The sequence below is a fragment of the Neophocaena asiaeorientalis genome, unplaced genomic scaffold (assembly GCF_003031525.2).
Source record: "Neophocaena asiaeorientalis asiaeorientalis breed wild unplaced genomic scaffold, Neophocaena_asiaeorientalis_V1.1 scaffold149, whole genome shotgun sequence".
Classification (NCBI taxonomy): Eukaryota; Metazoa; Chordata; class Mammalia; order Artiodactyla; family Phocoenidae; genus Neophocaena; species Neophocaena asiaeorientalis.
Window position 1 is genome coordinate 6,571,482 of NW_020174442.1, and position 67,133 is coordinate 6,638,614.

The 67,133-nt window shown below is 34.8% G+C and overlaps 1 protein-coding gene across 1 annotated transcript; it reads right to left on the reverse strand.

The window, feature by feature from the left end:
* Positions 1–5,860: 5,860 nt before the first annotated feature.
* On the reverse strand, positions 5,861–58,712 carry SRFBP1 (serum response factor binding protein 1). Its single transcript, XM_024757151.1, has 8 exons — positions 58,556–58,712; positions 48,186–48,274; positions 47,032–47,104; positions 22,257–22,328; positions 12,443–12,524; positions 10,742–11,453; positions 9,453–9,490; positions 5,861–6,153 (listed from the first exon to the last, which is right to left on the reverse strand). Exons 1-8 carry the CDS (start codon positions 58,589–58,591, stop codon positions 5,969–5,971), a joined length of 1,287 nt encoding a protein of 428 aa, XP_024612919.1. The 5' UTR covers positions 58,592–58,712; the 3' UTR covers positions 5,861–5,968.
* Positions 58,713–67,133: the final 8,421 nt, after the last annotated feature.

Consider the following 67,133-nt stretch of genomic DNA (forward strand, 5'->3'; position numbering starts at 1 on the left):
AAAGCAAAGATCATAAAAGTATCTAGGAAATGTCAATTTTTATGTAAGAAAGAAGGGGAAATAAGAATATATACATGTTTGTTAATCTGTGCAAATAGCAACACAGGAAGAATACACCAAGGACAAATGAGATTGACTATCTACATGGGGTGGGTGGGATTGGGGTGGAAAGGAAAGAAACAATTGGAAAGGCAGAGTTGCCACTTCTCTGAGTATACTGTTTTGTGCTGCTCTAACATATGGAACAATGTTAACGTTTCACATACATAAAGAAAAAATAAATAAAATTACCAAGGTTGGAGAAAAAAATGCTTCAAATTAAATATCATAAATATATGAATTAAAATGCATTTCAAATGAAGTACTATATGGAAGGAGAGGGGAAAAAAAAAGAAACACTAACCCAGGTAACTTTTTATTATTATTTAAAAAACTGAGATACAATTCACATACAATAATGTGCATCCTTATAAAGTGCACAATTCAGTGGATTTTTGTATTCACAAAGTTGTGCAACCAAACTACAATCCAATTCCAGAACACATTCAATCCTAAAAGGAATGCCACAGCCATTAGCAGTCATTCACTATTCTTCCTTCCCCAGCCCTCAGCAATCACTAACCTACTTTTGATCTGTGGATTTACATATTCTAGACATTTCATATAAATGGAACCCTGTTTTGTGTTTGGCTTCTTTCTTAGCATGATGTTTTCAAAGTTCATCCATATCACAATATGTATCAATACTTCATTCCTTTTTATGCCTGAATAATATTCCATCGCATGTACATACCACTATTATTTATCTAGTCATCAGTTGATGGATATTTGGGTTCTTTCTTCTTTTTATCTATTATGAATAATGCTCCTATGAAATTCATATTCAGGTGTTTTTTTTTAACAAGTTTTCAATTCTCTTGCAGGTATACAGCTATGATTGGAAATATGGGGTCATATGAGACTCCCATTATGCCTATGTTGGTACATTTGATGGTATCCCCACAAGTCTTTGAAATTTTTGTTATTTTTTTCCCCTCTAACTGGATAATCTCAATTGATCAATTGTTAGGTTTACCCAATCTTTCTTCTGTCTGCTCAAATGTACTGTTGAACCCATCTGTTGAAAGTTTTGTTTCACAGTAATGTACTTTTCAACTCCTAAACTTCTTTTTCTTTCTTCTTTATAATTTTTATCTCATTACTGATATTCTCTATTTGATGAGACATTGTTCTCAAACTTTCTCTTAGTTTTTTAGATATGGCTTCCTTTTGTTCTTTGAACACATTTAAAATAGCTTATTTAAAGTTTTTGTCAAATATATCCAAACTTTGGACCTGCTTGGGACAGTTTCTATTGATTGCTTCCCCACCCTGTATATGAGCCACAATTTATTTCTGTGTATGTCTTACAACATTCTGTTGAAAACTAGACATTTTAAATAATATAATGTTGCAACTCCAAAATCAGATATTCTCTTCTCCTCAGGGCTTGTTGTTGTTGCTATTTTTTGTTGTTGTCTAGTGACTTTTTTGAACTATTTTTGTGAAGTCTGTATTCTTTGTTGTATATGGCTACTAAAGTCTCTGCTTCATTAGCTTAGTGGTACACTAATAACTGGACAAAGATTTCCTTAATGCTTGCAATTGATATTTCTCTCATTTTGCTGAGTCTGTATGTGTGTTGGGGTACAGCTTCAACACTTGGCCAGGAGGTTGACAATTCCACATCAGCCTTCACTTCCTGCTTATGCAGAGCCCCCAAAGTCAACCAGAAGTGAGAGTTTAGGGCCTTCTCGGCACTTTCCTGAACATGCACATAGCCCTGTCATTCATGTGACTTTTCCTTAATTCCAGGAAATTTGTCAAAACTTATCAAATTCCCTAAAGATACTGAATTTTCCAGATTTCATTTTAATTTGATTAACTTCTTGTTTTCCCCAACTGTTATTCACTGCCTCAGGCAGCTGTGATGTTAACAATTGCCTCTAATTGATTTCAAAAAGTGATCTGAGGAAAAAATGCTTTTCACACTGGGAAAGCTCTTAGTCAAGTTAGATAAAGACAGAATTGCCATGGGGTCTTCCAGTGAACTACCATACTGGCCAAATAGTGATAATTCTCGGGGAATGTGTCTTTGAATAAGCTCCAACCCTGTTCTGGCCCCTCCAGTGTCTGCCAGGCTGCAGGTTTTCATCATTACTGTGGGTTGTTGATTTTCAAGACACCATGGATTTGGGGAGTGGGGGATGAAAATAGGACAAGTTAGCATGTCACAAAGATACTGTTCTTACCAAGAGTCAGCCATTTTTAATAAATAACATTCCCTGGATTGCTGTAAACTTTTGGTTAATTCCACAGTTCTGAAAACACTGATTCTGACAATATGGACAGTTTTCTCATTGTTTTTAATGGAGAAAAAGAATTTCTGGATGTTCTTACTCAGCCATTTTTGCTGACATTATCCCAGGTAACTTGCAAACTTAGCAAAAAGTATATAAACAATAGTACAAAAGCTGGGGGGAAAAACTGAAGTGTACTGTAGTAAGGTACTTGGACCATATGTAAAGTGGTATAAATACTACCTGAGGTTACACTGTGATAAATTAAAGATGTATATACTACAGTAAACCTCATAAGCCAATAATAGATAAAATGAAGTAATAAAAAATACCTTATTAATAAAAAATAAATAGAAAAGTAGAAAAAAGAGGTCCCCCTGAGATAATACTGAAATACATTTAAAAACTCAATAAACAGGAGAAAATGGAAGACTCTTCCTTATTCTAAAAAGCCATCTAAAAAGTGTAGAAAAAAGGTGAAATAAAAAAAAATCATCATTTACAGTTACTATAGCAATCGTTGTTTCAGGTAAGAATTATGAATGAATGTTAAAACTAGTGCATGAAAGTTTCAGGACAGAATTAAACATAGTCTCAAAGTATCTCCTCACAAGATAATTATTAATTATAAACAGAAAAACAGTAACTTTGCAGTGGAGAAACCTTATAGATACCACTTGAAACAAGTAAGCAAATTAATACTACCAGTAGTGGGCCAGCCATATCAACATTGTCACTCCAGATATGATGCACTAGGACAAATACAACATTCCTTCTCTAACACTCCTGCCAAAAGTGCAGAGCTTGAATTTGATAATGGGAATATTAGACAAACCCAAATAAAGGGACACTGCAAAATAGATCTGTACTCCTGAAAAATGCCAATGTCATGAAGTCCTCTGACTGAGGTACTGTTCTCAACCAAAGAGAGATGACAAGTCAATGTAATGTGACAACTGTATGTAAGGCATGATGCTGCACTTTCTGTTGCTGTAAAAAGACCCTGGGAAATTGGCAAAATCTGAATATTTGATAATTGGAGTGTGGTAATACAAAAGAATAGGGAATGACTTTGTTTTTAAAGAGAGAATATAAAGAGGAGAGAGAACAAAGATGGAAATGATAAAAGGGTGAGAGGTAAAGAGTTGTTTTTAAAGAGAGAATATAAAGGGGAGAGAGAAAAAGATGGAAATGATAAAAGGGTGAAAGGTAGAGAGTAGGTAGAGAGGGAGAGAGGGATGAAGTGAAGAAAAGAGACAAGAAAGAAAGGGAGAAAGATAAAAAAAGGAAGAAGAGGGCTTCCTTGGTGGCGCAGTGGTTGAGAGTTCGCCTGGCGGTGCGGGGGACACGGGTTCGTGCCCCGGTCTGGGAGGATCCCGCGTGTCGCGGAGCGGCTGGGCCCGTGAGCCATGGCCGCTGAGCCTGCGCGTCCGGAAGCCTGTGCTCCGGCAACGGGAGAGGCCACAACAGTGAGAGGCCCACATACCGAAAAAAAAAAAAAAAAAAAAGGAAGAAGAGAAAGGGGAAAAGGAAGGAAAAAAGGAGAGGAGAGAAGGGAGGATGACAGGCAAGGATAAAGTAAATACAGGAAAATGTTAATATTTGGGAAATTTGGGTGAAGGATATTGTGTAGTAAAGGACCTGGCCTCGCCCAGAGAGAGAAAGTGCCTTTGGCTTCAGCTTCGTGGATGCACTCTATGTCATACCTGATAGGAGTGTCTTTGTTTAGGGCAGGAGCTGGCTGCACTAAAAAAGACCTACCATGTAATTTAGGATGGGGACTTCGGTATTCTTAATCCATCTGCAACAATCACTCTGGCAATCAACTGATCACGTCTTCATATCGAAGCTACAATAAAAATTCAGGACACTAAAGCTCAAGTGAGTTTCTCTGATTGCCAATACTCTGTGCATACTGATGCCACGATGGTAATGCAACCTGAGGACAACAGAAACTTTGCTTTTAGAACCCTCATAGACTTTGCCCTAAGCATCCTCTTCCTTTGGCTGGTTATAATCTGTACCCTTTCCCTGTAATAAACTATAACTGGGAATATAATAGGTTTCAGTGAGTTCTGCAAGCAAAGTTTTGAACCTGAGTGTATTTGGTGAACCCTCCCCTGCAATCTCCGAACCTGCAGCTGGTGTCAGAAGTGAGAGTGGTCTTGTATGGGCTCTTTCTTCTAACTTTGTAGGCAAACCGTAATTCCTTGAAGTTGAGGTTAGATGTCTTGGGCCGACAGACAGTGCTCTCAACCTCACAGTTTGGCTAAATCTGGGTAGGGATAGAGACATTATTTTTTAACTTTTCCTGTAGTAATTCTTCATAATTAAAATTTCAATTGAAATTAATTTCAATTTGACATAATTGGAATTATGTAAAAATAAAAATTTAACAAAGGAGAAAAAAACAAATTTTGCATTTAATACAGAAAAAATAATTTTCTTTCTCTATGATCTCTTGAATTCTATTGCTCTAGTTATCTAAATTCTTAAGCTCTTCAAAAAGATAAAAATGACTTTCCAGAGCTTCTGAATTCCTGTTAACCAGAAGGTTTTTTTCTGTCATTAACAGCACCAATGCATAGAAAGCAGAACTTAGTTAGTGTTACTTAGTTAACCAAGAACCTTAATTTCTCAGAGCAGCAAAAAGTGAAACATTTGAAGGGATTTTTAACATCCTGTTTTCCTTTTAAATAACAGTACTATGAAGTATAAAACAGTCCCTTCTTCAGTGAGTTATCTCATAACCTCTGCTCAGCTATCAGTACAAATGCTCCTTCAATCACATCTCCTTCAGAATTTGTTCTTACAAATTCCAATCTATGATTCCTCAAAAACTGTTTCTATAAGAACACATGGGAGAGAGCAAGGGAACCTGTTGTTGGTTCTCACTGCCCCCTGCTGCTGCAGGGACCCAATAAAGCCCTGCCTGAAAAAAAAATAAGAACACATGGTCAAGATATTACACATTCTTGATTTGACAGAAATTTTATATGCAGTAAAATACAAAATGCATTTTTGGTTGTGTTGCTACATTTAAACATGAATGTTGTCCAACTAAGTGAAGCATGATTCAGAAATCCAAAATTTTCCTGGGAACCTGTTTTAAAACAGTTAAAAACTAAAAAATTACAAATAATTAAAACTATGACAAAAGTTAATATTTACTTATATAACATTATCTGTATACCCATAATAGAAGTTACCATCTTAGTTTTGCTAAGAGCAATTTTCAGCAAAAATGATCTATTTTAGATAGCTACAATTTCCTCATATTTTTCCATTATTATTTTAAAAGTAAAGAAACAGAGCTAAACTAGTGAAATATACTTCATGATTAGCACAAATGAGAAAATCTGGGACAGCCAATATCTCAATATTCTTTTATAGAGGGAATAGTCTTGACATATTTAAAATTAATTTAAGTATGCACTTTATTTGTGGAAGCTTAAACATAACTTGAACATACTTAAAAAAAAAAGACAAAACCAAACTCATTTCTATAACCCATTCAAAGAGACTTATTCAAATACATATTTAAATAATGGGCTGGTTAAAAAAAAAAGAAAGGTTAAAAAAAGAAAAACAAATTTTCGATAGAGAAGTTCACAAAAAAACAGTACTAATCAATCCTCAAAGGTAATTTTTTTCCCCTGAAACACAGCAATTTTGGATTGCTGTTCTTTTCGCCTCCGGCTTGCTTCCCATGAAGGATGAAGAGGCAGCTGTGATTTCTGTTTTGTATTTTCAGGTCCTCTTCGTGCACTCTTATTAAACTGATTATTGATCTGAGGTTCAATTTGCTGAAAATCTGGAGGAGAAAGCAAAATTAATGAAAACTAAGTCTATACATAAGTAGCATAGAAAACAAATACATTTTATCTTCTCAAATCAGTGTTTAAGGAAGAAATTTAGTTTTACTTAAATGGAATACCTCACAGTGTAAAATCTAAGTCCTACAGGGAAGTTTGAAGTTGAAATACACATATGAGCAGTCAGTTTTGGGACACATGCTTTCTAATTGTTGTAAATAGATGTCTGTTGCATGCCTCCTAGTATATGCTGTGCTGTCTTATTTACACTGACATTAAGAAACACAGTCCAGACAACATATAAGGCAAAAAAATTTAAAAAGGAAGGACATTTTGTATTTTTAAAGGAATATGATTCATTATCATATGACACCTGTCTGTGGAGCAATGTAGCCAGAAAATTCACATGTTTTAACTAAAATATTGAATCCAACAGGGTTGATGGGTGAGCTTTTTAAAGGGCTGTTAACTGATTCCACTCCCTTGTTATTGAACAAAAAGTTGTGATTGCAAGGTAAACTGCCGTATCTGCTCAAATTTAAGACTAAGTTCTTTTTTAACCATAAAGTTATCCACCAGATATGAGGGTGGCAACTTGTATTCTAGTCCTTACAACCTCTTTTATTATGAGAAACTTCAATTATATTATTTTGAACAAAGTACAGGGAGACTTGCTAGCCTGAAAAGACTGAATCAATGCATATTTATAGAATCAGAAAGAAAAAGAGAAGCAAAAAATTTAATACAGTTTTATTAATCAGTCCTAGGGGTGTATAATTTCTCCACTGCAAGTTAGCTATCATTGTCAGAAGCCTTTTAAAGATCTTAAAAAAGCAAATGTCATAATGTTATACAAGCAAGTGTACAGTTGGGATAACATTTCCAAAACATCACTGCACACAGATTCAAAACGTCCCATATCTTGTACAAATCACATGTGCTCTAGAAATCTATAATAAAGAATGCCTCTAGTGATAGAGTGATGAATTTAAATGTTAAATGAAACTGTTTCATGTAAACTGAAATTTGAATAAGGCAATATTTATAAACTGATATATATTTTACATAATTATGTAAAGCATATTTGCATGAGCAAACAAATGGATAAATTAAGTATTATAAATTTATAAACTAAAAACAAAAACATGTTTTACTTGGGTTTCCTAATCAGGAAAATGTGGGAGTGTCTTAAATTTCTAGTTATTCTGTATTTGTGAATATAAGGCCATGTATTTGCCAAACCTAGTATTTTAATACAGCCATTAAAATAACAAAAATTTGGCATGGGCTTTGCAGTTCAGTGGAGGGTAGTAAGGAAATGGATACCTGAGGCTGAAAAGTGAGCATCCTATGTATATGTTAAGGAAAAGATAAAACTGTTGCCAGCGAAAACTTGGGAAGTAGGCTACATGCCTATGGAATTGCAGCACAAGGGTAAGTGGCTGGAAAGAATAAAAAGATTAGTGTACTGATGGCTCTTTGGCAAAGTATTACAAAAAAAAAAAGGAAAGTTCAGGAAAGAACCGGCCAGCTCACAAGCAGAATCAAAAGGGAAGAGAGGGTTCAGATATTTGGGACCTTAAGGTTTAGAAAAGCCTTTGGACTCCTAACAGTAAGAGATAAGACTGAGAAAGATTTTAAGCAGTAAAGGTCCAAAGAGATTTAGCTCTGGAGCAGAGATAAGAGTAAAGGTATGGCCGTCTCAACCAAACCTGAGAATCTGAATGCAACAGACACTGAATGATTGGGACAGTGACAGAGGGCGGGGGTGGGGAATGACCCACTAACATAAATAAGGCAAGTTTAAAAAATAGCTCTAGGAAAGAATTTTTGGTGTGGTGACTAGCTCATTGATGGACTGACTGGAAATAAAGAGGTCAGAAATCCAGTAAGTTTTGGAGGGAACTTTTATTATGAAAGAAATCACAAACCTAGGCTGGAAAAAACCTGACTGTTAAGACTTTAAACCATCTTCACGATCATATATTTTTACTAATCACTTGGGGCAACTCCCAAGAAGATCATACTAACTGTCTACTTCAGCTGTGGCCATGGAACAAAGACCCTCCCAAGAACACGGTCAGAGACCACGGAGAACAGTGGATAAGAAAATTCCTCATAGATTCTTCACAATCTTTGCTCAGGTAGTAGACATGTTGCACACCTCCCATGTTTCCCTTCACTGAATGAGAGATTTTATTGTGGTTACCTTGCTCCTGCTCTGCCACTAAATATCTGGTCTGAGTTGTGGGCAGGCAGTCTGTCTTTTTAGTGTACAGGTCACCAAATTTTGAGCAGTCACATCATGAGATCTGATGGAAAGCACTGCATCATTACTCAGGAATTCTAGGCTTTCAACTGGATACAATGACTGGATGGGACTTTGGGTTGGCTTCCTCAGGAAGGAAGCACATAGTGTGCTCTGTGTGTTGAGAAATTACCAGAGAAAATTACCAGTGAAATTACTATCTGATGATCAAAAGGATGGTCAGCAGCAGACAGTTATGTGTTCAAGAAATTCCACTTTCTTTTTCCACCTAGCCGCATAGTTAGACTGCATTTCTTAGCTCCCTTTTGGCTAGGATGGGGTCATGTAACTAAATTCTGGCTAATGAAATGTGAGCAGAACTGATCCTTAACACTTTCAGGCCTGGCCCATGAAAACATCTTACAAAATTCTCCATGTACTCTATTCCCTTTTGTTGGTCAAATGGAGAATACCTGGGAACAGGAGTAGAAAGGAGGCAAAAGATGGAAGGAGCCTGATCCTTGAATGACTATGTGAAACACAGCCCCTGTGCTGATTCATAGTAGACTGTAATGTGAGAAATAAATTTTTATTATTTTAAATCAGTGAGAGTCTGGGATTATGTAGAGAAGTCAGACCACCCAAATATATTAAACTTGATTTGTTACAAATTAATCTGAAAATCTGGTTTCACTCTTAACCCTGGAAGTAACATACTTATTACTGAATGTTTAATGGCATGGCGTTGACTAAGATGGAACTTACATAGCAATTTACTTAAAGAATATGTTGATTAGTTCAAGATAAATTAAATAGACCCAATATTTCCTGATAACTTTTATCTAACATATTTCCTATTGGCAGGACATAGAGGGTAAAAAAAAATAATTAAAATTTAAAAATTATTCTGATAATTATAAGATGCTCTATTTCCATTTCTGTGGGTACATAACTGATTCAGGCTACTAAGCAACCAGAATTTTTCATCTTTCCTCTTTGGCAAAGCATTGCTCAACTGCATATGGAAGTCAGGAAGTCATTAATACATGCCTGGGGTTTTGCTTCTTGGAGCCTGTTCTCTGTAATTTCTAAAAGAAGAAAAACACCATTAGGACATTTAAAAGATAAATCCTCTGACTTTAAGAAGATAACATAATAAAAATGTTAATAAAACTCATTAAAAAAAACTATCATACTCCTTTACCCCCCGAGAAATGAATTAAAAAATTATGAAAACCCCACGTTTTAGCTACATCAAAGGTTTGTTAGACCCCAGTATTACTATAGAAAAATGTAGGAATTTTCCTCTCACCACCTGTATAGGGATTTCTGGCCATAAAATATCCTGTCTTGGTTACCTTGTACCTTTGAGAACTATCTAGACAAAGAATTTCAAAAATCTTACAGGGGGAATGAGTCACATATAACAATCACATATAACTAAGATTAACATTTTTTTGGGAGAGGGAAGGGATAGTGGTGCTTAATTTTCAAGTGAGGGAAAAACTGTAGCTTTTTTAGGCACAGTTGGGAGATATATGAAATAATGTAATAATTTTCAAGACTCCAAAGATGGTTTGTGTGTCTTTTCCATACTCTGACTTTTATGGAAAATTTCAACATCACATTTTTCTATTCTACTAAAAATTATGCCTGACCTATAAATTATAGAAAAAGTTTACTGAAGAAAATAGCTAATCATGATTTTTATTCTATAATGTGAAGATATCCCCTATCAGATTAGAATTACAAATGAAATTAAACTTATTGATTTATAACAAAACAGCTGTGAAAAGAAGGGATAAGGATGACAGCATCACCAAATATAAAGCAGTCTGGAGAAACTCAGTGTTAGGGCAAGCAGCCTTATCTACTGAAACAGAAAAACATAAAACAATTGAGTTTTACAATAATGCCCTGGGTCAACAAGAGAAAAAACAAAACAAAACAAAAAAAACCACATTCTTTTCAGAAAGTTCTGTTTAAAAAGTGAGGTATGTGAGAAATTTTCAAAAGTTTTCACCAAAAGCTAACTCAAAGTTTCAAAACTTTGATAATCAAAGGAATAAACTTAAATTAGCTAGACAATTAAATTAGACAAATTTATCTATATTGTCTCATTTTCTGATGAGGTTGGAAAAATGTAGCATTATCATACGTGTATTTGTATATATTATCCAATATAAAGTTGGAGAGGGCCAAGTCTAAACACAGGATGTATTGTACAAACTAGAATTATGTATGAGAGATAGTATCTCAATGTTAGGATGTGTGGTTATTTCATATCTTTTGAAAAATTAAGAACTAATAATTCTTTCAGGATAAAAAAATACCCTTACCTTCCAGAGCTTTTAGATCCAGATAAAGAATGGAAAAACACTGATTCAAACTTCCTTGCTTCTGTACGTGGCTTGTTTTTATCACTTCTCATATCCTGATGGGTTTCAAGTATATCTTCTTCAGGCAACAATTTTTTGGGGGGGTTTTGTTCCTTAACTGAAAAATGACAACTACTTTCCTTCTTCCGTGTCCGTTTGACTTTCCCAATGAAGAAGTCATCACCACTATCACTATCCTCAGACATGGAAGACTGTTTGTAAAACCTTTCTTCTGTGCTATCATCAAAATATTCCTTCTCTTCTTCATGTAATTCTTCTCCATCACTGTTAACACCAAGTGAGCTACTGGACTCTTTCTCTTTTTTGGTTTGACTAAATGTTTTCATTTTGGGGTCAGTAGGTGTTTTCTGGGGTTCAGAGGGTACTGCAGAATCTTTTTCAGAAGGCTTTGATAGAGAATTTGGAATGTCCACTGTTTTGGGTCCATGCTCCATCTTGGTTATTTTTTCTTTTGAATTATTTATTGGTTTCTTTGCCAATATTTTGGCTTCTTTCTCTTCTTGCTCACTGATAATAGTTCCTTCATGCTGTAACTTACTGGCATCATCATTTGAACACAAAGTGTCCTTGGAATGATTTTCTTCTGAAGCATTCTTTGATGACTTAACTTCAACAACATTTTGTCTTGCATCTTTAAAGGCTTTGACAGCAGCTGCAAGAGAAACAGGATATGACTTGTTTCAGCATTGAAACAAATAATACAAAACGTTACTGTTTTAGTACAGTATTTCTTAAATTATTTGGAAATACTTAAGAGAATGATTGGAATTTACATTACATACATATAATGGGTATGAATTTACAAAGAAATCTATTAACTTTTACAAAACCAAACATATACAAAATGCTCAGAGGTATCCATTTTAAATCTCTAAAATTAAAAGAAAATTTATTCCTTCATTTATGGATGTTAAGAAGAACAGTAAAAACTTCACTAAATACAAATAAACAGACTAAAATGACAACTTTAATTTCTGTAATAATAATGTATTAATACAATTGTAAATACCGTAAATTGTGCTTTCAGACATTAAAAATAAGTATTTTCTAATCTGTGACACAAACATTTAATTCTTTTAATACATTTTTTTTGTGGTACGCGGGCCTCTCACTGTTGTGGCCTCTCCCGTTGCGGAGCACAGGCTCCAGACGCGCAGGTTCAACTGCCATGGCCCACGGGCCCGGCCTCTCCGCGGCATGTGGGATCTTCCCGGACCGGGGCACGAACCTGTGTCCCCTGCATCAGCAGGCGGACTCTCAACCACTGCGCCACCAGGGAAGCCCCTTTCAAAACATTTTAAAATGTACATACATAAATAGAAATTATGTGACTAAGTGGCAACATCGTAAGTAATAATATGAATTATACCAATATTTAGAAAATCAATTGTATTCAATATTATCATGAATATATATTTTAGAAATTTAGGAAATAGGAATTTAGAAAAAATACAAAATTTTTTCAGACATCAGATAACTTCCATATTTTCAGGTAGCTTCCCACATTTGGAAATATTTGAAAGAGACATTTATAATATAAAAGATCCTCAAAAGGAGAAAAGCACCCTGAAAGTAAACAAATGAATGGCTGTTTATTCAAATCATGTACCATAAACGGTTTAAAAGTCATTTAATTCATACCTTTTAGCACGTCTATTTTTTTCTTCAGAAGAGGGTGCACTGCTAGTCTGGCAACTGCTCTTTCAGTTGCAGTAGAATCAGGCTGTAAATTGAAATAACAAGCACATGTGAATAAAAACTATGTTAACACTACTAAGAAGTGAATAAAATGCAATCCACTGTAATTTTTAAAAGTTAAGAGTTAGGGAACAGGAATCTGTTAATACTCTAATTAGACAACTCACCTGTAATCCATGCTAAAGATAACACAGTGACAAAAATACTACTGTTCTTAACAGTTAAAATTATCATGTAATCAATGAATAAATATTCTTTGGGTACTTAATATCTTCCCAGAATTGTGGTAGGCATCGTGTGTGATATTAAAAAAAAAAAAAGTAATATAGCTCCTGTATTCAAAGAGTTTAAAAGATCTAGTTAAGAAGACTAAAATAATATGAAAGAATCAAGTAACATATTAGTACTAAGCTGGGTGATATAATCCATGACTACTATAATGCTTGAAGTTCCATTTACTAGAGACCTAAAAATTATCAAATGCTATATATTTTTATTTTGAATAACTAGTACATTACTGTATTCTCACAACCTTCCACCAGTGCCTGGCTTATAGCCAACACTTTATAGATGTTTGATGATGACTGAATGGGACTATATACATATATATATATATACACATATATATATATACACATACATACATTAGTATTTATACATTTAGAAAATTCATAATTCAGACTAACTGCTTTAAATATCACCTGTAGGCTGAAAACTTCCAAATTTCTACCTCAAGCTCTAACTTGAGTTCCAGACTCACATATCCAACCACCTACTTGACATGTTAAAAGAGAATGCTGTGACTTTCTTCTTAAACCTACTTCTGCTATAGTCTTTCCCATCTTATTGTAGGTAATTTTAATTTTTCTGGTTGCTCAGGCCTAAAACTCAAATGATTCTTCCATTACATTTCTCCTTTCTTCACAGCTCACAATAAATCCTTCAGCAAATCCTGTGGTTTCATCTGCAAAATCTATCCAGAACCAGTCACTTACACCATTTCTACTTACTACCTTTGACCAAATCACCAATACCTCTCACCTGGACCAATGTAATAAGCTCACACCTGGTCATTCTCCATTGCCTCCTGTTCTCTCACAGTCAATTTCCATATAGCAGTCACAGCAAGCTTTTAAACAAAACCAGATCATGCTATTTCCCTATCTGTTCTTTTTAAAGCTTTACTGCCTTCTGATGCTTAGGCTCTTCCTTTGCAAGCTCTTCTCTACTTGGAATACTCTACTCCCAAATACACATGGGCTGATCATCTCATCGTATTCAGGTCTCTGCTCAAATGCTATCTGAACTAAAACACTTTCTATCACTATTTACTTCACATCACTCAACACAGCACGCCAGTGCAGATATTTTCATATCTGTGAGGCAGGGACTTATGTCTTCCACATTCCTGTAGACCTAGTGCCTAGGACAATAACTGATAATAGTTGGCATTCAATAAATTTTCCATGAAGCAAGTAAAAATTTCACTAGTGTGTGAAAGTAGAGATATCAGCTTCAAACATCTTTACTTTAAATTTACCCTTCATTGTTAACAGCCCAATAAGGCCTTTTCCTTCCCAGTAATAAACACTTATGAGTACCTAAGTAAAAGCAAGATGATAACAGTTTGAAATCTATTGTTTGGAGAACTTATCTAGGTAGAGTCCCTCAGAGAACAACTCATTAAATTAGACCTGGTGCAAATCCTGTGCCAGGATGACTTGCTGCCTAATTACCTTCTGTCCTGGGTCACATGGTATCCTCCCCGAATTTTATAGCCAACTAGAAACTGAGAATGTGATCCTACTTGGAAACAAGGTCATTGCAGATATAATTAATTAATTAATTATTTGCTAGCTGTATTTAATTCATATCTGTTCTTGATGGTCTGTTACTGATTTGCAAATCTGAGTAGCTCATGATTTGGGGAGTAGAAAAAATATTCTAATGGGGAAAAAACAGTGCAAATGGAAAAACTGTTAATGACATACACATTAGTAATATGCTTTATAAATACTCAGGGTTTAAATTTTCATTCTTTAAGACGAATAAAAGATATTATACATGTACATGCATACCTTGTTTTATTGTGCTTTGTTTTATTGCACTTCACAGATATTATGTTTTTTTTACAAAATGAACGTTTGTAGCAACCCTGTGTCTATCAAGTCTATTGGCACCATTCTTCCAACAGCATTTGCTCACTTTGTGTCTCTGTATCACATTTTGGTTAATTCCTGAAATTTCAACTTTTTCATTATTATTATATTTGTTATGGGAATCTGTGACCACTGATCTTTGATGTTACTACTGTAATTGTTTGGGATGCCAAAAGCCACGCTCAGGTAAGAAAACAAACAACTGATGTTCTGACTGCTCCACTGAACACTGAGATGTTCCCCTGTCTCTCTCTCTCTTTGGGCCTCCCTATTCCCTGAGACGAAACAATATTGAAATTAGGCCAATTAATAACCCTACAATGGCCTGTAAGTATTCAAGTGAATGGAAGGGTCACATGCCTCTAACTTTAAATCAAAAGCTAGAAAGGACTAAGCTTAGTGGGGAAGGTATGCTGAAAGCCAAGACAGGCTGAATGCTAGGCCTTTTGCCCCAGACAGTTAGCCAAGATGTAAATGCAAAGGAAAAGTTCTTGAAGGAAACTAAAAGGGCTACTCCAGTGAACACACAAATGATTAGAAAGCAAAACAGCCTCACTGCTGATAACACAGAAAGCTTTAGTGGTCTAGATAGAAGATTAAACCAAGCCACAACATTTCCTTAAACCAAAACCTAATCCAGAGCAAGACCCTAACTCTCTTCAGCTCTTTGAAGGCTGAGAGAGGTGAGGAAGCTGCAGAAGGAAAGCTAGCAGAGTTTGGTTCATGAGGTTTAAGGACAGAAGCTGTCTCCACAACATCAAAGTGCAACGTAAAGAAGCAAGTGCTGATGTAGAAGCTGTAGCATATTATCCAGAAGATCTGGCTAAGATAAACAATGCAGGTGGCTACACTAAACAACAGATTTTCAACGTAGAAACAGCCTTTTTGGGAAGAAGATGCCTTTTATAGCTAGAAAGGAGAAGTTAATGCCTGGCTTCAAAGGACAGGCTGACAACTCTTGTTAGAAGCCAACGCAGCTGGTGACTGAAGCTAAAACCAGTGTTCATTTACCACTCCGAAAATCCTAGGGCCCTTGAGAATTATGCTAAATCTACTCTTCCCAGGCTCTCTAAATGGAACAGTAAAGTCTGGAGACAGCCCATCTGTTTATTACAGGGCTTAATGAATTGAATATTTTAAGCTCATTGTTGAGACTTACTGCTCAGAGAAAAAGATTCCTTTCAAAATATTACTGCTCATTGACAATGCACCTGGTCATCAGGGCTCTGATGGAGGGGTACGACGAGATTCATGTTGTTCTCATGCCTCCTAACACAACACACATTCTGCAGCCCCATGGATCGAAGAGTCGTTTCAACTTTCAAGTCTTCTTTAAGAAATACATTTCATAAGGCTATAGTTGCCATAGCTAGCGATTCCTCCTATGGAACTAGGCAAAGTAAACTGAAAACCTTCTGGAAAGGATTCACCGTTCTATATGCCATTAAAAACATTCATGATTCATGGGAAAAGGTCAAAATAGCAGCAGTAACAGGAGTTTGGAAGAAGTTGATTCTAACCCTCATGAATGACTTTGAGAGGTTCAAGACTTCAGTGAAGGAAGTAACTGCAGATGTGGTGAAACCAGCAAGAGAACTAGAATTGGAAGTGAAGATGTGACTGAATTGTTGCAATCTCATGATAAAAGTTGAATATATGGGGATTGCTTCTTATGGATGAGCAAAGAAAGTGGTTCCTGAGATGGAATCTACTCCTGGTGCAGATGCTGTGAAGACTGCTGAAATGACCACAAAGGACTTAGAATATCATATAAACTTAGTTGATAAAACAGCAGCAGTGTTTGAGAGGACTGACACCAATTTTGAAAGTTCTATTGTGGGTAAAATGCCATCAAACAGCACTGCCTGCTACAGAGAAATTGTTTCTGAAAGGAAGAGGCAATCGATGCAGCACACTTCACTGTTGTCTTATTTTAAGAAATCACCACAGCCACCCAAACTTCAGCAACCACCACCCTGATCAGTCAGCAGCCATCAACTTCAAGGCAAAACCCTCCACCAGCAAAAAGAATACAACTTGCTGAAGACTCATGATGGTTAGCACTTTTTGGCAATGAAGTATTTTTAAATTAAGGTACGTATATTTTTTTATACATAATGCTATTGCACACTTAATAGTCTACAGTATAGTGTAAACATAACTTTTATATGCACTGAGAAACCAAAAATTTGTCACTTGCTTTATTGCGGTTATTTGATTTACTGAGGTGGTCTGAAATTGAGCCCCCGTTATCTCTGAGGTATGCCTGTAGTTCTTAAAATGTTTGATTTGGAAAAAGTCTTAGTTAAAGATACCAAATTTTATAAATTACAGCAATCATTTAAATAAATGTTTAAATTTCTCTAATAAAAATTTGTCAAATTTAACACTTTAAACCTTTAATTTTATTCTTAAGAAAGCAATTAGAAATCATTCATTTAATTTTTTAAGTTCAAATTTTAACAAGAGGTTAGAGGTAAAGGGAATATAGACCAAAGATTTTATCTAACAATTAGACTAACAGTATTGACTTGATTTCAAGACCACTTAGCCAGTTAGGAACAAGCTAGAATTCAAAGTCAGGTTTCTGAATTCAGTCTAGTATTCTCAACAAGTTTTCTTCTAAACTATTCAAGATAACTTTCCCTCATTTTGTGACCCAACTCCAAGCCTCCCTCAAATCTTTTTGTAAAGAAATTAAATATAAACATAAGAAAAGAGGCTTGTTAATCAAGAGGGCTCAGGTTTTTACCTTTGGCAGTGTTTTGGGTCTCTGCTGCAATGCGAGATGTTTACATTTTGCTTAAGCCACTGAGCTTAAGTGTAGGAACTCACAAGAGTCAGTACAACAGTCCCTATCATGAGGGACTTCAAATTCTTTATCCTTGGGCTTCCCTGGTGGCGCAGTGGTTGAGAGTCCACCTGCCGATGCAGGGGACACGGGTTCGTGCCCCGGTCCAGGAAGATCCCACATGCCACGGAGCGGCTGGACCCGTGAGCCATGGCCGCTGAGCCTGCGCGTCCGGAGCCTGTGCTCCGCAACGGGAGAGGCCACAGCAGTGAGAGGCTCGCGTAAAAACATTCTTTATCCTTCGTTACTTCTTTCCTGTCCATCTTCCTTCCTCACTTAGTTTCTCCCTCTTTATATTTACAGATATTTATATTTACATAAATATGCATTATGTGAAGGCACAGTCTTACACATAAGGACACAAACACCATCTTTTGAGGTTCATGATCTTGCACTAATTTAAAAGGTTACAACAAATGCACAAATAACTAACCCAAGGTAGAATGTCATAAACTTCATAGGAGAGACTGAAAATGTGGAGGTTTATAAAAGAATTCAAATACAGCCATACTTCTTAAATTTAAATAAAATTATTTTGAAGCTTAAAAGGCTAAGTAATCGCTATTAACAAATAGTTTTTACACATGCATGAAACAATCTTCACAATATTGGGGGATATGAAGGAAACCACAGCTTTCATTACTTGAAGTTGACACAGTGTTTGCCTTGGAAAATTCTCAGGAAACTGTGGTTTTCATACACCTCCAGTTTCTTCCATTTCAAATAAATTAAATTAAAAAAGGAAAACACCTCACTTTTTAATGGACACATTTTATTTTGGCATATGGGTATTTACTGTGAACACAAAGCATTTGGTGTTCAATTTTGAAAAGAATTTTGAGAATGTACATGTAAATATAAACAAGAGTCTAAAAATGAAAAAGCTCTCTTACACACCATGTTCATTCCTTTGAAATGTTGCCTTAAAACAAACTGACGCTAAATGAACTAGTACAGGTAGAATGCTACTTTTATCATTAACTGGACTTAAATTCAATTCCAGGTTTTATCTAATGATATAAACCAACACATTCATATTTGTATTTATTAAAAACATTTAGAGATATAATAAGAAACAGTCGGGCTTCCCTGGTGGCGCAGTGGTTGAGAGTCCGCCTGCCGATGCAGGGGACACGGGTTCGTGCCCCGGTGTGGGAGGATCCCACATGCCGCGGAGCGGCTGGGCCCGTGAGCCATGGCCACTGAGCCTGCGCGTCCGGAGCCTGTGCTCCACAACGGGAGAGGCCACAACAGTGAGAGGCCCACGTACCGCAAAAAAAAAAAAAAAAAAAGAAACAGTCTATTCAGCTGGATCAGAAGAACTGTGGCAAACAAAGCAAAATATGGCTTAGAGTCCACATTTATAAGAGAATGGGAGACTTTTCTGTATTCAATGAACTCTTAAAATGCCTACAACACCATGATTTCCAAAATGCAGTCTTACACATATGGGACTTATTCCATCCTTTTGTCCTAAACTTTCATTTTGTAGGCAGAGACCTGGGTTTAGAACTTGGATCTGACATTTCCTACTGACTACCTATGACCATCGGTATATTTTACCTTTCTGGGCCCGTTGTCTCATCTGTTAAATAAGATTATCATCATCTTCCCTGAGAAAGCTAACGTGTATAAAGCATCTAACAAGTCAGGCAACTGGTAGATGTTAACAAATATTCATTTGCTTCCTCTCATCCTGTAGCTGTTTAATATAACTGTGTTCTATTTCCTTCCTTTTTTCCATAGTGCTTAGCTGACTGCTCTGCATATCACAGATGTTTTGAATTGAGAAGCCCTTGAAATTCTGGCAATAATTGTCTGGAAATGTCACAGTTCTAGTCCCCAAACTCTCTAGCTTTAAAACTCTCGTACAAATATTAACTGGCTACTTAATCTTTCTAACCCCTTTCTAAATTTGGAAAATGAAGACACTACTAGTATTACTACACACACATGTACACACATGCATGTGCACACATGAATGTTTTCCATATGAGATCATTGTTGTAAGATCAATTGAGGTAATAATGTATATGGAAGACCTGTGCAAGCTCTAAGAAGTTACACAAATTAGTTTGTTCTGCTCTATTCTGATGGTCAGACGGCTTCAAATGTACAGAGCTCTACATAATAGCCTTATTTCCTCTTTGGTCATCTTTCACTAACCACCCTTCCTATGGCAAACTAATCAGTCTTCTCTCCATGACACTGCTACTTGCCTCATTTTTATTCCAGAGGTTTAATTTATTAACATATTTTGATACAGAACATGAATCCAATCAAAGAATACCACAAATGACATAAAACAGTAGCAAAATAGTTGAAATCAAATAGCTTGGGAGGAATCTGAAATCATTTTAAGCAAGGCAATTTCCCTTGGCTCTAAATCCTCAAGAGTTCCATCAAGAACTTGAAACAGAACTGTTTTCCTTTTCTCCTTCTCCACCTCCCTTTCCTTCCTTCTGTTTGGAGGAAGATACCAAAAGGGCAGAAATGCAATCAGGTTTTGCTTGACAATATTTCAGTTAGATCCTAAACTTTCTATGTGAATATTATAAATCTCATGACTACAAATATAGTAATATGCAAATGAATTTACTATTACAAAATAAAAATGGATAAGCGAATATAGACACATTTCCCCATTTTTAGGATGACATTTTACACAATGGAAGGTTTAACAAAGGGTTGTAAATGAAAGAAGATACCCTAAAAAAACCTGATGCTACAAATATTACACATACATCAACTAAGAGTAACCTTCCAAAGTGAAAAAAATCTGACTGAAAAGTTAAAAAAAAAAAAAAAGACAAAGGATATTTTATTTTGGATATTTCAAGTTAAAATTAAATAATATTGTCAAGTTTTAGTGTTGAAATTTAAATGGAAACATAGTATTAGTCAACTAAAAATAAATTGCTTTTTATTCTCATCACAAATTAAATATTATTGAAATACTTTTAGAATGCAGCAACCAGAAAATTCAAAAATTTTTTTCTGGTAAAAACCTTAAATTATTATTTTTTTAAATTCTCAAGAGAAAACAAATATGTTCTACCAAATTTTTATACAACTACCACTATTCTATTTAACATCATTATTTTGTCAGAAATATATATAGACCAAGACACAAGTTAAAAACTATAACAGAACTAAAATTTTTTCCTCTCTATGAATGAATGCTATAAAATAAGAATATTTACTGTAAAATCATGTTAGTATAAAATAAATATGCTCACGACTTTGGTGTTACCTTCCTGACAAGGACTGTGACAACAAATCTTCCCTCCCCTCAAACATACAAAAACTTTCATGTTCTGGCCTTCTTACAATAAAATGCTTTAAAATTTAACATGGCTAAAATCAGTGAATTGCAGAGAGCTGAGTGCTAGTGTACATAAATGTAGAATCAGAGTATTTTTTTCCTTAAGGCTGGAATAGGAAAATTGACACTTACAGTTGGAGATTCCAACACACGTCTCTTAGTCAACAATAAAACAAGTAGGTAGAAAGTCAGTAAAGATGTAAATCACCTGAACAACACCATCAATCAGTTGAACCTAAATAACATTTATAGAACACTGATCCCAAAATAGTAATATTGTTTTCAGGTGCACATGAAATATTCACCAAGATAAGCCATACTCTAGACAAATAACACAAATAATAAAGTTAAAAGAATAAAAATCATAAAGAGTATGCATATGGATCATAAAGAAAACTAATGAAAAGATACCTGGAAACCCCCAATTGTTCAGAAATTAAATAACATACTTCTAATTAAACCATAGGTTAAAGGTGAAATTTCAAGGAAAATTTAAAACATTTTAAACTCAAAGAAAATAAAATATAACATATCATATTTATAAGATGTAGCTAAAGCAGTGCTTAGAGGGATATTTATAGCATTCAATGCTTATATTAGGAAAAAAGAAAGGTCTAAATCAGTAATTTAAGCTTCCACGTTAAGAAACTAGAGAAAGAGCAAAGTAAGCACAAATTCAAGAGGAAGAAATAATACAGATTAGAGCAAATGTGAATAAAAGTGAAAAAAGAAATGTAATAGAGTTATAAAAATTAATTAATCCAAAAATCTGTTCTCTGGTGGAACTGTCACATAGCCTTTAGCAAAGTAGGTAGAAATAAAAAAGAGGAAATACTAAGCATGAAGCAAGTGACGCAAATGCAAGGAGCAGAATATCTGGGTAAAAGTCCTAACTGTGCACCTAAGAGTGGCATACCCTTAATTAGCTCACTTTATTCTTTCTGAGCTTCCGTTTCCTTACTTACAAAAAGGGGGTAAAAATAATTTTCATAGGGTAAATGCAGGGATTAAATAAAATATTCATAAAAACTATTTAGAAAGAATAAAAATAAAGAGTCTTTATTCTAATTTGTAAGATTAGCAGACTAACTGCTATCTAACACACAAATGCCACATTAACTTCAACATACCTTTAAGGTACTTGAGAGTGTGGTATCACGGCAAAGCAAAATTCATAAATTACCATAAAAATAATTTTTGGTGGCAGTAGTAGAGCTCAAATGGGGAAAAATCATTGTACACTAATAGTACCTGGCTTTTTAAAAAAATAATCACACCAGGTGACTGACTGACTGACTGATTTTTTAGTAACTGGCTTTTGCTAAGTTTTCTCTTCAAGGAAAAAAGTGAAAGGAAAAAAGTAGGTCAACAATACAAATAAGGAACTTTTCCTAAAAGAAATACAACCCCTGGCAGAAGTACCTTTTTGCAGGTTTTTTCAAAGTTGATATCATCACCAAGAGCAGATTTAGTTACTATATCAGGTTTCAACTCCTGTAAAAGAATAAAACAAACTAATTTTAGTTATGAGCCTTATTTTAAACTGTCATTATTATATGAGAAATTCCTTCCCATGTTGTGCTTTTAAGAAATCCATTACTTAAAGAAACTACTACTTATTTTAATGACATTTCAGGACATTGGCAATTCTATCAATTTATAAAGAAATGCAGAGATTTACAGAGAAACACTTATTTTTTTATTTTTATTTTTTTCGGTACGCGGGCCTCTCAGTGTTGTGGCCTCTCCCGGTGTGGAGCAGAGGCTTCGGACGTGCAGGCTCAGCGGTCATGGCTCACGGGCCCAGCTGCTCCACGGCAAATCTGGGCTTCCCTGGTGGCGCGGTGGTTGAGTCTGCCTGCCGATGCAGAGGACACGGGTTCATGCCCTGGTCTGGGAAAATCCCACATGCCGTGGAGCGGCTGGGCCCGTGAGCCATGGCCGCTGAGCCTGCGCGAACAGAACCTCTGCTCCGCACCGGGAGAGGCCACAAGGCTGAGAGGCCCACGTACCAGGAAAAAAAAAAAAAAATCTAACCCACAAAACACTTTTCTATTATGGAAGGAATTAATCCACATTTTAGAAAATTAAAAAACACAGAAAAACAGAAAGAAAAATAAGTAAAATTACCAGTAATGTTTACATGGTTATAATTTTATTATACACCCTTCTACAAGTTTCTTTAAAAGAATTTAAGTTTGATATGCATTCCACTAAGCGAATGAAAGATGACTTTACATCATATGAAAATGCAATTTTTCTACATTAGTAAGTTATCAAGTTATTCTAATATGCATAAAAAATGAACTTTTTTTTATTATTGTCTAGAAGAAAGCTAAATAGAAAAATCAGTTGATTTTAAAACAACACTGAGTGACAGTAAGGTAGATATGTGATGTGACAAAACTGCAAACATTAAGTGAAAATGATATTTAAATTATACTTTAAACAAAAACAGGACCATAGTATTTTGTAAACTAGCTTTATTTAATAACAGGGCAAATGTCTATTTTTTGTTTTTTTGCTCTTATTTATTTAATCAAATTCTTATTACTGGACATTAATACATTTTCTGAGTTTTGATCTTTTTATAAATAAGAATGTGATGACTATCCTTGTACATACTGGTTTGTGTAACTCCTTCTGAAAAATTACCACAGATTCTATATTAAAGAGCTATATTGGAGTTTTGGAAGAAGAAGTAGAATGGGAAAAAAATATCAAATATTGATAATGATGATCCAATGTCAAAAAGATCGGAAAGCACTGTTTCTGAGGGTAAAAAGTCAATTTCATTTTGTGTACACTAATATAAATGTGAAAAATGTGTACGTAAAACAAATCCATATAAAAAGTACATAAATAATGGACTCATTTTTAAATTGTATATGTGTGTATATATAAAAATATTCATTATGTGACATATTTTGGTTGAAAATGTCTTTAAGTTTGATGAGCTAATTTAGGAGATGGCCTCCCTTAAGCAGTTTCAAGTTAATAAAGCTATTTAAATTATAGTTAAAAATCCAGATTTTAAGACTTGCCCCACGTTTGTCAATGACTGGCTATAAGCACCTTTCTTTACTCTGTAAGACAAAAATCAGCCTAAAGAGTGAATTGGTTAAATTTTATTGCTAAAATGAACTTAAGTAAGTGCAGATGGTAATGATACTACCTAAATCTCAACCCACCCACATATTCCCTCCAAAACAATAAATTCAACGAGGAGTACAAATAAAACCAAACATGAACCGTGCCCTCAGCATTATTAGTAGATAAATACCTATAAGCAGAGAAACTAACACCAAATTCAACAGCTCTCACTGCTGCTATAGCTTATGAATTTACAGAGCCAGAGAATGAAAGACTAAGATACTAGGAGGAAAAGAAGAGAGTGGAGTGAAGGACATGCATTAATGACACAGAAGAAGCTCCACAAGAAAGCAGAAAGTACTACAAAAGGTCAAAGTGTTGAACACAAGTCTCAGACTTGGTAATTCACAGCACTACAGAGAAGGAAGGGCTTGAAAGTGAGTGATTTTGAAGGCGACAGCCTCAAGAAGCACTGCTTTGAGGAGAATTAGATAAATAGGGGTTGTGCACTTCCCTTTAGGGATAACAGTGTAGGTAAAGGAAAGAAAGATAAATTAAGGACCCTACAGAGACAAAAGAAAATACATGTAAACCAAGTCCTCCTTCTCATTATCCGCTAAAAAAATGTCACTTTGCCATACTGACATAAGGTGGGCTCTGTATAAGAAACGTCTACAGTTCAGAAAAGAAAAAGAAGTCAAATTCATATAAAATTAATTTAATGTCACTTTGCCATACTGACATAAGGTGGGCCCTGTATAAGAAACGTCTACAGTTCAGAAAAGAAAAAAAAGTCAAATTCATATAAAATTAATTTAATTAAAATTAATTTAAGAAGAAAAAAGAAAACGTAAATCAAAACATTTTATCTGATTCTCTCCTATAAACATCAAAAAGACAACTGTAACATAACGCTGCAAACTTCATTAGGGAGCCTCAAACAAGTAGTTGGGGCCTATAACAAAAAAATTTGCAAAATGAGAAATTAAAACACTGTAGAAGAGAAACAGGTAAAACACAGAAGTGCATCAACAGTTGATAAAGCTTAGGAAATAAAATGCAAGAAAAGAAAACCTATCTCAGAAAGAGAGAACAGATTTAAAGAAAAATTCAATAAGGAACACTGAAGAAAGTCAAGAAAACACTGAAGAAAGACAAGAAAATGAAAAAAAGATAAAGAAAAAGAGAGAAAGAAAGTGGCAAAGGATGATCCCACATACATGTAATCGGAGTCTCTGAAGGAGAAAAACAATAGACAAAAGCCAGTACTTAAAACTATAGTTCTAAAACAACTTTCTGGAAAAAAACAACCAAAGAATTTAACAAAAGGGTTTACTATGTACCTAGCTTAAAGAGACCTGGAACAATCAATAATGAAACCCTATTCTGGTAAAACTATTAGACTTTACAGACAAAGGAAAAAAATCTTCAGAGCTCGTGGCCAAAAAGATCAATTTAGTTATAAGGGTGAAAAAACTGAGCTGGTATCAGATATCAAGAACAAAATAAAAATAACTATGGAGCAGCATTTTCAATAAAAGCAAGTGTAAGCCAAGAATTTTACAGTCAAATAGCTCTAAAGAATCAGGTCTAGAAAAAATAGTTTTGAACTTGCAAAAATTCAGGAAATACAGTACACATATGTTTGTCCAGAGGAATCTTCTAGAGGAGGAGTTCAGCCAGCAAGAGATAATTTTGGTAAAAGAACTGACGGTGAGTATGTATCTGCAGAGCTAGAATTAAAAGAAATGTGGGGGCACAGGAGAAAGAATAACACATAAACTTTGTCCTCATGCTCAGAGCCTGTGAATAAGTTACCTTACATGGCCAAAGAGACTTTATTATGTATTTAAGTTAAGGATCCTAAAATGGGGATCCTGGATTACACAGAGTGGGCCTAACGTAACAACGCTCCTCCTAAGAGGGAAGCAGAAGGGTATGAGTTAGAGAAAGAGGAGAAAAAGGGAGAGATACTGAGGTACTGAGAACTAAAGATGCTGTGCTGTTGGCCTTGAAGACGGAGGAAGGGGCCATGAGTCAACGAACACAGGTGACCTCTAAAACCTGAAAGAGTCTCCACAAGGGATACAATTCTGTCGACATCTTGGTTTAAAACTTCTGACTCCCAGAACTGTAAGATAATAAATCTGTGTTGTTTTTAGCCGCTAAATTTGTGTTAACTTGTTACAACAGCACTAGAAAACTAATATACATACGTTTTATCTCCCACCAATCTTCATATTATGAAATAATTCATTACACCATATTATTTGGACAAGCATCATATACCATAAATAATGCCCAGAATTAAATACTTACCTTAAAACCATAAAAGTAAAATCTAGATGCATTTGGATGGCTTAAACTTTCCTTATCACCCCACTCATACTTCAGTATTTTGGGTCAATTCATTTTTACCTTAATTTTAAATATAAACATATGTGTCATTAAAAGGGAATGCTATCTCCTATGACATAGTTCATATAAAATTTTTAAATGGTGCTTAAATAACAAAACTGTATGGACAGGAATGCTGTGCCATAACTAGAATTTTGGTTCAGAACTATCCTAATTAGACACTGAGGAATTTAATAAATCAAGCAGTTTATCAGACAATGCAAAAATTGCAATAAAATATATATTATGAAGTTATTCTTCCCTCCCTACACTTTTATTCAGAAGAGATCAGGAACTGCCTTTCAGAATAAGACTCTTTGATGTGTTATTCCAAATGGATAGACAGCACCTCAAATGTTATTCCCTTCAGCATGTAAGACGAAACTTAACCCACAGCCTTTCTCAATCCTTCTAAGAGTCTGCTATGCAGTCTACTTGACAAGTTCATGGTAAACTGCCAGGACTTTCAAATCATCTCTTAATTGCTCCAATTTCTAAATTTATATACATTCTGACTCAGAATATCTAATACACGTTTAAAGGAAGAAGTCTTAAACAACTATTCTCATTATTCTTGGATTGGACTTAGTAGTTCTCATGACAGGTTATAATTTAGCCACAAAATTTCATTTACTCATATTTTAAGAATAAATTACCCTTCAAACTGATTATGAAAGCCGGTTGCTACAGCAAAATTCACTAGGGTCTAATAGATCAGTAATATAAACCGCAGGGGATAGTGGGAATTTTTTTTTTTTTTAAAGATCTGAAGTAATTCACAGTTTTCAAAGAATGCCTTGGATGATGGATGTTTTACTGGATTTGCGGCTGCGGTACCTTACCTGACAATACGTCTACTCTCTTCGTTATAAATGAATGGCTTCCCACAGGAGTTTGAAAAGCACATAAGATTGCAAGCTTTGTGGATAAAACTCCAAAAAGCCCTCATTTAGGTAAAACATAGAGAACTCTAAAAGACAAATGGTATTTAGAGGCTTGGACATGAAAGAGTTGCAACAATGCCAGGTTTCTGGTTAACTACTCAGAAGAGGAAGTAGTTGGAACCAGCTTGTTGGGAACACTTCTGCTTAAGCTAGCTTGAACATGGTTAGGTAGTAAGCCATCTGGTCAAAAGGTCTGAGGAACTACATAAAACAGTCAGAGAATAATTTATGCTTATACTAAGCTTAATCTTTCACTTTCTTTATGGGAAAATGGAATGAAGAGCCCAGAGTGTAAGTTCTTCAAGGGTGAGAATGGTCTCTTATCCACCTTTGACTATTTGATCCTAGTATAATGATATCAATACATTTGTTCAACAGAAATGGACCAGAGTGAAAAAGTTTTAAATGCCTATTTCTTAGTGAGAGGTCAGTAAAGTCTCTTACCAATAGACAAGTCAAATTCAGAATTTCCAAAGAATTTTTAGTTGCCAATGTGGGTTTTTTCTTTAGAAAAGCAAAGATGAAGAGATAAAATACTAGAAAAAATAGCTAGGACTACTAGAGTGTTGCAAACCACAAGACTTACTGCTCAAAAGTATTCTGTATTACCATAATTTTTATTCATAGTGGGAGAAGGCCAAATACTACTTAAGAACTCACTGAAACGTAGATATTATATTGTGAATGGCTGGGAAACTGCATTAGCTAACAAGCCAGGCAGGTGCCATAAAAGACAAGACTGCTCTTTCTGAGAAAAGATTTCATTACCAACTGGAAAACTAAGATCCATTTCTAGACCCAGCAAAAGACATTTTTACACAGCAGCTCTGTTCCTGTTCCAAAGACATTAAACATACTCAATGTAGAAAGGAAGACTTAAACATGGTTAAGAAAATACCAATAAAAATGTGAAAGAAAAGACACCAGTTCAGTGCTTATATGATAATTTTACACTATGCCATTCCTAGTATATAGGGTTAATTCTAAGTAAAATGACTAAGACAGGAACACTTGGCTTTCTTTTATACGAAACTAATACCAGTGCCTTTTTTCAAATAAAATATTTCTCTTAAATTTTAGAGTTTTCTGTACTTTAAATTGAATTTAACCATTTCAAATAATTCTGCAATTTCAAATGCAGAATAAGATGCATTATTCCATATGGTAATTTGCAAATTTTATACCAAAGTCATACGTTATGGACTTTGGAAAAAAATACCTACCTAGATTTCAACTTAAAAAGGAAAATTTTAAACACTTTTAAAGTTTGACAGAAAGTAAAATGACAAAAGTAAAAACACAAAACCATTATCAATTAGAAAACCATGGATCAAGAAAAAACAATGGGAAAATGAAGATACCTGAGTTATGTAACAAATGCTAAATATGGAATACTGCACTAAACAACTTTAAAATGAGTGTAAGAGAGACACATTAAACTGGACAAGTAAAACCTGAGCTACTTTACTAAAATGCTGCAAAGATTTTTCATAAAAAAGATGTTTAAATTTATCATCAAAGGGAAATTAAAAATAACTAATTTGCCACCAATCAAATGCTAATGCTAACAAATGCTCTGAAACCGAGCTTAAGTAGTTTTTTTCCCTTAGATTTCCTTAAAATAACTCAAGTCTGAAAATCTTCATCTTCCCACTTGCAAGCTTATTCATCAGTGAGCAGGGCTCCGTGTTGACTTGCATAAGACATACATTCTTTTATTTTAGACATTCAATCCAGCTTTATTTCTAGCATCAGTATAACTCGTTTCTTTTATTTAAGGTTTCAAATTTATAACTATCCAATCCATCTTAAAGATGAAATAAAGCATTAACTTCTTTACAATATATATGCTATGAGTTACTAATCCATTCATAAACATCAGAATTATAGGGGACTTCAGCTCTCACATAATTCTATACCTGTGTAGGAAAGGGTTAACTCAGCAGGCCTGGGCTGCTCAAACTCTGCACAGTCCTGAGAAGGCCTATCTTCAGGACTGGCCTTTGGCCAGTTCCTAGGAAATAAGTTCTGAGCCCTTGGGCCACAGGCTTACCAATTTGATGAGGCAGTTTACCCTAACAATGTGATTTATGGTGATCATGTCTCTACTCTGGGGAGCTGGAGTCTAAGTAGTTAAGGTGAGTCACGGAGGTGACTCATGGCTATGTGACTGGCTCCCGAAAAAAACCCTGACACCAAAGCTCAACTGAGCTTCCCTGGTAGGCAACACTCTGCAAGTGTTGTCACACATCACTGCTAGGAGTGTGTCCATGCGACTATACTGGGAGAGGGCATCTACAAGCTTATGCTTGATTTCTCCTGGACTTCCCCCCATGTGCCTTTTCCTTTTGCCAATTTTAATCTGTATCCTTGAAGAGAAATAAACTGTTGCTCTGAGTATAAACTTTTTTTTTTTCCTTGAGCCCTGTGAATCCTTCTAGTGAATCACTTAACCTTGGGGACCCTCAACCACTCAACTTTATAGAAGAGAAAATGATAACCTAATAAAGTTTAAGAGACTCATTCAAGGTATTACAATAGGGCTCAAACTAGAATCCCTGCAGTTTGCTTTTTGCCATAACCTGTTGTCAGTGGTGATAAAGTAGAAATTCCTTCTTCATCATGTTAAACTAACATTGCTCAAGTTTCCTGCATTAAAGATAGCTATTCACTAATAACCAGATCCATCAGAATACGTCTCAGTTCCTTTATTTCACACTGTGCCAGATGCTATTGCTTTGCTTATATTTAAAAGAGCAAATTTAATTGAAATTAGTTAATCCCAATTTTGAATATTTGGCTGTCTCCTTCTCTCCAGAGGCTTTCGTTTGAACAAATGAATATACTGACTCATAACTATATAACCAGTGTAATGTTGTCTCTGGCTGAGTGGGGAAAGTATGTTTGCAACCGAACTATTCTATATCAGGCAGTGGGGAGGGACACTGGGTAAAGACAAAAAGTAACTTGGACGCAGTAATCAAGCTGACATTAATTCCAATTGGCTCTAAGATTGGGCTTTTAACGCAGTAAAATACAAAACATGTTTGTAGTTTCCAAAATGTGATTAAAATTGGAACATGATATTTAGATTATGAGGGGTTAATCCCAATACTAGGGAATTACAAGGTTCCAAGAAAAGTCTGGATTCTTGGAGGTTTTTCTTGTCTCTTTGGAAATGAGGCAAGAAATACACTTCTCTGAAATAAAGAAACTGAAATAACTCGAGAGAGACCTATTGACATCCAAATTCATGCTTTTCCACAGATGGGAATCTCATTATGGTTACCCTTCAGTGATAACAAAAACCTTATTTCCTAAATATTGTTCTACTGTCTCCTAAATACAGTACCAGATGTAACTTCAATAAGGTTATACTGTGTCATCATATTGCCAAGGGATTTTTCCAAATAAAATATCTTTGTCTTCCTCCTTCACCTATTCCTGTGTTATCTATGGTAATTAATGGCATCTCCAGCCTCTGCTACTCAGAGTCATCTGACGCTGTGGGCCTCTTCGTCATGCTTCTGTTATGCTCCCATCCCCCTTTCCACTTTCTCTGCTGTAGTGTCTGTTGAATTTAGTTCCCTCCTTTGGATTACCATTATCCTACCCACATGCTCAGAACTTCATTACGGATTGTGTGGATTATAATAGCATAACTGGGTTTCCTGCTTCCAGAACCAGTTAACTCCAAGGCCCATTATGTCACTGTCTTGAATACAGAATGAAGCCAAAGAACTTAAGTCTGGTCTTTCATTACCTGGTTCAATGCCTCTTTCTAATATTACATAATACACTTTTTCTAGGAGTCTCATATGCCATTCATTCAGTTTTACACAGAATTCCCTGAATAAATTTCCTATTCTCCCACCTCAGTATCTTTGGCTGGCCATCTGCTTTTAAAATTTTTATCGTGAAACGCCTTTCTCTGACTGGTCACCTACCTTTCTCACTCCCTTTCTCCCCAATCAAGATCTATTCAATTCTTGGTTTCTGAACGCCACTAAAATGAAACAAGGCTTCTTAGAGAAATGGCTGATTATAGATCTGAGGCAGAAAAAGTATAATCCCTGCAAAATTTTGTTATGCCAGAAAAGGAAGAACTAATTGAGTTCTCTCAAAAAGTCATAAAAGCTGGCTTAGAAAGGATACTACTGGTCAAATTTGGGTGTCCAACAAGAGTAATGACAGCAAATTATAACCACACTGACCATATCATTTGTTGTTCAAACCAGGACCCATTTGAGAGTGAAATGAGGCTCTATTAAAAATAATGCTGGGACAAGTGATGATTACCAGAACACCAGGGAAATCTAGTCATATGGTCACCCTAATTATAACACTTGATAATTCTTGCTACCTCCAGATTCTCTTTATTTTCTCTTAAAGCCACTTCAAGCAGGCTTTTACCCCACCAATGCTATTCTTGTTAAACTGACCAATCTTCACGTTACTAAATCTAATGAGCAGACCTCAGTGCTCTCTCACTCGACATATCCACAGCATCTGACTCTTACCTTCCTTGGCCTATTACCAACTTTCAGTAAGTTAACTGCTCCTTTTTCCTTGATATACTTTCTTTATTTGACTTACAGGACCCATGCTATTGGTTGTTCTTTCTTAGCTTTCTTTGCTAGTTCTTCCTCTAACTAAATACCTTAACAGTAGACCAAGATTCTGTCCTTGGTATTCTTCTCTTCACTATTATCTAAGATTTAGTGATTTCATCCAGTTTCATGACTTTAAAGATCACATACATGTCAACAACTCCCAGAAGTCTCTTTCCAGCCGAAACCTCTCTTCTGCACTCCAGACTTATATATCAAACTACTTCATATCATCTCTCCTAACCCTTCGTACCCTGCTCTATTTTTTCCACAGTATATCATCCACTAACATAATACATAAGTAACTTATTTATTATGTCATCTTCCCCAATCCCCCAGAAAAATAAATTACAAAAGACGAGGAAATTCTATTTTTACCCCCTCAGGTGTATCATAAGTGCCTAAAAAGAACATGTCATTTGGTAAATGTTCAAAAATACTTGTTAAGAGAATAGATACTGAAGTTATTTTTACTTGTTAGACATTATAAATTGTTAAACTGAATATCTCAGTTATCTCAGTATTGGGTATAGCATAAATCAGACCTGCCAGTAAACACTGCTCCTGCCCAGGAGCTGAATGAATTACAAGAGAGTACATTTAATAACTATGTCTTTCATCCAAGTTTATTATTTGACCAGGCTGATATGTGAATCTAAATTGCTATCACACCTAACACATAACTTCATTTAGGTAAACTAGTAATCTAAAAACTTTGTATCTCTTGATCCTGCAAGTATTTCCTTTACAAAACAAACACGATAAAGCAATATAAATTTAAGTCTCCATTCTTACCTTGTGAAGTAACAGTCAGTCACTTTTTAAGACTCAGCTTCATGCTACAGGAAGTTTTCCTTGAACCCTCAAAGCAGTACTAAGTGGTGCTACTCCAATACATCTATCAGTGTTCTATACACTGTAGTGAAACTGTTTACATGTCCATGTCTCTCATTAGACTATAAGCTTCTCAAGGGCAAACACCGTATTAATTTCTATATATCTATAAACTAGCACAGTATTTGGCATATGAAGTACAGACCTAGTATATTTTTGTTGAGCTGAAATAAAGTACTTTGGACATGAGGATGGTTCTGAAATGACATTATAAAAATGTGCAAACTTTTCCGGCAAAGTACAGAACTAAACAATATCAGGTAAAACTTTCATTTTTTGGATCCTACAGTACAAACTAAAATAATAAGAATGATTTCAACACTGGTCTAAATTCACAATGCAACACGGACAATGATGATGGACCGCGTGGTATAGTACATCTCCAAAAGATCTCTGATCAAGAACTCTGTCATTGAATAGTTTTGGCCTACCTTAAAAAAAACGGTATTAAAGGCAATGGCTATCTTGAATAATATTTCATCTATGCTATTTATATGGAGTGAAAGACTACAGAGATTCAAAATCTTAAAAAGTTTATTAAAAGAGTACTATACTAGGAACACTGATATTGCATATTTTATTTAATCCCCACAGCAAAGAAGTCAGACATGAATTATTTCCAGTTTTAAAATGAAGAAACAGACTCAACGACACACAATTAGTTAATGGTACAAAAACAATATCAACCCAACTTGTTAAAAATTTCAGGAAATAACACAAATGGTTTTATTCTTCTTTGCTGTTGTAATTATACCCTTCCTCATCTTAAAAGTTATCAACATACTGTTGATTTTAGTTCAAAAAACTCACTATCTGAAACTCAAATTCTTAAACCTGAAATTAAAAATGAACTAATAATAAAGTCTCTAGCATTAGTATTAGATGGAGTATAAGAAAAAGAAACAAAAAAATTACCAAACAACTTTGATAAGATTTATCTTCATTTTGATAATGGTACTTTGCTATAACCTCTTTAAATATCTATTTATAATAGATGTGCACATTAATATTTGAAATATGTTATGAGAGTCTTCTATTGTGCAGAATATCAGGCATTGTTTAAAAATACAAATAACCAGAAAGAGTAGAGTTTAATTTTCAAAATAACATGCAGGGCTTCCCTGGTGGCGCAGTGGTTGAGAGTCCGCAAAAAAATAACATGCAAATGACCTGACATAACACAAAGGAGCAAGCACTGCAATAGACTGTTAAAAACTGATCACCCAAGTACTAAACATATGAAGATGAAGTAGCAAGGCAATTTCTCCTCAGTGCTGTCGCTCTCAATGGTGAGAAAAATAAAACCATACCCAGAATCACTGCGGGACCTTTCTCAAATCGCACAAACATCCCATTCATTATGATGTATGTCCCCAGGCATGCATCTTCGACCATTTATCCTCTGCCTCCCCCAACAAAATCACTGTTTCAGAGGATGGTGAAGCCTGTGAAAATGATTCGCTCTGGTTTTGTTAAGAGCATGTACGAGGTGGTGAATTCTGCCTTGTTATCAGATAAAGCTACAGAAACTTAACAACAGGAATGCACAAAGTATGTGGAGGGGATATAATATTGATTGAAACATGTAGACAGAAATGGTCAGGAAGAGAGAGGCTGACTGATAAAAAAGCTTTTAATACCCACAAGGAATCAGAACTGGTCTGGTAGACAACAGGAAAAGCTAACTTAGGTTGCCGATTATGAGGATGATATAATAAAACAAAGTAGGTTTACTATTAGGAAATTTTACCAGTGTCAGGTTTTTGCTGGCAGCCAGTTAAAAGAATTACTAAATATCAACAAATAGTACAGTAGTCTCCCCTTATCTGCAGTTTTGCTTTCTGTGGTTTCAGTTACCCATGGTAAACAGCAGATCGAAAATAATTCCAGAAATAAACAATTCATAAGTTTTAAATTGTGCACCACTATTCTGGGTAGTGCGATGAAATCTTGTGCCATTTTGACCTGTCCTGCCTGGTACATCAATCATCCCTCTGTCCAGGTTTCTTGCCCGTTAGTCGCTCAGAAGCCATCTCCTACCAAATTGACTGTTGAGGTATCACAGAGCCTCGGAGTAGTGACACTGGCTATTCGATTATGCCAAAAAGAAGCAATAAAGTGCTTTCTTCAAGTGAAAAGGTAGAAGTTCTCGACTTAGTAAGAAAAAAATCCTAAGCTGAGGGTGCTAAGATTCACAGTAAGAACAAATCTTCAATCCATGAAATGGTAAAGAAGAAAAAGAAATTCAGGCTAGTTTTGCTGCTGCACCTCAAACTGCAAAAATAACGGATAAGTGCTCAGTTAAAAAAGGCATTAAATCTGTGGATGGAAGACATGAACACAAAACATGTTCCAATTGACGGCCATGTGCTGCACCAGAAAGCACTGAGCCTATAGGAAGACTGCAGCCAGGGATCCATTGAAACAAGTGACATTAGCTTTACTGCAAGTGAGGGATGATTACACAGATTCAGTAATAGGTTTGGACTGAAAGATATAAAAATTACTGGAAAAGCTGCATTTGCCAATGACGAAGCCTCTGCCACATTTTTGGCAGAGTTAAAGGGGTTGATTAAACAGAGAGACCACATTCACATAACTTTTATTACAGTATATTGTTAAAATTGTTCCATTTTATTATTAATCTCTTATTGTGCGTAATTTATAAATTAAACTTTATCACAGGTATTTACTTTTAGGATAAAACATAGTACTTATAGAATTGAGTACTATCTGCCATTTCATGCATCCACTGAGGGTCTTGGCATGCCTACAGACAAGGGACTACTATACAGTCTCATTTTACTTCCAACTTGACTTTCATGTTTAAAGTTGAATCTTCATATTCTAAAAACTAAACAGAATTCATCTTTTAACTATAAATTATTTTCATCAGGATATGAAAATAATTACTGACACAAAAATAATTACCATTTCAGTGTGCTAAAAACAACCTGCATAATTCAATAGTCCAAAGATTTGCATTTCACTTAAAAATAGATATTAAATAAGCATAAATGTCATCAAATAATTTGGTCAAATGAAGCTCCAAAACCACCTTGTCATGATATACTCCTATCTCTCACAATAGAAATACCTTTTAGAAAACAGAATTTTTTTTTTTTTTTTTTTTTTGCGGTGCACCACCAGGGAAGCCCGAACAAAACATTTTTATCCTCCCCTCCCCTGATCTAAACTGTTCTTGGCACATAAAATGACCCACTTCTGTCATGTTCAAAGAGGCAGGCAGAGAAAATGAGACAGAGCAATTATATCAACCCAAAGATTCTACACAGAACACTTCTGCACTCTAAGGAATAAGTCAGAGTGGACAGATTCTTTCATCATTCTAGATTCTCTTCTAACAAAATGGCTGGCTTTGGGGATAAAAGTTAACCATTTTGAAGTGGAATCCAAACATTTGTTTAAAAGGGCATTATTTCGTGGCAAATTTATAAGGAGTAAATAAAATACTTAAAACCACTTTATTTAGAATAAAATGTTAAGAATAAGAATAATTAGAAAAGGTGAGATATATATAGGTATTATTTTTTATTATTTAGTATATCAAATTAAAAAATGACAAAATTACAGCTTGGTATGAATATATTATATTCACCTTTTTACTCCTGAATTTTTTAAATCTACACACCCATGCAAGTTTAGGTTTCCTTACTGAACCACAAAGAGTTAAGGAAACAAAAAAAAAGAAACAAAATCTCAAATTTAATGAACAATTACATAAACTCATAGCACATTTTCCCCCCAAGAGTGTAGCACCTAGGAAATGCATCAAAAGGCCTTAGGAAAATTGTATTAGGTGACCGAGGCAGATTTTCCCTTTAATTTTAGAATTATGACTATGATATAGGGAAGTACTCTAAAGGGTATAGGTATGTGTTAAAAGAGAGCAGTCTTTAACTGAAAGAATAAGGAACAATCATTCAAAGTCTCAAGAAAGTCAAACTATTTGTTATTATAAGTTCTAATTCCTTCAAAGTATTTTCTCTAGAACCTTCAAGCTTTCAGTAATCTTTTTCAAGGGCATATATGATAATAAAATACATACTTATTTCTTAAATATATTTCTATGTGTTAATAATTTAAAGAACCTGCATCAATTCTAGAATGTTACATTCAAATGTTTTTAAAATATAGTGCCAAACTGAGTAAGAAAAAAAAATGCTTTGAAATATAATCAGTTACCAATTCACAGTCCCAAGGAAATTGATTATTTTGGTATTTAGCTTCCAGATGTTATTTTTAAATGTTAAATGCACACACAAAATCCTTTATGGATAACAAGACACGCTGTATCTTTAGGGAGGCCCAACTATTCTAATTATATCAAATTAATAATAAATCCTATTTTTTTCCAAAAGGGACAATGATGATATATTATTTCACTATTGTTTTCACTTTTCAATTAATCGTGATCATTAAAAGTACAATGCAAAAGCACACTGATCATACCTAATTATTCTTGATAAAATTATGCACTTAATTCTTAAGAGAGGTTAGGTTAGTAGAGTGTTAAGAACATGGGTTGTTGATTCAGATAGATTTGGACTGAATCCTGGCTTTGCCATGCTCTAGAAGTGTAACTCTGAGCAAGGCAATTAACGCTTAAATCCCCAGTTTCCACTTCAGTAAAACGGGGCTAATTAGGAACCATGAAGAGCTACTATGAAGATTAGAGATCATATATGTAGGCTGTAGCAAAGAACATGACATAGAGTAGGTGCTCAATAAAAACTAAAATTATTATTAAGTTATTTATGAGCAGTGTTCTTATATCTGAAATTGAGCTTCCTAGTGCTATAAATAATATTTAAGTCTGGGAAGTAAAGTTGTTACATGACACAGTATCCTTGCTATATAATTGGGATTCAATTAAATACTATCAATGAAATCATATCAATTTGATAAATCAGTAAAATTTAAATTTTAATATTTAAAAATTAAATTTTTTTATTAAACTTTTCCAAGAAACCTTCCCTAATTACTAGCTAGAAGCAACCTTTTGCTCTTTTAAGATTTTCAAAGACCCTATCATAACTTACCCAGTTTTTAAAACTGTGCATACCAGCTCCTTTCTCTGATAGTATACGATTTTTGCAGAGCAGGATCAATGGATCACATAGCATATTAGCTTCCATAAAGATAACCTTGATAAATGTCTCCTTAATGAATGAAAAAATTAAGCCAGTAATTGCTTTCTAATCAGGGATCTCACCTCCAATCTTGTTTCCTTTTAATCAATCTTCCACTCTCCTCCAAATTTCTCTTTCTAGAAAACACATATGATTATTCAAAAACCTTTGATTACCCACATTTCCCAAAAGGCTTTCAGTTGTAATCACATCTTCCATCTAGCCACTATCTTCAGCTATTTGTTCTTCCTCTCAATCTATATTCCAGCCACAACATTAATTCATTAATGAAATACTTGCTGAATGTGTTTTATGTCAATTAGTGCACTAAGCACTGGAGACAGAAATATTCTATCCGTAAAAAAGTCATATAAAGAAATAATTACAGTTCAATGTGCTAAATGAATACTATAATAGCAAAAGAGTCCTAAGCAGCCCTTCCAAATCACACAATGTACTTGCAGACCTATATGCTCTGTTCTTGTGCTCTATTTACCCAGACTACCTTTTCTAAAACAGAATCATATTTATTCTTCAAGTTCCAACTCAGTGCCACACATTCTGTAAGATCCTCCCTAAATTCTGTAAGTAATGAAATAAATTGATCCCTTCTCTAGGTTCCTACAAATCTTTGATTGTAACACGGTATGGTATATATCATACAGAGACTCATACGCTTGTTTCCCACAGAACAGTATGTTCCCTGACAGCAGAAACCTATTAATCTACATACATAATAGGTTCTAATTTAAAATGTATTTAACTAACCTGAGTATATGATATGATTTATAATAGCTGTACTGTAAATTCTTAATCGTCTTTTTATTTGTACATTTTTCATTTCTGGTTGCAAATTTTATGGGTCTTAGAAGATATATGATCATTAATAAACTAGGAGGCTATCTTAGATGGTGATGAACAGAAGAGTAACTGTAGTTATTGACTGACTACCACCAAAACTCATAAGTTCTACTTTAATATACTGAGTTTCAACAAAAATCAAGAATTAAAAAAGTGAGAATTTCTCTCCCTACCTCACCCATACATAAAATTAATATGCCTTGTAAAGAGTTTAGTTCTTACAGAAGGGGAGAATAAAAGAACTACACATTTTCAATGTAAACTGCTAAAAAAGCACTTTTAATTGGAGCAATCACTACCCTTGGGATTATTTTTATTTCTTTGAAGACTACATAGTTTATATAATTTAGTGGCAGGTAGAGAAAAAAATAAAATTCTTCACAGCCAAGAAAAAAAACAGAACATTTACTGAGTTTTTCTCATCACAAAATACTAATTGAGTAGCAAAACACTAACATGAGTTATTCTAACATATGGGGGAAAAAAACATAAAGAATACAGAGTTTCAAAAAAAAAAAAAGAATACAGAGTTTCCATTACAACAGAAATCTAACAACATAAAACATATGTTCAAATTAAGGACTGTAAATGTTTAAAAATAATCTATCTCCATTTAACCCAAAATTCAGGTGATATCACAGTTGAATAAAAAGAAAATCCCATTAAAAAAAAGTTATTTACTATTCTTATTGCTGCTTTTCTTTGGGGCCCTTTGTCTCCCACTGTGTGTTTCCAACAAAATATGTTGTAATATTTGCCCCTTTTCTTAATCACCACATTATTCCATATTGGAATTAGGATAGTAGTATTAGTTGTCCAAATTTTTTTAAAATTAAAAGTTGAAAAGGGCTTTGGATACTTTCACAGTTAGTAGGAATGTCCTGCCAAGGTTGTAAGTTCAAATTTCCAAAATTACAAAACTTAAAAAATCAAATCAAAACAAACAGAAAGTAATAAGAAAAAAAATTTTTGGAAAAAAGGCTCATGTGATACTCCTTCCTTCCTACCCCTAAATCCTGTTTACACACTCAGTAGCCTTTGAACTAGGCTTATCTGGACTGAAGCAATTCCAAAGTCAGTTGTTTATTTTAAAATTAAATGTATATAATGACTCAGTAAATGGTAAGAGCACTTCATCACTTTTACCAACAAGGACCTGTACCTTTTCCTTTGTTTTCAAATAGAAGCAATAAGGTTAAAAAGCAGAGAATGGATACCACTTTTATTTGCTACCACTGCTCTTATTTAAAAGACAAAAATATTTTAAGGCCACCATAGACTTGATATAACATCTTTATATCAACACAGCTTACAATGAAAATCATGACCCCTACACATTAAAAATGCAACACTGCTAAGGATTTTAGTATTATGAGCTATTCAAAATACTGGCTTAAAGCTACAGAAACCACATGCCAGGAAAGCAAACTAGAATTCCAATGTGATGATCTGTTTCTAAACACTGTTGCATGAGTGTGAAGAGAGCGGTATATACTGACCCCTTGCCCTTTTAAAACACCACTATGACTTCCTGTTTATCATTTCAAATGTCACAAGTTGAGTACAGAAGGATATTAAATCAGGGCATCTTGCTTTGCCTTCAGAGGCAATAAAAGTTCTCCCTTAAAGAAAACTGAATTAGAAGTTAACCGCTCTTAGAGCACCGGCTAAGCTGGCTATAAAATGGAGAGCCTATTCATTCTTCTGTTTCTGATAATTAACATTAAAACCAACAAACAAAACATACTACCCTAAGTTGAAAATTTTTATTGAGGATCTTTAAAGTTACCTAAAGGTTTAAAGAAATTCTTTATTACTTGATTTCTATAATGCATTAGAGAAAAATACTGTAAATTAAAAGTACAGATATATAAAAGAGAATTATAGGTTATACAGTGCTGATCTTGAAGCTATAAAAGACCATAATGTGGGTATGCTCAATGAGTATGGGACAGCAAACAAGAAAGAGAAACATTATGCCTCTTCCATACTTGGAACAGTGTTTGCAGCTTTTAGGTTTCAGACGAAAGGAAGAAAATATGAATGTGGAAACAATTTCAGACTTTTGAGATTTAAATATACTTTAACAGAAAGAAATAAGACAGGGAAGGGGAAGAAGGAGAGAAGGCATGCTTAGGATCACATGAGCAAGAACAAAACCCTTTCTAATTCTATCAGCACAGTTCTGCAAAGTATTCTAGACCACAGAAGAACAACAACTTGAAAAATTAATCAATAATTAGGATCTAATAAATGAGCTTACACTTTAAAAATAATATTGCTAATTTTGAAAACAAGAACAACAATATCAACATAAACACCTAGTTCATCACTCTGTTCTCTTGAAATAGTCTCTTCACTTGGTTTCCTAGATACCATACTCTCTTGGTTCTCTTTGTCTGCCTACACTTTCTCAGTCTCTTTTACTTATTCCATCTCTCTAAGACCTAAATTTACAGTGTCAGTGTCGTGGGTGCTCAGTCCTCTTTTTCAGCTATTTACAATTACTTTTAACTTTCACTACTTCCATTTCTGGGTATAACAGACTAAGGTACTAACAGATAATATGATTAACCCTTCCTCCAAAAAACAAAATAAAGCAAAACATGAAACCTGGACACAGTACAAAAAAACCTACCTGAAGGTAAAGCAGAGTAAATGAAAGAAGACAGGCTCTGATGTAGAGTCTAAACAAACTAGGGTAAAGACTGGAAGCTATATAAATAAGACATCATCTCTTCAGAGTGCAACCTAAGACTAAATGCAGTCTGCACGGTTCAGGAGCAGTGGCTGAAGAACAGTGTTCATGCAACAGTGAAGCCTGGGTACATTATCCACTTAGAGAGCAGGGGAAACCCAGAAGGGAAAGAACCACACAAGGAATCCCTAAACTTAAATAACTCATCCAAGGAACAGATTCAAAGCATCTCACTAAAAGGCAAAAGATCTGAACTGAGGCTAGAGGTGGTGTCCAAGAAACACTGTTTGAAATTAAAGCCTATTCCAAAAGTTAACTGATAAAGCCACCACTCACTGGAGAAAAATAACCAAACACAGAATCTCTGCTTAATCTTCATAATGTCCAGAGCACAATTCAAAATTACCCAGCATATGGGAATTCCCTGGCAGTCCAGTGGTTAGGATTCAGTGTTTCCACTGCAGGGGGCACAGGTTCGATCTCTGGTTGAGGAATAATTAAGATCCCGCATGCTGCGTGGCATGGCCCCAAACAAAAAAACAAACAAAATTACCCAGCAGATGAAGAACCAAGAAAAAGAAATATCTTTTCTTCTCCACAAGCACAAATGGCTATTATCACTATCCTCCATGATATTAAAAAAAAAAATTCCTCTCAATGGATTAAAATCTTACCAGAGAAATAAAAAATCCCAGCAGAGAAAGAGAAACAATAAAAAACTGTTAACTGATTCAGCCAAAGAACATCAGTCACTGGGTGAAAAGACCACAGGATATTCACATAGTCTCAAAGTTATCATCTCACAGATTACTTAACAAATGCAAACAGAAAAAGGTACCTTTAAAAGGGAGGAATCTGGCAGACAACATCTAAACCAAGTAACTGGAACTCACCATTACCAGTAAAGGGACAAACATGTATGTGATACAATGCATTATTACTGTACTGTAACATTACAATTTTTCTATAGGTTTGAAATACATTCCAAAAAGTTAGAGGGAAATACAAACAAAAGGAAAAAATGCCAAAAGGCATACTATTATAAATCAGAGAGGGGAAGAATTAAAACAGCTGTCTTGGGATCTATTCACGTCCCTTACCAGGAAGAAACTGAGGGAAAAGTAGGTGATGGAGTTTAATCTACTTGTTAATATGCTGATAACTGGTTCTCCTGGTAATTATGCTAATGATTTTTGTTAGGAGAAAGTCCTTATCTAATGAACGCTCTCAGTGGGATGTCCTGTTGTTAAGGATGCTTATAGTAAACTAACCCGGAATCTATGAATTTATGAGGGATGGCACATGAGAGAATATCATGTAAGCTACACAACCTTGGGGTACAGAATGCATAAGTTTCAAAATCTAAATGCTTGCTTCTATTAGGTAATACCTAAACTTCCTCATTTAAATATCTCATCTACTCTGTGCCAAAAAGTACATGTCTGATGCAGAAAGGAAGGACCTATGGAATCATGGAGAGTCCTAAATCTCTCCTATGTTCACCTATGCCTTCTGATTGCATCTATCTTTGAAACTATTAGTAAAGCTGGATTCTAGGTAAGATCTCTAATATATGAGTCTGATTTGATGATATGATTCTTTGGATTGGCTTACAAATAAAAGATGAAACTATCAAAAATAATTACAATCTTAGAACAATAGTATTAATACTATTACTTTAGTAGAATAAGTGAATTAAATGTTAATTTGACACAAATAATTAACACAGTATACTTTCAGGACAAATAAGGCATCTTTTACCCTATGGCAAATTTCTTTTTAAGCATTCATAATGGAAAAAACTTAACAAAATCACAGTACGTGAAATTACAGAGAAAAATCTCAATAAATTTTTGAAAGGCATATATAACCTGAAATACCATAAAATTCTAATTAATATATGACTATCTATGACAAACATGCAACCAAGGGGGTGTGTGCAGTCTAGAACACGTCTAAATATGTCCTTTAAGTTAAGATTTTGCCCACTTTAGAGTTGTGAAGTTCAAATGATATGATATAGAGTCGACCCTTGAACAACATGGGTTTGAACTGCATGGGTCCACATACACGAGGATTTTTTTCAAGAGTAAATACAATAGGACTACACAATCTAAGGCTGGTTGAATCTGTAGATGCAGAACCACAGATACTGAGGTCCCACACTAATTTATACCCAACTATTACCCAGATTTTCAACTGTACAGAGGGTCAGAGCCCCAAACCCCATGTGTTCAAGGGTCAACTGTAGTTATATTATTTTGATAATGTATTACTTTACTTTATTTTATATAATGCTTCTAAAGATCATAATCTACACCATTTTCCTATCTGTGATCCACTAATGACAACCATTTAGAAACAGGCCATGATGGAGCATGAGATAAGGCAATCCTAACAGCTGATAAAGCTCAAAGGATGCTTTTAATAATAGAGAGTAGAAGATGTAAAAATAGAAAAAAAAATGCAACAAAAGGTGAAAGAGGTTTAAAATAGAGAAGTAAAAGGTAGCAGGCAGAGCAAGATCTCACATGATATACAAATTATCACTGCATAGGAATATTCAGCATAAGGAAAATTAATGGCCTCAGAGAGGAGAAAGTAAAAAATACAAAAAAGAGGTAACGGTATATTTAGCTGTAAGGAATTAAAGAATCTGAAAACTTGTTACACATCTTTGGGCCTTTTTTTCCTAGTGGGCAAATTTCATGCTTATTATATTACTTAATCCAATCTTTAAGAAAGTAGAGACTAGATATATTTCAGAAGTTCTCATCTTAATGAAGCAGTACCGTGAAATAGCTAACAGTATCAGCTTTATAATTAGTTACAGTTAGTTCACCACCTAACAACTATTTGACTTTGAACAAGCTGCTGAACTTCTCTAAGCCTCAGTTTCCTATTCTGTAAGATAGGGATAATAATATCTATTTCATGAGATAGTGAATATAAAACATACAATATAGTGCCTGGCACGTAGTAAATAATAAAAGCTAGTTATATTACCTTTATTGTTGAGAAAAGGATTTCTTGGACATTTTGATTAATTTCACCGTATGCTTTAATTTTACCATCTCTTTCTCTAGCTAAATAACTTAGGGATCTGTAAAAGTCAATAAGCTACTTTAATATCCAAAGAAAAAGGAACTGTTCCAAAAGGCAGGGTATATGCTAGTATCAAAGTTAAAAGTGTGAATACTATTAGAAAAGGTAGCAAAGATTTCTTTCGTATTTATACATTACAGTCTATAAAACTGGAATCTTTCATTTTATAGTATCATAAAGATCAGGCCATTTTTTCCCCTTGGCCAGAAAAAACAAACTCCCATTTCTAAAAATATATCAGGTTTTCTTCTTAAGGAAGTCTTCTTGCAACAAAATACCCTATTATCATATAAAGCAAGTATAGGACAGTATGTCATGAACAAGACTAAAAATGTAATGGTATATAAGCCAAGGAAAAAATTTATTTGGAAAAATGAGTAAGAAGAGGTTTTTCTCCAAATTTAATTGAGACTGTGAGCTTTCTGTTTTGTGACTATTTCTTTGATACTCCCATGTACACAATAAACACTCCCTTAAGAAATTACAAATGACCTTTCAATTTAAAAAAGTGCTTTATGTATTTGCTTCTTTTAGAAAAGTAGACCAATTTTGTAAAAGAACCACGGATGAAGAATGAAATTTGACATGTAAAGAAAGCAAACATACAGACTTACTCTTTTTCTGGTTTTTATACTTAGATTTAATCCAGTGTTTAAATACCATTACAAAAGGAGTTGAAGGCAGAGTATCCAAATAAACCATGCTAACCACTGACAATAACTCAAGGAATATATATACTATTAATTTTATGAATTCAAGGACTATACCAGGCTAGGAATTTTAGCTTTATATGAGGCAACAATTCCATAGTGGTCTTTTATAAACACAAGGAAAAACAGAAACAAAACAAACAAAAACAATGATCATGACATAGTAATCTTGTAAACCTATAAACTTTAATTATCACTGAGTCTGATTTTCTACTGCTGATGAGGTTTAAGAATTACAGAAAATAAGTTTCATATATAGATAAAATAGGAAAACTTTTCTTTCTAATTAACTAAATTAAATTCATTATTGAGAGTTATGGAAGGGAAGTATTTTAAAGATTAATGAATACCTTTTCTTCCCAAACTCCTGATATACTGTACACAGGCTTATTATATATAAGCCATCCTTTCCATGGTAAAATTATATCAGCAATTATATGGTAGCTCAAAGCCTCTGAATAATTTAGGACTACAAAAATGACTATTCAGAAGAAATTACAGGGAAAAATTTAGGTAAGGAATGTAATTTAGTAAGGAGCTTGGTTAAGAGAAAGTGAAAGACAACGGCATAACCATAACTTCCTACCTTAGTGTTATCCTCAAAAACAAAAATCTCTAAATATTTTATTTCTCACAGGAATTTTATGGAAAAAAAAGAAAAAGTCTAAATGATGTATAATACAAAGTGATACAAATAATAATTAAGAGTCAAATACAGAGTATTTTGAATGAATGACTGGACAACAAGGGTATTAAAACTTATGAGATATCAAATGGATTCCATGAATTTTACAGTCCTGTGAAAATAAACTTTAAAAACCCCCACAAAAACCATACCTCACACCAAAGAATCATGTCCTACATCGGTTTCTATTCAGATTAACTATGATAACTCTGTCTTATAGGACACTTTATCATCCTTCAAAAGGAAAAAATTGTGAGAAGCTTTGATAATCTAACTCAATTAAAATATTGTTAGAGATTTCTCTTGCTCTTTTATCTATCTCAAAACTTAGAAGTTCTACCAAAATGTAATAGTCAAACATACATGCAAAATGACCCTGCAATTAAGGTAACTGCTGGTACCAAATGTTGTTTTTCAGTACCGCAATAAAACAGTCTCCCAGACATTTAATAGTATGTCATTTGGTAAATGAAAGTTTCCACAAAATAAGAACAGAGAGAAGACCTAGAAATTATGCTAGTGAAGAGTTTGGCTGAAATAAAACAAAAATACGGATCATTTTGGTCCAATACTAATTTTATTTCAAGTTACTACAGAGCTGAATAAAGTGCTGACACCACCACACAAAAATTTATTGAGTTGGCAATAGGCAAAGCATGATGTCAGCCACCAATATCACCATCCACATTACCAAACAGCATGAACTTAACTTAGACTTGATCTTAACTTAGACTTCATGCCTAAAGTTACAGTAAAAATAAAAATCTTAGGTATGAAGCATTATTAAACATAGATGAGTTTAGTTTGGCATAGTTTTGACTCAAATTAGTCTAGTACTTTAAGAACTTCAGTAAAAAACATAGAATAATGCAAACAAACATATTACAATTTTCTAAACGTGCTACATTCTTCACCAAACAGACCCACACAAATAAGTCTTGGTCAACTCACGATTATATTCAAATAAGTAACACCAAACACACACAGAATGCAGGCTGACAGGAGACATGGAAACACACATATATACACATCCACACAATTTCTTACCTTCATGGCATGAATTTCTTCAAGCAATCGTTGTGCTCGTCTTTGGTTTTTCAACAGTGCATCTTTGGTACCCCTGCAAAAGACACATTATAATATGTGGCCAGAAAAACCATTTATTTTAGACTAGTATCATAATGAAAAGTCTCTCCATTTCTTTTAGAAGAGCTTAATAACTCTCTAAGTAACAAACATTCTGTTATCCTGCACTGCCCTCTCCTGCATCCAACACATGCCCCAATTCCATCAACAAACCCAAGCTTTTGGCAAAAATAAGCACTGTCCAGGTATTATATTAATGACTATTACCACTGATAGACAGTTTGCCTTCTAATTCCTTAATGGGAAAGCCAAATAATACTTTCTAATCAATTGATTAATAGCACATTGTATTTCATGTAAGTTTTATAAGCTACAGTTAAGTTTCATAAGCTACAAGGTTGGATATAATTTTATTAAATGACAACTGTTCTCTGGAATTAAATAAATACATAAAGATGTTAAATACACGATTATATCAGAGAAAAGGGCTATCTTATGAAACATTTACAACAGAAAAAACAAGAAATTAATCAGAAACAAAACACATTTGAAGACTCTGTAAGTACTCATGCTTAAAGCATAAGAACTATAAATAACATACTTTTTCTCTAATACTAGTGATACCAAAAATACAAAACATTATTTTTTCAAAAAAATTAAATGGAACACAATGTTTTGATAAACACTTCCAAAAGGTCCTAAAGATTTCAAATTAATTATCAATTCAAGGAATAAGGTGATATGAAATCTTTATAACTGATTAAAGGTATCACTTGATTTGTTAAACTATATCAACATCTTAAAAAAATAACTACTAATAACATAAAATACATGAATAACCCCAAAGGATTTTCACTTTGAAAAAGCCACAAGAAGAGTTTTGAGAAAACAGAATTTATCATATATTTTAATTGAATATGGTCCAAACTATGTAAGGACATGCTGACAGAGCACATTTTCTCTCACTCAGATCCTATCTACATATAAAACAAAGTGCTGTATGAGTAAGACATTTAATTACTCCTCTAGGTCCTACCCTCAAATTTTGTAAATACTGAATAAAGACAACTTTTGACATTTTATTAGTCATAGGACCATGACTTTAAATGACTAACTTTTTTGACTTCAGTCTGCCAACACTCCTGACAAGTTTTCGGATAACCAAAACTCGGATTCTCTTCACTTCTTTTCGCATCTTCACAACCTTCAAGGAATAAAGCCACAATTAGAGAGGTTCTTAATTCAAGAAGCAACATACCTTATTTTGAGTATTAATATTATAGAATAAGTCTACCACTTTAATCAAAGCTTTATTTAACTATATTCATAGTTTGATGAAATCAAACTTCTTCCATAAACAGTGAAGGAATAAGAAATCAACATTCTAAATATGCATCTGAGGATTTAGGAGAAACAACTTATTAAAAAAAAAAAAAAAATCACAGCATTCCCAGTGGCTAGTATTTTAAATTACACTTATATCTTGTTGGGCTTGGAACATAATAAATTGTGAGCTCCCTGACATCAGAGACCACCACATTTATCTTTGAATCCTTGTGATTTAAAATAAAGCTTCACCCGTAATTGTAAGAATTTAATTTACTGAATGGGCATTTGTATTAACAAAAGCAAATGCATGAAAGTGACTTTATTTTATTTGTTTTTAGCACACCCCTTTTATTTATATTCAGTAACAAATTATTTCAAGCATACTCAAAAAACACAAGGACACACACGCAGGTGCACACACACACACATACACACACACATTTAAATCGCCCCATTACAGAACAATGCTGAGGTCTAAGAACAAAAAAACAGAATTATTGGCCAAGAGATAGAAATATTCCAATGATAAAGAACCCCATGTTATAATAGTACTTAGTGCAATGGGATGCTATTGAGTTTATCTTTTATCTATCATTGTTACGAGGCATACGTCTTATAATTCCTCCTGTAATATCCTTCACCCCTCCTCCACTTCAGGAACTACATGAAATTCAGTTCAGAGATAATCGCTCCGGTGAAACCTTCAATGACTTCTTCAGTTAGATAACCATTCCATCCTTGGAGTTCCCACTATACCTGTAGGTAGCACCTACCACTGTACTGTCACTAACTGCTCATGAGGCTGTCTTTTTCTACTGTCTAAAATCTCCTGAAGAGTAGGGGCCTTGCAATATTTACATGTTTTCTGTGCTTGGCAAGAGTGCTTAGCACACATAATCCTCAAATTCTTCTTGCCAAAATAACAGTAACAACATGATTCTGTTTTTACAAGACTCTTGTATTTAGCTGTTACCTCTTACCCTTCATTAATATCTTTCACCCCCTTATCATTGACAATATTGGCAACCAACTTACAATTTCTCTCCACCCTAAGTTTTGCCATTATTCTGGGTGATGTAGGTGTCTACTTGAATAACCCACCCCAATATTATATCCTCACTTCTTGACTTCCTCCTTTCTAATGACCTAATCTATTCTATCATAGCCACCCACTTCCATGGTCACACATAGTTCTAGTCATTGCTCGTAACTATTCCATTTCTAAAACCATCAATTCAAATACTCTGCACTGAGATCACAACTTCTTTCAGCTTGCTTGTTCAACCCCACCCACTATAATGGTCTTCGAGTTTACTGGAACCACTAGTTCACTGACCCCTATACATTCTCTCAAATGATTAGTCCTTTTCTTTTTAATTTTCCTTCTCTTATCCAGTTTAGGTACATAATCAACACTTGCCAATACCTTAAACTCATCCCTCTGGTTAGCAATCCCTCTAGTGAACCCTGGATAAAAACAACATTCTGAGTTCTTTTATCACAGTACCCCAAGAGCCAGGAAATATCTGAGGCATTCTATCTACTAGATATTCACCATAACTAACCTCAAATGGGTCCTTACACTTCCTAGCAATCCTATTATACATATATATTTTGGTCAATTCACTTTATAATGACTATTTTAAATCTGTGTCTGCTTTCCTAAAACATCTAACCTTTCTCTTCTCTCTTTTCCAATTTCATGGAGAAAATAAACATCAGATGGGAAACATCGTCTTTCTACTACCATGAATGTAAATTTACTTGCATCACCCATCCTCCTCTATTAATAAAGTTACAATATAAGAAATATCCCTGAACTTTTCTGAGGTTAATCTTTTAACTGTATTTTGGATCCCATCCTCTTCTGCCTTCCTATAACCCTTACTACAAACTATCCATTTACTCTAGCATTGTCAATCTCTTAAATGGATGTTTTCCACTAATCTTTAATCATGTTTGAGTCATTTTCATTAAAGAAAAGACAAACAAAACATCTCAGTACAAAGTTCACTAGGAGCACCCTCTCTCAACTGCCCCAGAGTCAAGCTTTTAGAGATGTTCAAACTCACCATCTCCTTATCTGCATGCCACATAAAAATTCCCATCAGTCTACTAAAAGCTGTCAAAATGATTTCTAGAAGTCACCAATGATGTCTACAAGTCCCTGAATCCAACAAGAATTTTTCAGACTTCATTTTGCTTGAAGTCTCAGCAGCATTTGATACTGTTGAACACTTTCTCCTTCTTAAAATACTCTCCTTTTGGTTTCCGTAACAGAATACTATCCTGGTTTTCCTGCTTTCTCTCTAGCTACTTCACTTTGGTCTTCTGTGAAGGCACATCCACCTCTAATCAGTCTTGAACTGATTAGGCCAGCTCTTCTTTTCAAGATATACATTTTAGCCCTAAGTGATCTTATGTGTGTATACAGTTTTAATTTGCCACCTAAACAAAGATGACTTGAAAATTTCTACCTTCACATGAGATCTCCACTTTAGCTCCAGACCTAAATGTGTAACTGCCTACTTGATATTTCAAGTATGCTTAAAAAATCACCTCCAACTCACACCTGAACCCCTGTTCTTCACTCCCAACTGGATCCCTTTTTTGGTGTTTCATATTTAAGGGAATAGAACAATCCTTTCAGTTATAAACCTAGGCTCATTATAGGTAGCTTTCTTTTCTAAATCCCTCACAATGAATCTATTATCAAGTCCTGATAATTTTATTTCCTAATTACCTCTCAAATTGTACCATTTTTCTTCTATCTTGACTTCTTGGCTCTCTTGGCTGAGTTACTGGCAACTGTTTTCTCAATATCCATTTGTGCCCTTCTCCAATCACGTACCCACAACTCAATCAGAATACATTTTTTAACACTTAGATCCAATTGCTCTTAGAATGCCCAAATGGGCCATCTTTTACTCCATCCTCACCATGCTTATAACTACCACCAAATCTTTACACCTGCTGTTTTCTCTGATAGGACTGCTTTCTCTCCATGTTAGCTTAACATCTTATCTTTCTGATTTTGGCCCAACTGTCATGTCTCAATAAAGTGTCTCCTGGCCTCCCTCAGGGGTCAAAAAGTGCTTCTAGAATTATCATGACACTTATTTTGAGATTAATATTTTACTTTTAATCTGATTATGCTTAATGTGTCTTTCTCCCACTAGGTTATAAACTCCACGAAGGTCAAATATCTGGTTTTATTCAACACTGCATCTTAACACCCAGCTTAGTAGATGGCATACAATAAGTGTGTTCAATAAGTATTTGTTAAGCAAATGACCAGAAAGGGAGCAATACTCACTTGTTCATTCACTGTTTCAAAAGAGTAATATAATAACAGAATGTAATCAGATTTCCACTAGATATGTTAACCTCTTTGAAATTTGTTTCAAAGTTAGATCTACTTAGGAAAAAAATCATACTTGCATAAACAAAAGCCATTTAGACAAGGTTTAAGTGGAAAAATGAATTGCTACATTTCATAAGCAGCATAATAGGGGGTTATGATACATTTTTTGAAAGTTAAGTCATTCATAAAATAAATAGCAAGTAATAAATTATGCATTAAAATATAGTAACAAATATTTCTAACTGCTGTAACCTGTAGGTGCATGACATGATTATATACTATTTGCTAACTGCTCTTAACCAAACTTGATTAATAAATTGCAGTGGGCAGAACTGGTCCTCAGTTACATTTCAATCTTGGGAAAGCTAGACTCCAATTTTAAAATTCCAATTTAAGAAGTACTATGTTTGTCATTACTGCATAAGGGAATTCTGAAAAGCAAAGGGATGCTTCATGTATTTAGTTTCATGCCAATGCCAAAAAATGCTTTTCTAGCTTATTAACTTTTCCAGTATTTGTTAAGTTTAATATACTAAAAAAATAAGTATATTCACTTCATGTAAAAATGAAACTATTACTTTTATTTTCCTCACACTGCCTGCCCCAAACACCTAGCTTTCTCCAAGCATTTAAATTTATTTTTGTAAAACTGACAAACAGCTACCAGTAGCCTTTTAGTTAGGATTTAAAAGGTTGCCAATTCATTTGTTACCCAGGAATTATGAAGCTGGTTGACAGATAACCCAGATGTCAACAAACAGGCCTAAAACACTCAATATTGTCAGAAGGCCAATGTACTGCTTAAGGGCAACATGCTTTGGTGAATTCTTCAACCAAAAGCAAATAGAACTGTCTTTGTTAGAAATGTGAAAAGAGTATAATATTGTTCAGGAGGAAAGGAAGGAAAGAGAAATAAAGTAAGCAAGGACAAAACAGGCAGAATAATGAAATGTGCTGAAAGAGAAGAGACAAAATGAAAAAGAAGTGGAAGGGAAGAGTTTGAAGTCAAAAATTGAAAGACAAAACTCTGTAGGTCATCATTACCAAGACTGATAGGCCCAAGCTGAGTGCTTCCAAGCTGCAAAATAATGCATTTAATAATCTATAAGAGGACAAGAAAAAGAGGTAAGACACACACATCCACACCCACACAAAATACATGCACTGAAAATGAGGTGTCGCCTAAAACCTAGGCATAGAGATGCCCTCAGTTAACCTGGCGAAATCTGAACACAGTAATGTAACCTGGATCAACTCTTAGGTAGACAGTACAAAAATACAATCATAAATAAATAAAAAGCTAATATACCTGACTGGAAAAAGAACATGTGAACATATGGTTAAGAGTCAACTTAAAACACAGGAAAGGGAACCACAAAGAGCAAAAGCTGGCATTGTCTGAATCAAGAAGATTCCAAAGAAAGGTTCCCCAGCTCAAAGACCTGGGAACTCCAATTTGTACTGGAATAACTCAATTATGGGGACAGATGTATCACTGCCCAACACTGAATCATGCACCTGAAACCCTTTTTGCGGCTCTGTATTTCAAGTATCTCATGTGGATCAGCAGACAGGAAAAGAATGTGTCTTACTATGTGAGCATTAGTATCCACATTAAATATATTTCTCAATAAACTAGTTTTGTTATGTATATGGTCTCTTAAAAGTTTATGGTTGATATGAATTTGCTTTTGAGAGAATACTTTTTTGAGAATACTTTTGGGGTGACAACAATAGCAAGTTTCTGATCTACAAAGCTAAGAGCAAACTTTGGTTCACAGACAAAAGTAAACGTAAATGTTACCTTGAAATGAGTCATAGTTGGCTATCTGCTAGCCAATTAGCCAACCTCTTTTGGTAATGTACTAACTTATAATTAACTTATATGTAATTAACTTATAACAAAAACCCACGGTTATTAGAAAACAATTATTCTAAGAGCTAGTTGCTCTAGAGAAGCCTGTAGTGCTAAGAAAAATCTGAGTGTATCTCTGTTTCTTAGAATATATTAAAACTTCTGCTTATTCATTACCCACCTGTCAGACTGGCAAATACAAAAAAATATGACAACACATTCTGTTTGTGAGACTGTGAGGAAACAGGCACTCTCATACATTGCTGGTAGGAATGCAAATTGGTATACTCCTTCTGGAGGGAACTCTGGCAACACCTAACAAAAATTCTACTTCTAGAAATCTGTCCAGAAGACATACCTCCAGCTATAGCAAAAGGCTATGCACAAGACTATTCAATGCAGCATTTTTACAAAATGTTGCATAAGAGATAAAATATTGCATATAAATAAAGCATAAGCAATGTACCATTTTAGATCAATGCAGGAAATCTGCATGTATTATGGATAAACACTGAAAACACTGTTTGGTGAAAAAAATAACTTTTTGAATTATACATATGATACTGCATTTATCCAGTATGATACCACACATGCAAAGTGTAAAAATATACAACACAATACTATACACTGGGTATGAATATGAAAATTATAAAAAATACATATGAGAAAACACACTGAATGAGTAATACTTCTAAGGTGGAAAAGAAGCTGGGTGGAATTAAGCATTACAATATGGCAAAATATTGACACTTGCTAAATACAGAAAACAGATTATAAGGACATTTGTTATATCATTTTCCATATGTTTGAACTATTTCATAGTTAACAATATTAATTACAGGTTTATACAGAGGACTTCTAATTTGGCCATTTGGATGATAATTTACTACTGAATTATACTTTTTATTTCTGATGAGCAACAATTTTAAAATTCTAGAGTGCTTGGTGATTATCTACAACTTGAGCATATGCTGCCACCTAGCAAAACTTCCCAGAATTGTTTAACAACCAAACAGAAAATGGTTCTCTTCTGAAGGATGGACCCTAGTTTACTACTTCAGTAAAGAATTATTAAAAAGTATCACATATTTAATTATGAAACTGGAGCTTTGCAACTTCAGAAGCACGTACAAACACAATTCTTGACATTCTTATCTTTTACAAATAAGTAAAGGCAAATCATTTTGTTCTCTGGCATTTTAGTTTCTACCTTTACTATCTTGCAGGACATGGAAAGCCATTTTCTAATGAGCTTCTTAATAATTTGCTATCAAGAATAAAATAATGTCAGTTTCACACAGAAGCCTTTGGCCCTACTGTGGAATTAGAGTACCAGATTAGAATGTTTCACCTCCTAATTCTGATTTTATATATCACTGCTGCCTAAAGAAACAAATGACTGAAGGAAACCCAGCTCTAGTTTTCCAAATTCTTTACTCATTAAATGCTTACTGTTGTTTTCAATTGTGCTTCCCTTCTCTGGTTCTAATGGAAAGGGAGAAAAAAGTCTTCATTTAGCAGATTTCTCCCCCTCATCTTAACATTAGGTGATTCAAGTTGAGTTAGCCATACTTTTACCTGCCCAGCAAGTATATGGTCCTTATTATACACAAGGTGCTATGTTAAACATTAGGGAAGCTGCTATAATAAATCAATTAAATATTCTCTCTTCAAAGTCCACATGAGTGCTTGTGAAGATAAAATATGCAATAAATAATCATAAGATAAAGTAAAAAGTAATTATTTTTAAAAAAAGTAAAGGTAGAATTTTACATTATTTCAGAAGAATACATGTATTTTAAGAACCTAGAGCCAGGAAGTGTGTTATAAATGTCAGCCTTTAGCTCTGGAAAATTATTTAAAAAAACAGAATTAGAGCCGACGACATTGAAAGTTAGCGTAATATAATAGTTGTGTCTGCAAGCTGGCTTTTATCTTCACAAAAGACATTTTGGGAAATTAAAGATACTGTAAATTAGCTGGCCACATAATTTTTTAAAAGAAAAGACTATAATTAAAAATTATGGAAAAAGGATTCCAATCAAATTAATCACAGATATGAGTACCAATATTCCAAAGATAATACCAGAGATTTACAAATTTTTGCAAATGTGATAAAACCTATGAAATATTTCGCCCTCCCCCAGAGACAGGCTAAATATAACAAATTACACATAATTTTAGGCAGTTATACGATCCCTGAAATTCATTCCTGAATCTCAGTTAAGGAGACCTAATTTAAGTCATTAAGGATCATAAAAATGATGCCTCAAGTTACTCATTTAACAGACAGGCACTGAGGATATGATGGTGAGCGAAAATTTAGTCAGGTTGAGGGCATAAGAAATCTCTCTCACATTCACATGCCCCACACATTAAGCAATTCTTACACATGCTAAAAAGAAGTAAATAGTGTAACAAAAGCTTACAAAAGGAGTAAATGAAAGTCAAGAAGCATTTCCCTGAGAAAGTGACTAAGTAGAAGTATAAAATGTACTGTGAGGAAAAGGAGCTGTGGGTAAAAGGAACAGCAAGTGCAAAAGATCTGGAGAAGGCTACGCTAGATAGTGGAGGAAAGCCAGTGTGGCTGAAGTACACAGCCTGAGGGCGGTGAGGGTAGTGGTATAACAGTGGAGACTGGCTTTGTGTAGATTGGTCTTGACCAAAAGCAACAGGAAGCCACCAAATCAGTTCTAAGCAAGGAAACACATGATTAGGTTTGTTTTGAAGAGAGCACTCCAGCTATACTAGAGAGATGAGATGAGAAAACAAGTCAAAGTAGCTGGGAGGCTAGGATAGTAGTTCTGCTGGGAGATATAACTTGGACTAAGATAGGGGTGATGATGGAAAAGTAATGGAAAGATATAAAGATAACAGTGAATTTAAACTCTTTTTCATATATATTTCTTCCATGAAGAAGTTTTAATTCATTTTTTTTTACCAATTTTCTATGAGATGACTTTTCTTAAGTTCCATGAGCTATTTTATAGTAATACATTAGCCATTTATCTGTCATATTTGCTGTATTTTTTTTCTAATTGGTTGTCCCGTTTTTCCCCCTTTGTTTTTCAATTTTTATGTAAACAACTGTTTTTCCCTTAGTAGTGTTTCTCCCATTAATTTTAAATTATAACACTTTTCTTCCACCATCTCCACTTTCTTCTATCCTTTTTTTTCCTACCTTCATATTAGAACATGTAAGGTTTACTTCAGTGTGGGATGTACAAATTTCCTAATTGGATAAGTTCATTCAATCATCCAGCAAACAGTTACAGACCACATATGTTGCAGGTGACAGACATACACACCAAAAGAGAGAAACAGGTAAACAAGTGTTTTCAGAGTGGAAAGCATCCTGGTTGCATAAAGAATAGACACCTAGCCCAGACTGCGGTGAATTAGTGAAGACTTCCTAAAGGCCAAATTTTAACTGTTTTGAAGAGGCCTGGAAACTAAGTGGAAAAAGAAAGAGCCTTAAGTGAAGAGTGGGGTAAATGACTGTCACCACTCCTTTCACAGTAATTTCGAAATTGAACAGTAAGTTCACTAGTATTTCCAGTGAATTTCCAAGGACATCACTCCGATTAAGATCTTTTATACCTCCTAGGGAATCTAATGGAAAAATAGACCACCAAATGCTTTCTGTAACTAGCACAAGCTTAACATATGTTTACCAATATAAACACCTTCAAGAGTTCTCCTCTTAGGTATACCCTGTTCTCCACTGTCAAGCAAAACCCAGACTGACTAACCTGGTAGTAAGGCAATAATACATTTCAGCTTTATTTCCTACTTTATCCCACAAGTTCTCATCAGTAGAGAGTTATCTACTACTATACAATCCAAGGGGATTCCCACTCCCATTCTTTCCTCGCTTATACTGGTTCCTCTGGTTAGAACACCTTCTTTCTCCATCATTGAATTCCTGAATGCAATCCTGTGTAGGACCCTTAAAGACCAAGAACAAGTTATCACTCATTTCATCTTGCCCTCTTTGGAAACTTTTCTGCACTACGTAACTTTTTTCTGTGAGCACTGTCCTGTATCATTGATGAATGGTGCTTAACCTTTCCTACCTCAGAACAGGTTGCTTACAGAACTGTGTAATATGAACAGTGGCTTGCTCACAGCAGACTCATATATCCACTGAATAAAAATGGCGAATAATTTCCTTTGCTGTAGTTGTGAGGTCCTCATTTGATTCCTGCTTTTCCAGATTACTTTAAGTCTTTGATGACTATGACTTCCTTGAATAGAAGCAGAAACTAGAAAGGGGAAAATAACAGAAATGGTAACCTGGTGACATGTAATGGTGGAGGTGATGAGGGCAAACGTCTGATGAGACTGGATTCAAGAGAAAAGGAGAGATGAAAACTTGTGGACAGCAAGTATTAAAGTTTTGCTGTAAATGGAAGCACAGAAATAGGACAGTAGCGGAAAGAAAAAATGAGGTACTGAGCGAGCGTACATCCTTATAAATGATACGGTCTCATTCAAGATGAACAATTTCTTAGGAAAAGCTACAGCTCTCAATCTCTCCTTCATTTTCTGCAGTCAACAAAAGACAGGAAATATATACTGAGAGTTTACTGTCAGGCACTGTGCAAACACTACATACTCCAGTTAATTTCTCACTCCAGCCTTGCTGGGGAAGGTACTATCATGAGCTTCGTTTTACAGATAGACACTGAATAAAGAGATTAAATATTCTTCCCAAAGTACCACAAATAAAAACTCACGAGGACTGAGGGCCAGAGACACTTCACCTAGAATCCAGGGGGTAGGAGGGTGGGGGTGGGGAGTTACGGTTGTCAGTCTCTGAGCTCCGGAAAACTCGCCTGACTCCCGCCTCGCCCAGGCCCCTCGAAATGACGCAGCAAAGCTGTTCTGAAGGCCCTAAAGATCAGTCCCACAGGTTTCTAGACCTCGGTGCTCACCTCGTTATTGAGGTTCAAAGTCCCCGGCTGGTCCATCGTAGCTCTAAGAAGTACCCCGGCTGCCCGCACGTGAACTGCATCGGCCGGAACACGGGTGCGTTGCCACGCCCCTCCAACGGCGGCCTCGTTGGCCCAAAATTCATCCGCCGACTGCTTCAGCCGAAGTGCGAGTAAAAGGTACACTGACTCTGAGGTGAAGGACGGAAGTGACGAATAACAACTTCCTGCGTGGAGTGCTCCCCGTCTGATTTGCGCGTTCCTATGGAAACTAGGTAGGGGCCGGTGGCAAAGAGGGCGCTCCAGAAGCCGTTTCCTTGTTTAGAAGTTTTTCAAGATGCTAATTTTCTTATATTCGTTCGCAGAGTGGGTCCAGCTGTGTAAGGACCTTGTTTTTCGTGTCTCAATGGGAGCGAAAGCCTTTATGAAATGATCACTTGAGCGACCAATTTTGCTCCGAATTTTTATCTAGCGTTTGTGAAGATTTTTGCGCTTCTAACAAACACATCTCTTAGATTCAGCTTTTTTACCAGCCTCACTTTATAGCTCAAGCATTGACATATTTTTCTGCACACTGTAAGAAGGTCTAATGAGCTTATAAAACAGAACCAGGATGCACATTTCATGCTGCCTGTGAGATTGGCTGTTTTGAAGTATTAGGCTGCGTGTAGAGGACACATGAGGGACTGAGTCGGAGTTAAATAACATATTAATAGTTAACACCTGGTAGTATAGAGCTTTAAAATGGGTCAAGTGCTGGGACAAACACTTTGCGTGAATTATCTCCAAAATAGTCAAATCCAATGAGATAGGAAATATTATTCTTATTTTACAGGTTTGGAAACTAACTTTCGAGGGGCCAAGTGTCTTGTCAAGAGTTGCCCAGCTGGAGCCGACCACTGCTACAGGATTCCAGGGCTGGTTACATAATCTAAGGGGCCCAGTGCAAAATGAAAATGCAGGACCCCCCCGCCCCATTCAAAAAGTAGGAAAAAGTTTCTTCTTTTCTTCCGTGGTGTCTTTTGACCTGTCATGTGCTTTCTATTTGGTATTTAGTGTGATGCTCCCTCAAGCACAGGGATGCCATGGGGCTAGTGCACATCTTCACAGGTGCCTGGGACCCATGCTTGAGGACTCAGGGAGGAGTGCCTGTACTGGACCAAGATGGCAGTAGTTGCTGGGCAGAGACAGGGAAGTAGGAAGCCAGAGAACCCAAATGGAAGTATGTAGCAGGTAAGACCACACTTGACCTGAGACTAAACCGTTGACATATGTTTCATTGTCCCACTGGATTTCACTTACAAAACTCAAATTCACAGATAAACTTATTAAGTATTTCAAGACTGTGTGGAAAGTAAATTTAAGCCAGGCCCACTTCTGAGCTTCTGTCCAGGAAGACAGTCCTGTGCAAGGCCAATGCTCTTGACTCCTGATTCTGTACTCAATTTACAATAACTTAGTCTTGTGTTTGGATTGGTATTCTTCAGTGTGTGATTTGGGCAGAATTAGATTAATGCGTGACTTCCTGTTTGACTAGCGTTGCATAAAGGTAGTTTTTGCATTCATAAATCATACGCTGAATTTTAATTGTCTCCTTATTCAGCTACTTCTTCTCCTCATTAAAACTGATCTCCTGGAGTGCAGGGGTTTTTCACCCCAGGTGGCTAGTAGGCACTTCATACATAAATACTCAGGAAAGGTTGTTTTAAAGATAAATGTAGAGCTTTATGGAAAATGTGTCTTCTAATGTAGGAGAAAGGTGTTAGTATGATTCCATAATGCTTCAAAAAATGTATTAATATGAAGTTTGTCTATAGCTCTTAAAGTCTCTGTAATGTTTTCTCTTGACCACTCCTCTTGTTCTCCAACATTTCATCTCTCTAGCCAGCACAGTCTCTTCAGGCTCAGCATTTGTTTTCTACCTTTTCTTAGCAGAAGCTCTCTCCTTTGCTTATGATGCTCCCTCTGCCAGATCGGCTTTCTCAAGTGCTACTTTTCAAGACAGGTTCACATTATATACATCCTTTTTTAACAATGGTCTTCATAGCCCCCAACAGAAGTTAATTTTTCTCATCAGCAGTTCATTCTTATATTATTTACAATATTCTACTTTAATTTGAAATTTCTTATGTACTGTCTACTCTTTTACATGATAAGCTCTCAGCAACTTTAGATATTCATTTTTAAAGTGACTTGTAGTTTTTCATTGTGCCTGATATATCACTTAAATATCAATCCATCTCTGTCTTTTGATGTTACAACCTCAAAAATCATTTTGATTCTTCACAGAGGTGATTCTACTACTAATCTGCTTTCATTAAGCTATACACATGTCCTCTAGGAATAATAATGCATTTGTGTTCATCAGGCTACAAGTTTCTCTAGAAAGCAGCACCTGCCCCTTTTATTCCTGAAAGGCTGGTCCTGGATCATTTAAATGCTGTCAGAGATATGAAACAACAAAACTACTATCATTAAAAGCAACTGGTACAAGATCTTTTTCCTCTTTATTGCAGTGTTACATTTAGTGGAAGTAAGGATTCGCAAGCATATACAATAGGGACTCAAGTTTTCCAAATTCAAACTTCTTAAGACTTTCTCAAATCCCACTGTACTTGTCTACTCAGGCTACAACAAAGTACCACAGAATGGGTGGCTTAAACAACAGAAATTTATTTTCATACAGTTCTGGAGGCCAGAAGTCCAAGATCAAGGTGCTATCATGGTTGTTTCTCCTGAGAGTTCTCTTCCTGGCTTGCAGAAACAGCCTTCTTGCTGTGTCCTCACATGGCCTTTCCAATGTGCATAGCCGGAAGAGCCTTCTCTGATGTCTTTCCCTCTTCTTATAAGGATGCCAATCCTGTTGTATTAGGGCTCCACCCTTATGACCTTGTTTCACCTTAATTGACTCCCTAAAGACTTTATCTCCAAACATCATTATATTGGGGATTAGAGTTTCAATATATGGAGACACAATTCAGTCTATAACACCCACGTTCTTTGAAAAAAGGAAATTGCCTCAAAAGTAATATTCTCCTTATCTAACATACCTGATGACTGATATTTCTATCATTTTGCACTTTCAAAAAATTATAATCATACATTTCTAGATTATAACTAAACTCATGGATGTTTAGCATTCAGAATAGAATTGAGGAATAGACCCATGCATATATGGACAACTGATTTTCAACAAAGTTGTAAAGATAATTCAGTGGAGGAAAGGTAGCCTTTTCAAAATTTGTGCTGAAACAATTGGATACTCATATAAAAAATTAACTTTGACCCACATCTCACACCAAATACAAAAAAAAAAACTTAAAATGTATTATACACCTAAATGTAAAGCACAAAACTGTAAAACTTAGAGAATAAAAGATAGGACAAAGACGTTGTGACCTAGGGTTAGGCAAAGATTTCTTGGATATCAGAACAAATGCAGAATCCATATAAAAATGCACTGATAAACTGGACTGAATCAACATTAAAACTTCTCTTCAAAATGCACTGTTAAGATAGTAAAAAGATAAGCTCTACATGTAGAAGAAAATTTTGCAACTAACATATTTTATAAAGGACTTTTATCTAGAATATGTAAAGAACTCTCCAAACTCAATAAGGATAAAAAGAACCCAATAAAATAAGTGGCCAAAAGATCCGGACAGAAAATACACTTAAAAAGATATGTGGGACTTCCCTGGTGGTGCAATGGTTAAGAATCTGCCTGCCAACGGAGGGGACAAGGGTTCAAGCTCTGGTCCAGGAAGATCCCACATACCGCGGAGCAACTAAGTCTGTGCACCACAACTACTGAGCCTGCACTCTAGAGCCTGTGCTCCACAACAAGAGGAGCCACTGCAATGAGAAGCCCACATACCACAACAAAGAGTAGCCCCTGCTCACCGCAACTAGAGATAGCCTGCATGCAGCAATGAAGACCCAATGCAGCCAAATATAAATAAATAAATAAATAGTTTAAAATGGTATATTTAAAAAAAAAGATATGTAGATAGCAAATAAGCACATGAAAGTATGTTCAACATCATCAGGGAAAAGCAAGTTAAAACCACAATATGATACAATTACACACCTAATGGAATAGTTAAAAAGTGATCATAACAAGTGCTAGTGAGGGTGTGGAACAACTGGAACTCTCAAGCATCATTTGTGGGAATATAGAATGGTAGGATCACCTGGTAACTGAGCCCACTGCAGCAGCATTCACAGTATCCAAGACATGGAAGCAATCTAAATGTTCATCTGTGGATGACTGGATAAAGAAAATGTGTTATACACAAACAATAGATTGTTATTCAACTTTTAAAAAGAAGGAAATTCTGCCATTTGTAACTACATGAATGAACCTGAAGGACATTATGTTAAGTGAAATAAGCCAGACACAGACAGACAAATACTACATGATACCACTTATATCAGGAATCAAAAGCTGTCAAACTCATAGAAGCAAAGAATAGAATGGTGGTTGTCAGAGGCCCAAGGGAGGGGAAAATGGGAAAGTATTAGTCAAAAGGCACAAAGTTTTAGTTATACAAAATAAGTAAGTGCTGTGGATTTACTGTACAGCATAGTTCTCATAGTTAACCATACTTCATTGTATACTTAAAAATTTGCTGAGAGGACAAATCTTAAAAGCATTTAAGTGTTTTTATCATCACACAAATAATGATAGAGGGGGCAGGAAGAAACTTTTGGAGGTGATGGATATGCTAATGGCACAGATTGTGGTGATGGTTTCACGGTGTATGCTTATCTCCAAAGTCATCAAGTTGAAAATATTAATTATTTACAGCTTTTTGTATATCAATTATACCACAATAAAATGTTTTTTTTTTTAAAAAAAAAGCTATGGGGTTTAAAGAAACAAACGTTACACCTTTCTCTTACTTGAATAAGTGGTAAAGAGAAATTATTATTGGCAAACCTGTCATTTTTTTCAGCATGTCATTTACAATCTTTAGTACTTGAGCTATTATTAGTAATTCACCTCACAGCAGATTCCAACAAAACTGTTTCAATCCCAGCTTACAACCACTGCATTAAGTTTCTCTGTTATTCTGGCTCTGCATTTTCTTTTTTTTTTTAGTTATATATATACTTTTTTGAATTTTATATTTTTATACAGCAGGTTCTTATTAGTTATCCATTTTATACATATTATTGTATATATATCAGTCCCAATCTCCCAATTCATCACTCCCCGCCTGCCCCCCGCCCCCCACCCCACCCCTTTCCCTCCTTGGTGTCCATACATTGGCTCTGCATTTTCAATCCTCTATCCCCTGGATGGCAGTGTTCTCCACATTTCACATTACAGTTGAAACTTGGCATCTTAAAGAAATCAATCTGAATGAATGGCTTACGATAGCATTTTTGAATTAGAAGGAAAATAGATGGATCTATCAGATTTTATATATATTTTTTTATTCAAACAGAAAGTCACAAAAATTATAATCATCCTCATCAGTTCACTCAGTCCCATGTAATTAATTTTTTTCATCTTGATCTTTTGTTAGCACTTTTATGAATTCATCAGTTTTCCATTAGAGTTCTGAAAATGCTTATTCATTCAGTTCAGCAGTATAGTCAGAAACCAGAAACCTGTACTTGTCAGAGTCTTTTCCATGAATTCCTTGAAAATGAAACCCTTTTATGGGAACATTTTTGCAAAAGCATCAGAGTACACCCAGAACTCTCTGTAAATGACAAAAGACTTGAAAATAACCACAGTTAAAGATTTAATGAAAGTTCATAATAATGCAATTGACAAGGAAATTTAGTTATTTCTGAGAAGATATATATTTTAAAGTAATAACTAGAATTATGACTTGTTACACCAGAACATATAAGATTTTTAGGAATTTCATGTAATGTCTGAAACATTTATATTAACATATTTCCATACAAATAACCCAAAGAAAGTTTAGTATTAGTTTTTTTTATTTTTGAATTTTATCTTTTTATTTTTTTATACAGCAGGTTCTTATTAGTCATCAATTTTATACACATCAGTGTACAGACTTTATATTTTTAATGTGTAAGATTAACTCCTCAGGTTTCAATTTTTGACTTGAAGTGAATTCCTAAACAATAATAAACCCTCTAATTGAGCTACTAATGGATTTATGTAAGATTCAAAGTTTTATATATATAACATACCAAAGGGTGTAACTAGTTACTGTATAGGAGACAAGTAGTTGGCAAGTTACTAGGCTAATATGTTTCCTAAATCAATCTTCTAACAGATTATTTTTTGCCTAAATTTCATGTCAATGTTTATGGAGTGTTTTGGTTAGATTTGTTACTTTATATCTCTAGGAAATTTAAAGAAAAGTTTCTATTGTAGGAATTTTAGATCTTAAAAATTTTGAAATAGCTAGTTAATATTACATAGTCAAGTTTTATAAAATCTGAAGGGATGGAGCTGACACTTAGCAATTTAGCATTTTGGCCTAGAGCTTTGGCTCTGGAATCAGATGGATATCAAATTCTAATTCTATCTTTTAATAACTATGTGCCCTTGGGCAAATTATATTCACTGTCTGTGACAAGACTTCTTTTTTTTTATAAAAATGGGAATGGTAAAATGAAAACACAATGTAGAGTTCTTGAATATTTACCTCTCAATAATTTAATCTGCTATTATTTTCCATTGTCTAATTTGATCTTGACAATAACTTTGGGAGATAGGCATGGTACATATGAAGGATGCATGTCTTACGAATAACAAATATGCCTGAGGTCACAGAGGTAATAAGAGGGCAATCCAAGTATCTTGACATAAAATCACTGGTGGCAGTTTTACAACAACTCTATGATACAAATGTGTAAATTACATTAATAATTTATGACCACTATTCTTTCCCATTCACCTAATTATTTATTGATTTTTCAGCAATTAATGAGCTAAGGCACTTTATAAACTATAAATCTTAACATATATATGATTTATTTTTTTAAATTATTTTCCAATTAGCCCAAGATAGGCTCAAGATTATGCAACAAAGCCTATAATATTTTAAAGCTAAGTTCAGAAAACATTATTAAAGCCCAATTCGGATTCATTTTCAATAAAGTGATTGGCTTTGATTCACTGAAATCAACATTTTTGACCATCTGTTTTGCAAAGCATGGTGCTAAGTTCAGTAGGAGATTTTGAAAAATAATTAAGACATTGTCCTTGTCCACGTTCACCATAGACTTACAGAGTAATAACTTTAATAATTCTAACACCAAGACCAACTCAATATATTAAGTGCCAGAGAAAGAATATTACAGGGAAGTGAGAGCAATTTGATTAGAAGGCTTCCTAGAGGAGGTGGGTTTTGAGTTCTATTTTGAAAGAAGGGTGGGACTTCAATAGGCAGCTGTAGAATAGGGAGAAAATTCCTCAGCAGAGGAAATCAGTTAAATAAAAGCAAGGTAATAAAAGGCACTCTATTTCATAAATAAAGCATCTAAAAGTTTTTTTATATACTCTTATTTAAAGTTTCCAAAAACATTCTTAGAAAGACATAGAAATTAAAACCTTTTAAATTTCTTAAATATATCTCCCCTACACATACCTCTGAAAAAGGAAGCTCTCTTAAGTTATTGAAATTTTTAAAAAGTGAAGCAAAATCTTTTGAGGCAAAAACCAAACTTCATGAATCATAATAGACTGGAAGAGGTGGGTTTTAAAATACCTGAGAATTTTCAGATTTGTAAATGAGTAATATTTAAAGGGAATTTTGCTGCAGTTATATTTAAACATAAAGACGGAAATTCGAGATAGAATGAAGTCAATGGTGTAAAAGCCAGTTCAGAGAAAACGTTTTTAATTGAACATACCATCAAGAGCAAGGAATTTATAGCAAATATTTCTGGTCGCATGTCCATCAAGACGAAGACAGAGAGAAAATACGTAGCTTGGGAGTTAAATTTAGCAGGTCGTATAGCTTCTCCTTGAAGGAATTCAATGCCTTTTCGCTGGCAAGGATTAAGGTTAAAAAAAGAAATTCCATTATGTTCCCCAACTCATACTCAAGGTTCTTGAAAGTGCTGTCTCTGCTTCTTCAGTTTTTAGCTGTTGCATAGTTTTGGAATCCCCTTTTAAAACCCCACTGAAGCTCTGCTGGTCAGAGTCACCAGTAACCTCCCAGGTACTCAACTGACCTTGGGGTACAAGATATAACCTCTTTTCTTTGCCAGCATTGACTCACCCGAATGTGTTGGCTGAGCCAGTGACTCCTTTCCTCTTTCATCTCCCCACATGTATCATTGTCCAAGCTAGAAATCTTGCCAGATAGATTTACCTATGTAGTGGCACTTCATACCAGACTTTTTTATGCCTGACCCTAGCCATATGAACACTATTGATTCAACAAAGAATTACCCAACCCAAATGTCACTAGTGCTGAGATTGAGAGCTGCTAATCTATGTTCATGTCTGTAACAATCCATTTTATAGTGCAGTGAAGTACCAAGGACCAGGCTGTGGGAGAGGTTAGGTCTGTGTACAAGAAATGAGGGAGGGTGCAGGGATTGGTCTGTATAGAATTTTTTTTTTTTTTTTTTTTTTTGG

Coding starts and splice junctions, on each gene's coding strand:
- SRFBP1 (XM_024757151.1), bottom strand. CDS start 58,591: ATGGACCAGCCGGGGACTTTGAACCTCAATAACGAG. Junction 47,105..48,185: donor GGCAGACTGAAGTCAAAAAA/GTTAGTCATTTA, acceptor TGTCTTTTGCAG/GGGTACCAAAGATGCACTGT. Junction 9,491..10,741: donor GGATCTAAAAGCTCTGGAAG/GTAAGGGTATTT, acceptor TTCTTCTTTTAG/AAATTACAGAGAACAGGCTC.